The following is a 71,760-nucleotide window of genomic DNA, read 5'->3' on the forward strand; positions in this document are numbered from 1 at the left end:
GTTTTGTGAACTAGTAAATAAAAGGTGTGAATATTGTATCAGTAAGTAGAAGTGAAGCGAAGCATACGTATTCGTACTTTAATTTATCGGACGTAAATGATTCAGTAGTTACAGTTCGGTCGTATTTAAAGCATTTACAATTCGATTTAATATTAGATATGTTAATTATTCTTTTTTCAGATGATGCTATTAGTTTTTAGCATAATCAGAGAAAACAACAATAAAAGATGCTGATTGATTTTGAATCGTGTGATGTTGCGATTAGCACAGAAGCTTTGACTTGCTTAATGTAGACCATGTGGTGGATATGTTTTAAAGAATGAAATTGCAGTGAAAAGATAAGTATATGTTTAGATAAATTTGGTTTTTAAAGCTACTTCCCCATAGTTTAGGTGAAAATTTTCAATGTTAATTTCCGCCATGTTTGGCATAGAATGTATATATGACACTGAAAAAATGATGAAGTGGGTGAAAATAAAGTTAGATATTGGAAAAAATGCAAGAATAATGTAAATTGGCTGAATTACTTCAAAAGCGTTGAAACGGTTGGTTCCTTCTGCACAATATATTTGGTATTCTAAAGAGGCACCACAAAATAACTGTATTCTTTTTGTATTTCCATGATGGTAATTATACATGCTTTGCATGAAGAAAATGAGAAATAACAAGTATCTAGTTACAAACTGACAGGGACATATATTAGGCCAAGACAATGTGTGTAATGTCCTAACATTTTATTGAATATCTGTTGCAATATGTACATAAATCAGTGTATTTAGTTAAATTTCGATCACATTTTGTTTCCACAGTTTAAGATAGTTATTCATATATATTTTTGAAACTATGCTGAAAAGAGATTTACTGAATAAGTTTGCAGACGAATTTGTCAAAACACATTTATTCCCGAAAGGCCTAAAGTGTCCACCTAAAATCTTGTAGTATAGCTGTATTTTAAGAATGATTTTCATGAAGATTTTGTTGGTGAAAAAGTAGGTCACTAGTAGGTCACTAGGTCGTGGTGGGTCTGTAAGAGTATCTTGCAAAAATCTTATGCCACTACCCTCTTGTTACGGAATTTTGAGAAAAAATATTAGAGATGACCAGATCGTTTATTGATGTGCAATTCAGCAGTCAGACTTTGTTAGAACTATGATGAAAATTTAGTATTTGTTTTTTATATTTAAGTTGTAACATGAAGTCACCAAAACGTCAGTTATGTTGATTTTGAATCGTGTGATGTTGTTTAGCACAGAAGCTTTGATTTGCTTAATTGTAGACCACGTGGTGAATATGTTTTCAAGAATAAAATTGTAATGAAAAGATAAGTATATGTTTTAGATAAATTCGGTTTTTAAGGCTACTCGCCCATAGTGTTGGTGAAAATTTTCAATATGTTCATTTCTGCCATGTTTGGCATATGACACTATATTTCAGAAGTTTTCAAACTGTAGTTATTAGCTTAACGAAGAGATTGTTTGATTGATATCTTGTTCAGATGTTTTAATTAAGAATATGTGAGAACTGCGATGGAAGATAAGTATTTGGCTATATTGCGGAAATAGTGACCGTTTTATTTTGGTCGTGCTAGGAAAGCATTTGCGTTTCTTGGTGAAAAAGGAACCTTTTACTTTGGTCGTGCTGAAAAAGCGTTGGCTGTTTATTTTAACCGTGCATTATTGCGTTGACTGCCTTATAGTCAGTGTTGTGAAAACATTAGCCATGACACTTTTACTTTGGCTGTATTTTGAAAGTGTGGGATGCTTTGTTCTAGTCGTGCATAATTGCGTTGACTTCCTTAGTATTGTTGTGAAAACGTTAGGTATTGTAATTTAAGTCGGCTGTGCTATGGAAGTGTTGGCTGTTTTATTTTTGTCGTGTATCATTTTGTTGACCGTTTTATTTCTGTGTTGTGAAGTTATTAGCTACAGCATTGGGTACTGCATTAATGAATGATTATTATATTTTGATAAACGAAGTTGTTTTAAAAACGACAGTGATTTTGTCTTTTCATTTTTGACATATTCAATTACTTTAATTGTGCTGTGATATATATATTTTTTTCTAGATCAATCGTTAATCTTATAATGTTCTTTTCAGATGTAGTGATCAGTGTTACCTTGTTTGGTGGATATTTATTTCTGTTGAGCTAAGAACAACAATGAATAGATAAGTTTACATTTGTAATATAGGGAGTCGCTTCAAACTTAATTTAAAAAGATACGCGAAAGCACTGATTTTTTACATTGTGCTTGTACGGCTAGGTGTTACCTGTTCAAGCTCAATTTGCTAAGAAAGTTATGTCCGTTTTGCTTTAACTTTTCTGTAAAAGGTTTTACTGTTTTGATTGGTTATAACGCAAAAGAGCTGACTAGCCAAACAAGAGTTTATATTAAAGTCTGCAGTAAGTGTTACTTTTAAATGTTGTGAATAGTTTAACGTATATCGTTTTAGTGAAACTTTCAGCATTTGGATAGAACTGCCCTGATAACAAGACAGGATGTTGTTGTATTTTTATATTTTGGGTCCGCGATGCGAAACTATTAGCCGTTTCATTTTTGCTAAACTTCGAAATGTTGTCTGTAATTTATTTTTGCCGAGTTCTTTCCAAATGAAATGTTTAATATGTGAATTAATATTTTCAGATGGTGTGCCCGTTGAAGCTTAATGTAGATAGTAAGATGGATATGTAATTCATATAAAACTTGGTGAGAACTGCAATAAAAGATAAGTATACTTTTTGAGTATCAAACTATATGTCTATTTTACTTCAGCTGTGCTGTGAAAGTGGTGGGTGTTTGGAAATAATGAACGTTTACTTTGGTAGTGCTGTTAAAGCGTACGCTGTATCAAAAAAGTGACCCTATTTGGTCGTGCTGTGAAAGCACTTGCTGTAAAGTGATATTTTGCTTTGGCTGTGCTGAGAAAGCATGGGCTTTTTATTTAGTCGTGCATTATTGCGTTGACTGTCTTTTGAATGCTTTGTCTATGTTACATTAATATTAGGCTGTGCTGCGTTTACTTTGGCTAACGTTCTGAAAACTTTGGATGTTTCTAAAAGAATCTTTTGAATTTATTACACTACAATTACCTTCTTTGTTTAGCTCGATTGGAATGCTGTCAACTACTAAGACCTGTACCCTATATTTTGTTTGTTGTTTTTGTAGTTAGGAACATGAAATTAGTGAATAATTGATTTACTCACGACAAAGAGTGAGTAAATTAAATTATTCATGTTTTTCATCGTCTGCTAACTATTTTTGTCTCCAGTTCCCGGTAGTTATTTTACCGCCGCGTTTTCTGCTTGCAATTCACGATTTTCTCATGTTTTCAGTGCACTATATCAGTGATTGTTAACTGATATTCTTCAGTCAAGGTTGAATATTTGACAGCATCACAAGTATTTTGATTATTTGTTTATTCCCTCCCACCCACCTTTACAGACATTTAAAGTTTCTTGATAGTTATTGCTGATGGCTTGTAGCAGTATTCGAATATTAAAGGCAGATTAGAATTTTTGATTGTGATTTAAACAAGATTAATCATTTAGTTCTAGAGAGATTCCTCAGGCCAGACATTACGTCTCCTTTATGTTCTGATAGAAAATAAGGTTCACAGTTACGTACCTTATAATTCTAAAGGGTCTTTAGACATAAACAGTTCATTGATAATTACTGTTGAGTATTCATGTATTACTAGAACTTTAAAAGCAGATATACATTTAACATTATATGAGAACATTTGAACTCTTCATGCCAGACTCGGTATCTACATTTAGAAAAGTGACATTCACAAGTATACGCATTTAATTCTATATCAATATATTTTATGTTGTTTTCCCCATGCAATGTTATTCTTTCGTTATCAAATGTAAATTGCCGTTATCCTCTTTTGAGCTAGTTTCCATTTTATTTTGATTTTACCTTGGAAGAATGTTATGTTTTACACACTGCACATTTTTTTTTTATTTTGTGGTTGTTCAACGAAGCTGAGAGAGACCAGAATGGCCATCTTATATGCTGTTTAACTATTCCAGATTAGATGAATTCAAGTTATTACATTTGGTTCATTCGGGACCTAACAGAAAACACATTTTTACAGTTTAGATTTTCATGTACATCTGATTATATGTTTGCTTTAAATGTTGATAGTATGTTTTCAGGCTGAGTGGTGTACAAAGATAAAGATAATCACATTTACCCAACTTCTACTAGTCGATCATCACCACATCGCACAACATCGTACCATCTGACATTTGCAAGACAAATATATTCTTATTTTTTGTACATTGGAATGCTGTCAAATACTAAGACCTGTACCCTATATTTTGTTTGTTGTTTTTGTAGATAGGAACATGAAATTAGTGAATAATTGATTTACTCACGACAAAGAGTGAGTAAATGCATTTATCAACATGATATTTACCATCAAATTTGAAACCTAACTTATCAAAGTCTGTGACCGCAACAGAAAATAATCGGAACGCCGGTCTGATATCTAATTTGAAAAGTTCACATCTCTGCCCTAACTCCTGAATCATTTGGACGGCAGTGTCAAATTTCGTATACTGCACTGAGCAATATTTTGTGTGACAGAACCGCCAAGCGGATATGACAAGTGATTCGTTAGTTGTTTTTGGCACCAGTCCACGTGTAACGTAAAACAAAGCATAATCAATGCAGTGAAACGAAACAAAGTATATATATTTAAGACTATCTAATTTTAATAGGGGTTGAATTACACTTTACTTGGCCAATTTATACATCCTGTTGTATTTTCAGTAAACTTTTTAGTTTTTATGGCATAAAATATGAAAATTCCTTTTCAATACAGCATGACTGACAAACCTGATGACGCATTCAGATCAGTCAACCTTTAGGTGAGGTCTGTTAACAGCAAAATATCGTACAAAGCTAAAGACGATAGATCCCACATAAACTTTGTCTTCTGACTACCTCTCCTGAATGATTCATGTACCAATAATTTTGTTTAATTGTTTAAATTATGTGCTCAAAAAGTATTACAGGCAATATGCAAATTATTCAATGTTTTAAATTTAGAGCCTCCTGTAGACTGGACCTGCTATACCTCACTGGTCTTTTGTTGAAGTTCCCTTCAGACAATGTTTGAATTAACAAGATACGAAACCTACATTTGTATAGCCTCTTTCTTTGTATTTAAAGTTCTGCAGCATTCAACTATCACAAATATTTAACCAATCTGCTTAAGCTGTACTTCACTGATAACTCTAAGCGTCGTCGTCTGTCTATAACAGGAACTCTCCGCGGTCGGTATATGAAACTACAGGTTATCTCAATTTTTTGATGTTTTGCGTTTATGTGCTCTCACGAGTTGCATTTGACTGCTTTATATGTACAACTTTTATATGCTAATCCTATGGCTGAACTGTTTACCTAGCCAAGATACTGCGACCCTTCTTCTGAAACTGGAATGTCTTAATGTTTAAACAGTTTTTGCGACTCTGGATAAGCCGGCTTTGTGACAATGTATCGGGAAAAATCATTTGTTGAATCTCCACCATGTCTTTATCAAATGCTGCATACAAAACGAATTCTGTAATTATTTAGATGTATTCATAGTCGTCGCCGTCAAACCACATGAGCGGCTCCTCCAATAGACTATCAGTAATTTTATCAGACGGACGGTACATTCTTGCATACCAGACTGGGATTTCTGGTGATTTCACCGTTGCTAGAAAACTCCATCTTACGCCCCAGTATGTAAGATGATGTTCATGCTGTAAATGACGTAGAACGAACTCCATATGTATAGTAGTAAAAATTTTGTTTTACGTAAAACAGGATAAAAATCAAATACCTTGATAGTTTCTCTTTGTTCCTTATAACATTTTTCTCGATTCAAAAATTTCTTTTAACGAAAAAAAAAACATAACGTTTCACTGCAGGTGATAAAACAAAACTGGAACTATTACGTTCTTTTCATCTTTGTAACGTCATGACATAAGTGGGCCGGTGGTCTAGTGGTAACACGCTTGACTGTCAATCCAGAGGTCCGGGGTTCGAATCCCGGTCCAGGCACTGGAAATTTCTGAGATGCTCTTGAGTGTCTTCCACCTGACTAGAGGCCTGTACTGGTTCTTCCCAGGAAAGACGGCTTCGCGTTTAACGGTGCTATACACCAGGCACGTTAAAAAAACCAGACTGTCTATTCGCAAAGAGCTAGGCTAAGTTAGCCGGACAGGCCTGTATCTACAAAGGATTTCTCTCTATCTGTTCTGGGGGCTTTATCTCACTCTGTCCCTCTGGTCAGATCGCTCTGTGTCTGTACTAGTAGAGGATTAATTTTGCACCCTGTGTGGCTGCGTTTGCTATATGTAAAGCGCCTTTGAACGTGTTTATCATGAAAATCTGGTATAATAATAATAATAATAATGACATACTTCCTGTTTACAGACGTAAGATTCCCGCGCTATCTTATTACGCTCCTGGAGGAAAAAGTACCAAAAGAAAACCATTTGTTTGAATTTATTTTACTTTTATTTGTTGAATATGACATCATTGGCATGCAAGAAAAAGATTCAATCACTAATGGTAAATTATATTTCTCGGTAACTTTTTAAATATGGTAACTCGGCAGAGCCTCGGTACCGCCATATGGCCAACACAGCCAAAAACAGTTACCCTCGAACCGAAAATTCCCATCTGCACCTACCACCAGTGAAAGAATCTTATAAGATACAAAAGACATTCTAACTCAAGAAGTTCCTGGTTCTTTAGCGTGCAAGTTGTAAAGCACACATACACGGAACTTTTATCCAAATGTTAGTATTATCTTTGGTTTGAGCCCATTGCCAGGGATCATCGAACTCACGATCACTGGTTTCGTAGTCAAATTTACCACCGGACCACTGCGTCGGCATTAATGATTTTTCTGTAAACTGTTTCTATAGAATACGTTATGATAGGTGATATTTATAGTGGGCGTTTCTAATAGGTGTAAATTCATAAGTAGCACTGCTCGGCCCTCGTTACGGAAGCCTATTAGGGACATTTTGTCTTAGTTTTTATGCATTACCTCTTATGTGTGATGTATTATGCGTTACGTTTTATTTATTACCTCTTAGATTATACACGTAAGGTAGAGGTCAAGCGGGAAACATGAACTGAATCCTTTACTGATATGTGGAATGTATAAAGTTTTCTTTCACAAAGCTCGACCGAATAGCTCTGTTAACTGGAATCTACATTCCGCACGGAAAGCATGATCTAATGTACTTTGTTACCAAAGTATTTGATCGGTATGATTTTGGCAAAAAAGTACGCTAAGAAGATGTCAATATATGCTGTGAAATGTGTGGTTCCCATAGGAAACCTATAGTGTTCAAATTTCCATATATGTACAAGATGCTATATAACCGCCTCGGTAGCTTAGTGGTAGAGCGTCCGCTTCGAGTGCGGGAGGTCGTGAGTTCGATCCCCGGCCGCGTAATACAAAAGACGTAAAAAATGGTACTAGCAGCTTCCTCGCTTGGCGCTCAGCATTAAGGGGATAGTGCTAGGACTGGTCAGCCTGGTGTCAGTATAATGTGACTGGGTGGGGTATCATGCCACGTATCTACGGCGTGATATTCCAGTGAGGCAGCACTATAAAGTTGGGCATTGTGTTCACTGCTACAAGTAGACACCGTCGTTTATATGACTGAATAATTGTTGAAAAAACGTTAAACCCGGACACACACACACACACACACACACACACACCCACACCCCCCCACACACACACCCACACACACACACACACACACACACACACACACACACACAAGATACTATATAGAGAACTATTAACACTTGTTGAAGAAAAGTTTGATTTAATCACTTATTAACATAATGAAAATATTTTTCATTTCATCATATCAGTTTTCATTGCATCTGTGAAAATAAAGAATGATATTGGATATGATACAGATTTGGTTAGGGGACACTTCTATGCCGTTTGAACCAATTCCTTTGCCTCTGGGAAGTTTTATGTAAATTTAACTTGGGTTGACGCAGAACATTGATTTGTAGCAAAAATCGCGCGTACGCTTTAAGAATATTTTCATCGAAATTCTTAGCTGAAAAAGGGACACTAAACTGCCGAAGTGATATATGTTTTGTTTTTAAACGTTGGTGTAAGGTGTTAAATAGCCTTTAATACTGGTGAAGTTATAAATACGCTGGAAGAAAACTTCAGTCCTTAGTACGGCGCGAACTGCGAATTCCTACTTAAGTCTTATTTATCAGCTCTTGCATATATACATAATTTTGCATTAGGTATTTCATCTTATGTCAAAGGTTATAGGAATTGGGTATTTCATCTTATGTCTAAGGACTTATATACTCTCTATTGTGGCTATCGTACTTTATAATGAATTAAGTACATAGTTTGTACAAATATAGTGTTCAGTTACAGACATAAGTTAGTTCAGAGATTACTAACTGCGCAGTTAAAAAAAGACGACGCACAAGATCTGTAATGAAATATATAATGCAGCAAGCAACCGAGAAAAAAAATAATAAGAAATGGGTTTATTTATCTGTTTATGGGCAGCAATGAAATATATAATCCTGCAAGACAACAAACTGAAATGAATCACTAGGAAATAAGAAATTGGTTTTATCGGGTCTGTTTATTGGCAGTAATGAAATACATAATACTGCATATGCCCATTTGCGCCAGTTTAAGTCATTCTCTATTTTTTTGAACTGCCAAGCCCCTACTTCCTTTTACAATAAGTATATTTTGACTAAGTCATGGCCATGGCCTGGCTTTGTAAACTCAAACCACAACACCAGAAGTACAACGTAACATGTTTAATAACAATCCTAGGTCTGGTGACTCTAGGTTAAATACTTTTTGAGATATACATGACATGTATTCGGACAGACGTACTGACAAGAACAATTTTAGGTCTCCCATAAAACAACAAGAAACAAAAGCTGTCGGTTGACAGCGGACTCGACTATTCGAAGAATTGATGGAAGAATGGGTTCAAAATATTAACAGAGATTTTCTGACAAAAGATAAAATATAGATGAGACAAACAATCTACCTGTATTTATGGATCTTGATATATCTTGCACTATATGGCAATGTGTGGCCATAATGGTAAGCAAGTGTGCAAAGTTTCGAACTAAAATATCACTTTTGATATCATCATATTTGTACGCGAAACGTAACTAATTTCTATGCCAAAAGAAAACGCCATAACTGAGCTAAAGACCTTGTCCTAGTTATGTAGTCTTGTCTACATATGTATACTATGATTGTAAACAAGTGGTCATCAGGAAAAGTTGTTTAAAGATACTTCTATTTCTGTCTGTAATGACTTCAGAAATGGGTCAAATGCCCCGTGTTTAAACTGCAGGCAAAGTTTAATGAAAATGCAGCAAAAGACTTCATGAAAACAAATGTTTAAAGATATTTCTGTGTTTAGCTCTAGAGGACCCTAAAGGGGACCATTGCGCGTTTTGAAACTTTGGAAATGCCCTTATATTGATGGTACAGACCCAGTTTGACCAAGATCAATCATACTGTTCATAGCATAAGTCGTTTAAAGCTTTTTTATTCTAGTTTTAGCTCTACTGGTCACCAAAAGGGGTAAAGTGCCACAAGCAGTAATCGTTAACGTCCGCCTATTTTGTTTCCCTATTGAGAACTAGGCAAATCTAACTTTTGATAAGTAATACACATGATATAACACCTAAGAGGTAATACGTAACATGTAAGAGGTAACTGATAATACGTAACACATAATATGTCATACATAAGAGGTTATGCATAAAAGCTAAGACAAAAATGTCCCTAACAGGCTTCCATACTCCTGACATCGTATCAGGTATGACTGATATTGGGATCAAGTTGGCTGTAGTTAATCAAAATCAACCAAAAAATACAAAAAAGTTTTATTATTTAAAGCAATTAAACTAAATTATATCAAGGGAACAACGTAAAGAGGGTCAAGCACTATCTGTGCATATCACTTTATGAAAACACTCCATATACAGTATCGACGTTGTAGCGATGTATAATGTATTAAACTTATGTATTGTGCATTTACCGCTGTGCAAATATACACTGCATTCTGCAAATTTGTACAAACATAGATATTTAAAAATAAGCAGAGTATCTACGTCAAAGCTAATTATATTGCCAGTTGAAACCTTTTACATGCGTTTAAATTGTAATGCATTTTATTATAAATACTCTATATACGTGGAACCGATGATAAAGATATATGAGAAATATCTTTTTTCATATCAATGTGAGCTGTTTATTTAAATCTCACACTCATCCATTCAGGATGATTACGAATAGGACTGTATGCGTTTTTATCCTTTTAACATTATACGAAATGTTATATGCTACTCAAAATTATAATGATATAGTCGGCTATACGGACATAAAAAATGAAAACATACTCAAAAAGCAACTTCTTTCAGAGAAGGAAATGGTAGATAAATTTCGCAGTTCTGTTTTGATGAATCATTTAACATATAATCTTTTTGATTTTATTAACAAGAGTAATCAGGAGATATCTTTACGACAGAAAAGACTTGCGCGCCCTTTGATCAGTTGGGATATTTCTAAAAGATGTTTGTGCCCGTGGACATCGACTTGGGACTACGACAATAGCAGAAATCCAGCATTTATTGCTAGGGCAAGGTGTGGCAAGAAGTGCAATTTTAATTTCACAAACTCAAACCTGTCGCAGATATCGAGCATATTGACATCTTGTGAACCCTTTACAACAGGTAATAAATATATTTTTATCTTTATGTACTTTCGTTTTTTAGATTTAGTACAAGTACGATATGTGTATATCATTAAATCGTAAACATTAAACATACTTAAACATTTTATCATCGAGACATAACATACGATCGTCTTTGTGTTTATCTGTATTTCATAAAATATGGTATAACAGTTCAATCAACTCTTTGGATAATGTCAGTAAATAATAAATGAAATGTCCTAAATACTGCAGATATACGTCTCGATGTTTATCTATATTTCCTTTATGCTGTATGAAGAGTTCGAGTTAAACTTAAGTTCATGCTTGATCTCCCATACATCTAATCAGTAGTTAACCATTATCATGCTGGACACGACTGAATTTGTCTTTGCGACCAGTGTAGGTCATGATCAGCCTGCACATCCGTGCAGCCTGATCATAATCTACACTGTTCGCCATTCAGTCAGTATCTTTTTGGTAAGCACCCCTTTTAACAGTTAATGGCACCGCCCAAATTGAGAAATGGACAACTTCATTATATAAAAGAAGTTTAGCAGGGTAAGGAATAATACGATTAACTTTTTTCCTTTTCAGATATCCGCATATATAAAGAAAACAAAGAGACGTATATCAGGGACTGGCCAGTAGCTTGTATTTGTACGAGGAAAGTGACATCTAAAGTTCCAAAAATAATCAGGAAGAGAGTGAAATCTAACGGTAATTTTTGTAGGCAGCTATTACCTATAACTGCTACCAGCATAAAAATGTTTATCATTTCTTTGGTTGGAAATTCATATTCCATTACAGCATACTTGGACTTAATGCTGTTAAATTTTCTTTTGTTTTGAGATCAATATTATAAATCCTCTCACAAACAGAATCAATCAAACCGAGTCTGCTATTAATTTGTTTGGTTTCGGTCTATACTCCCAAAGGATCTACTAAAAATAAGAACTGATTAAAATAATAAAGACGATAGAGTAGTAAATGTGAATAGATGTTGATTCGACATGCATAAAAGAATAATAGAAGATTTGGCAGATCGTATTTAGTGGTTAAACATCTATCAAAATATCGACAAATGTTTACCTATATTAGTCTGGTAAATACCTGTTTTGTCACATAGTGACATTCATTATGTCGTTAAATAAACCTTGCTGAAGTGGACATCAGCCATTTTTATGCCGGTAAATAGACATTGGCTTGTCAAATGTCTACTTTCTTTTCTTTATTATGTCGATAATTAGTCACCATTTTAATTCTTGTCACTAGCTATTGTGATATTTAAGGGGACGTATACTTTGAAATTAGAAAAAAGTGGGTGGGGTATTATAAAATTTACCTGCAAAAAAGTACAAGGTTTTGGTAAATGAAATGAATACTTTTTCAACTGTTATAAGTACACAAAGGATTGCTCACTAAAATAAAAATGAGAAAAACTGAAACAAGAAAGTTATTGTTGAATTACATAAGACTTCTTGTGTACATTCAAAGTCAACAATTAAGACTTTTTGGTGCGAAAATAATAGTGCTTCACTTTGTCCAAACATTTATCAATGTCCTACAGATTCTAATTTTAAGAAAGAATGTGAAATAAGTTCACTGTCTTGCTTTTCATTTCGCATATGTGAGCTAAAACACATTATTTAGTTTGTTTACAAAGTAGTGCATAAGAAAAGATACGGTGGTCAAGGAATGCCACATTACAAAACTAAAAGAGTATATTCCCCTTAATACATTAAACATTTATCGTTACAGAAGTCTAGTGGCTTACAATAAAGGCCTAGAAATGTTGCCATTATTAATTTTTAACTTGGTATTCATGAACTACAATGCACTTAAATATCAAAACACATTCAACAAACTTTTGAATTGTATTGTCTTAAAAATCCCTAAAATAAGGTATGAAATTTGGTTGAGAGGTCCAATCAATGTGTATATGTGCAAAAGCAACATTCTAATCTTGTTCACAAAAGTTACTAATAAACAGCAGGAATGTCAAGGCCTAAAAAAAATTTCTTTGTTTCCGGTAACATGCTCAAAAAAATTAGGGTAGGTAGGTCGGAAAACTTTTTTTTTTTTGGAAATTTTTTTTATCAAGGGAGACTTTTCGGAAATTATTTTTTTGTCAAAAAATGATTACAAATAAGGGGGTTATGCCTTTAGAGCATCAGTAAGTTGATTTCTAACATCACTGGCCATGTTTAAAGTATAAAAAGTGCAGTTTTGCATCTTTTTGTTAAAAAATAGAAAAAAATATTCTCCAAGGCCATAAAAACATTTAGGGTCGGGCCAAAAATTTAGGTTAGGTCGGGATACCGGAAACAAACAATTTTTTTTACGCCCAATGATCAAAACTGGACGAATATACAGTTATCCTCACTTTAATGTCATTTATAATTTGTCCTTGAATTCTCCACCATACTTTTCATAATTCTGTTTGCACGAGTTGCACGAGAATGCTGTCTTTCACGTAAAAAAACGGGGTCAAATAAGTTGTAAATCCAATATCATCTAAACGTTATTAATGGATTATGCAGTTCAAGATAAACTTTATCTCATAACGTAACGAACATATATAATGTTGTAACAACAACTTTACTTACACTGATTTAAGTAGCAGTCGGTTTATAAGTGACTTTATTGATTCATTTTGTGTTTGGTTATTGTTGTCAAAAAGTATAACGGAAGTGCCTCACAAGTGAAGCGGAAACCAGTTTGATGCGCAAAGTAGTCCACTGTAAGTAATATTATTTGACAAATGTCCACAGAAATTAATAATTTTCTAATATTAAAGACGAATATCTGAATAGGATTCATTATTTGATAAGAAATTATAATCATCGACATGTTTTTTTAAAAATCGTACACGTGCTGACACCTAAGTTGTCTCCCGTTGTTTATTAGAGTTACCTTTCGTCCGGCGCAGTAATACATTTGCAGTGAATCGCCGAGAAGTCGTGGGAAAATTAAAAACCATGTAAACAAACTAAAACTAACCACCTTTTCAAGATGAATTTCAAGTGATCGACATTATGCATTTAACCCGCCTGACCTGTGTAGCATCTTAGATATCTGTTCTAAGGTATTCATTGTGTACAATGTCATGTTATGCCCTTGCAATGCTAATCCCACTCTGACTTTTTTGTTTACATTTTTTATCAATGACAAATATGGCGTCCATCCCGAGATGAACAGACGCGACGTTAAATTTTTACATGTTTAAGAAAACCTGGTGTGTTAGAAAGAAAATCTCATCCCTTCAACATTATTTGGAACACTGTTATTGTAAAAAACCTGTTTTTTTCCTTATACAAAAGCTTAATATTTTGTGTTGAATGTACTTTCACAAAGACCTCTGTTTTCCTATTACATTCATAGTACCACATCATTATCCACAAAGTACTGAATATTAAAGGTGTCCATCAGTATTATATCAGTTTAGGAATATGTTTTTTATTTTCCCACCATCGATTTCTTGAATATGCACCCCTTCCGCATTGCTGTATGAACTGTGAATGTAGCAATATGCGTCCCCTTAAAAGCAATTTATGGTTCCTCATGTAAATTCCCGACAATGAAGGAAAAGAACTAACTTAAACTGCTTCATAAGTACTTTGCCTATTCCGTTTGGTGCAAGGCAACTCTTGATAAAACGCGAAAGAGATCTATACATCGATGAATCTTATACATAAAACATCTTTGTTTACATAGACAGATTCAGTCAAAGAAAACGATCACATTTGAAGAAACAAAAGCGCAAAAGAAGAAGAAGAAAGAAAAGGAGACGCCAGAAACGTAGGTTGTACAAAATATCACGACGAAGACCTTTTAAAAAGAACCATCAAGCTTATTTTCCTTTCGTTCTACCTCACAGACAGTTTTGAAAAACAGAATAAATTTGCGAAAAGTGAGTTGATCAAAGACGCATGTTTGCTAATATCGCGGGGCAAGCACACGACATTTCAAGAAAGACTCACGGTATATATTTTTGGAGTAAAGATATATTTACATATGTTAAAGTTATACACTTTTTATGCCCCCAAAGGGAGGCATATAGTTTTTGAACCGTCTGTCGGTTTGTCCGCAATTTTCGTGTCCGGTCCATATCTTTGTCATCGATGGATGGATTTTCAAATAACTTGGCATGAATGTGTACCACAGTAAGACGACGTGTCGCGCGCAAGACCCAGGTCCGTAGCTCAAAGGTCAAGGTCACACTTGGACGTTAAAGGTCATTTTTCATGATAGTGCATTCGTGTCTGGTCCATATCTTTGTCATCCATGGATGGATTTTCAAATAACGTGGCATGAATGTGTACCAAAGTAAGGCGACGTGTCGCGCGCAAGACCCAGGTCCGTAGCTCAAAGGTCAAGGTCACACTTAGACGTTAAAAGTCATTTTTCATGATAGTGCATTCGTGTCTGGTCCATATCTTTATCATCCATGGATGGATTTTCAAATAACTTGGCATGAATGTGTGCCACAGTAAGTCGACGTGTCGCGCGCAAGACCCAGGTCCGTAGCTCAAAGGTCAAGGTCACACTTAGACGTTAAAGGTCATATTTCATGATAGTGCATTGATGGGCGTGTCCGGTCCATATCTTTGTCATTCATGCATGGATTTTAAAATAACTACGCATGAATGTGTGACACAGTAATACGACGTGTCGCGCGCAAGACCCAGGTCCGTAGGTCAAAGGTCCTAAACTCTAACATCGGCCATAACTATTCATTCAAAGTGCCATCGGGGGCATGTGTCATCCTATGGAGACAGCTCTTGTTGTCATATATTATGTATTATGTGAAAGACTATTAGAGCTTGAAATTAATGTGTCTTATCAAATGAACTAATATAGATATATGAAGTTGATAGTTTACACAGATCAAAGAAACGTTTCTGAATGGTATTTTAATAATGACATCGTATTTTATTATATATATATATATATATATTTTATTATCATTATTATTAAATTTTAACTATTTCAACAATTTAATACAAAATAATCCTCTGCTTCTAATACACAGATTCTATTCAGCTAATTTTGGTACATGTTTGTTATCTCTTTGGTAAAATTTCTTTAATGTATACATAATTTCGATTTACAGATCATAAAACACCAGATGAACAAAATGCTCGATTTATTCAATGTTTCAAGCGGTCCAAACATAGCAAAAATAATGAAATGAACGCAAACTATATTGATTTCCCGAGGCAGCTTCGGTGTTTGAGAAGTCGACAGAGCGGTTTCTCATTGTATTTGTTTTTGAAACAAAATGATAGTCTATATCAGAAGGCATCTGCAAAATCATGCCAGAAATAAATATGCATAAAGTGTAATATTTTAGTATAGTTGCGTCTACATTGAAATAAGAATTACATATCAATGATATGGTGGATGCATTTATCGACTTTCTAAGAACTAATTATGTCCGGATACTGCCTGGAGTGCAGTTAAGATAATATTTAATACTTAGAATGTTATCGCATATCCGGATTTTGAAATTTCTTAGATACATAGCCGGATCTTCAAACATATTAAAGCTGAAAGTACCCACTTGCGTATCCTGCTGTGAATATGACAATTAGAACGGTGATCAGGATACGTAAGAAAGTATTTCAGCTTAACGAAACTTTATGTTTAAAGATCCGGTCGAACTTACCAAACAGCACAGTTAAAGTAAAGTTAAAATACAAAAATAAAACCATAAAAATTAACAAGTAGCTGCTTTTATATATCAATATTTTAGCCTGTCAGATTTGCACGTTCGGACGAACTCGATGCATTTGACATTTCAAAGAAATAACAAATTGACAGCTGTGACCAGGAACAATGGAAATTTGAGCGTTTGTTGGAACAACAAGATAAAAAAACAATGACCTGATGTCTGTTCACAATTTATTTTAATATAATGGAGTACAATGTCTCACCATTTTCCTGTACTATAAACACTCTTGAAACAAAAGAATAAAGTAAAGTTTGAAAAAGGCCTGAAAACGTGCGACAAAATAAATTCACAGCATTAAAAAGGACTTTCAGTAAAATACCCTCTGACATTGTAGTAAGCAGTACAGTAAGGAGACAAATGGAAAATATAATTGCAGCGTACTTCGTTTGTCTTGTCGAACTGAGGTAGATATTTCCTGTTTCAGGTAATAGCTATCTATCCAGTCAATTATGTCACTAGTAATAGTTTGTTTTGAACATGCTAACGTAACTTTAACAAACCATTCTATCTACACATGAAAATATTAACGCATAACTGTTTAATTCGACAGCTGTGTAAATTTATCATTTGTATTGACCCTTGTAAGCTAGACATGGGACATGAAGTTAGCAAGACTTTGATTATAGCATCTAATCGGTATTTTAAACTTTACAAAAAACTGCTATAGAGATATGAAATATGCGACTTCTTGACATTGAGTAAGATCATAATAAATATAAATTCAAAAGGTAAACAAATCCGCTTTACTCACACACTGACCTTGTATTTGAGTTTGATCTCTCTCTCTCTCTCTCTCTCTCTCTCTCTCTCTCTCTCTCTCTCTCTCAGAGTAATTTAACGACAGGTGTTTGACTTTTATTTAACGGTATGATTTCTCGTGGTGCACCGGTTCACGACAAAAGTTTGACAAAATTCTCAGCTAGACTAGAACCCGAACCTGGAAAGTAAGATCTTCTAATAAATTTTTGCGGCACTACCAACTGAGCCACCCGTTCGCCATATGTGACATTACTTCCCCACAAAGTCGTGAGTACTTAAAACGTATTACAAATTTTCCAAGAGTTCTAACTAAACTATGTTGCTATGATCACACACCTCTGCAGAGATCTACATAATTTATCAGACATACAAGATTTTAAATGCAACACATGTTATTTCAACGATATTCATTTCATTTCATTGCGAAGATTAGGATAATGTATTTCAGTTCCTGAGCACTTTGTGATAAACCTGTGTCCGCTGTGCCTCATGAACATTCTTAATTGTAACACTAGAAGTAGCAATTTTGCCAAAAACGTACTGAAATTTGTTCAGAATTTTTGCTTTTATAATGAGTCAAGTTAGTTCAGCAGGTCAATTTTAGAAACAAGAAGCATGATCTTCTCCTTGATCTATATGAAATATGGTCAGTAAAATCAAAGTCATGTTTGAATTTGCATAATCTGGGGTCAAAAGCTAGGTCACTATGTCAGTATAAAGGGAAACATTTCTAATGCATAAGGTCGGTAGGTCAAGTCATAGAAAAAAGATTCGTTAACACAGAATAGGGTATATTTATTAATTATCTGTTTGCGATATAGTCAAGATGTTTGTCGTTGATAACTCTAGGCCATGTAAGAAACTTGGTTATTTGGAGAATTAACTGGGTAAAGTCACAAAACCTTGTTAACACTCCTGAATCATATGTAACTTGGTCAAAACATGTTTCTTTATGAAGTCATATCTGGTTCAAAAGGTAGGTCACTAGGTAAAACCAAAGATAACGTTTTAAACTCTCTAGAAGACATATTTTCTATCTGATCTAAACAAAGCATGGTCGGAATATGTGTCTTTTTGAATTTAACCATCAGTGGGACATTACGTCAGCTCCAAGAAAAGCCTTATTAATTACCCCGAGCGCACAATAATTTTCTAATCTTCACGGAACTTTATAAGGATGTTTATCTTTATGAAATCTAGTTCAAATTTTCGAAACCGGATTGATTGGTGAAACAAGTACGTCACCTTGTTATTAAACACTCCATAGGCCATTTTGTCTACCTATATGATATCTATATGAAAATGTCAGAATGTTTGTCTTTATGAAATTGAGCCAAGTTTGAAGAATTACGAAATGAGTAAGGTGATACAGAGCATTTATGGTCCATTTAATTGTTAAACTTTGCCAGCAATGTCAGATCTTGTTTGTCCAAGTGACTTAGCTATTACTGAGGCACTACTAACAGCTGGTCGAAACGTGAAACTGAAAGGCGAAGATTGCCTGAGTGAGACAGTTGAAGACCTATTTCGTTTTGATTCTGCTGAAACTGACGAAAAGATGATTCACCATCGGCTAATATTCTTAAAAGAGTGTACAAATAGACGTGTACACAGCTAATCAATGAATACTGTTCCGCTAGTGAGATGACACGGCAATTACAATCCGCCGTTTTACACATTTGTAGGCTGGTTGTACGACGATGAACTTCTTCCTGATGAAAAGTGAATTTTCTTAAGGTAAATTATATAAACGGTGCATTTCAGTAGCTTGTGATATGACGAATATGATCACAAATACTGCGTCACCAGAACATGCATGTCAGGTTGGTGGCACATCTTCACAATGAAATTGGCAGTTGACTTACACTGTAGGACATTGTATTTCGTGCGCGCTATTACAAATATTTCTTACATCAGCTATTCAGTACTCAGTTAGAACTTGGAGGACTACCTGTAGGACTTTTACCGTCAAATATTACTCTCCGGAAATGTGATGGAGAGCAGGTGCAGGTGACACCTAGGACCACAAAGAGGTAGCTGTTAAAATGAACACATCTGCGGATAACTTCAATTTGCTTTTTGGTACTTGTTAAATGTGCAAAAGTTGAGTTTTGCTCAACCTTGGCGTGAACAGTGGCCTGCATTTCCACTACCGTCCATGAACAAGCTCAGTAAAACTGATCCTGCAACATTTTCATTTTTGTCATATAGGGTGACCTGTGGAGTTTCCTATTTTTCAATTTGTTGTGTTTTAGAAGCCACAGAAAACAAAATCTTAAAGCGAACTGGCTGTGTAATTGGACTGGCTCTTCGAGGAAATGCACTGCTAAGTTGGTTCCTATCCCATCAATGTATTCTATGGTGTTTCAAGACGGTGTTACAAATACGTCTGCAACGAATGATGATTATAAAATCCACCATAAAGTCAAAGGTAAAGTAGTACGATGACGTCAAAAATATAACTGGAGTGAAACAGATGCATATCGTTTTTGTTAATACAATTAATACAACTACAATAGTATTGTATCAAGCACAAAAATGAAAAGCGGTAACGTACACAGTTCAAAAAGATACATGAACAATGAAACTTACGAATTCTGAAAGATTGGAAAAGCTTTCTTGTAAAATGGACAACAGAAAGCAAAGCTATAGAATATATACTTACTGCAAAATGCAAGCAACATTCTTACTATCGACGATAAAAAAAAGTCATTAATGGTATGCAAGGAAGGTGGCAAAACAGTCAAAGTCAATGTTGACAGTAACCATGAGATAAATGACTTTGAATCAACATACTCGGAAGATACTTCATGCGGCACACGCCCTAAATAGTGTGCTGATACACTTGTTATAAGCAATCCAGATACAGATGTTCTGGTTCTCCTCATCCACCATTTCAGAAAAGGTCATTGTAAGTATGCGTTCTTTAAAAAAGGCCAAATATCTACACATACAGATTTATTCAGGTTTATTCTTGTACATGATATACAAACTGACAGACAATATTTCTGTTTTCAGTTTACTGCATTACCGGATGTGATTTTAAAAAAAAACCTATTTTGTGGAAGGAGCAAGAAGACGACGTTTAAGACGATTTCGTCTTTTCAAGGACTGGTAGAAAAAAATCGTCAATCGTCAGAAACATACAGAAAACAATATATACAGCTTTCGGGCAGTATCATATTATGTACGGAAAAATATATTGTCGGCTTTTAAAGGTGTTGCGAAAAGGAAAGACATATATTATTTCAACATTTGTTCAAATGTATATTGCTTTTTTTAAGAATGAACTTACGGAAGTCTTCTCATTGGTGTAGATGTATGTATATGTATATGTAACTGCAGAACAGTATTTTATACAGATGTCGGGCAAGTAAACGCAAACTGACAAATATATTATCACATGTGTATGTGAGTATTTGACGTATACAAAGATATTGAGCACTACCCGAATTATAAGTTTCCAGACACTTTCCCCATATTTTATCAAATGCCTTTTTCAATCTAAGGAAATGTTTCAATCAAACCGAGCCTGCAACATTTTCGTTTTTGTCGTGTTGAGCGACCTGTGGAGTTTCCACTTTTCTATTCTACATTTTCCTGGCACTCCTGCTATACGTACTTCATACTGCAAAGTATATTTACTTTAATATTGAATAAGCAATCAAAACAGCTAGTGTACAGGTGTTACAGAAATGACATGTGTTAAACTATTCACTAAATAGACATCGTGTATGATAGTGAAATCATATTATGTCAGATTGTATCAGTCAACATTTGTCTAATGTATGTTGTTTTGTTTAGCAAAATATGAACATTCTAAAGGTTATCTAATTTTACTCATATTTTGATTAATGTCATTGCAGCACAATATTCTATATTTTACAGATGCTTTTTCATCCAAATGTCAAAAACTTTATTATGTATTTTTGTACTTTAACTAGATATTTAAAAAAAAATAATGAGCATTATACAATTATTTTTTTTCACACGTATTTTATGCGCATGCTACGAAACATTATATTATTTTTAAACCTTCGAAAAAATGTATATTTACGTTTCTTGTCCGTTTTAATTTCTTCATATAAAGTGTTAGTAAACATAATTATGGTAACCTAACCATCAGATCTTAGCATAAGATGAACATGCAATATTTTCATAATTTGAAAATTAACCACACCAATTATTTAACTGAGCTTTAAAAATATATATATATATCGGTATAATTATGCCAAAATATAATTATAAACTGATTTTATTTCACGTACTTGTTCTTTTAAAAAAAAATGCATATTTAAAGATGTACACCTTTACATATTATTACCTTTACAGAAACACGCATATTTAAATCTAGTGTAGATCTACCTCTGCACTTTGCTGTTTTTATTAGCTTTTAATGTATTGACAGATATCATTGTCATATCAAATATTTATTTTATAGTTTATGAGTTTATGAACCAACTTGTAAAATATAATCAATTAGTTAAAAGTTATGGAAGCAAATAAAGGAATATATAGTATATAATATACTGTATGCAAAAAAAACCCCAATAAGTTTTGCATACTATATCATGAATATAAATCTATACTTGTCCACCTGAGTAACTACCTTTAACATAACCTTGGTACAAAACTGGGACATTAATCGTTCGTTGTCGTACTGTACTTGAGCTATTTGTAGAGCCTTATTAAGATAACAATAATATGGCTAGTGTATTTTGTGCTATCTCTGTTATGATATAACATTTCCATGTGTAGTAATAAACACTGAATTATCCTTATAGCATATTTAATTGTTGGATTATTTTGTCAAATGTGAACCAACTACACTATATGACATTATGCTTCTACGATGCCGGGAATATTAAACTTATATAATATACTATTATTATACGGACTTAGCATTTTCATCAACATAGACGGAAAGGTACTGCAATACACATCATCTCTTAAGACTACTGAACCGGAAAATTTAACAAATGTAACAGCTGAAAAGAGTAACACATGGAACATTAAACATTCACAACATGATGTATTCTATAACCCCGTATTACAGAATGTTTCATCTCTGTTTGAATATCTGAACTCGATGCCGACAGATAGGGCAACAAGCAATGAAAGACATTCGCGACAGAAGCGATCACGAAGCAGGAATTGCTCCGGGCAATGTGAACACTCACTTTGTCCGTGGAGAGAGGAATGGGACGAAGAAATAACAAGAATTCCACAATTTATAAGATATGCTGTTTGTGAGAATCCGACTTGTAATTTTGATTTTGTTGGCCTCGGCGATGTTTCCATTGCTCTTGAAATGCGTACACACTGTGATCTCGTTAAGATAGGTAGATTGAGTTTTATGCTTTGATAAAAATGCTATAATTGGTTTTGTGACCTGATCTAGAATTAATGTAGTGGTATGGTGACCTGTGGTAAAGACAGGATTTTTTAAGATGCTGCTTCATTCAGTAAAACGAGAAATATACTATTACTTTGATCTACGGCTATTAGAAGTAATAAGTTTTCATTAAATGCAGCTGTATACAGCTGATGCATACTGTAACCTATAACCCGTTTCATTTCAGAGATCATAAACCTTGTTTAAATATGCCACGCCGTCATGTGCCACAGACGCATTTTATTGACGGTTTTATTACTTCAAAGATCAATTTCTTTTTCATTATAAATAGTAGGTCATTTTCATCCCGCTAAATTCCAGGTATAGACGAACCCTTTAGTGTTTCGCAGATCAGCAGATCGGGACAATGTCAGGTTTACACATGTTTAATTACTTTTTCATTGAAATATTTACCAAACATAGACAACATAACCTATCATAGATACCTTATCGTGTGGTCGAATAGAAAATAATCAATCTATTTTCAGATGTACTACAGACACACAAATCTTTCATTGTTTGCATTGAACTTGTAAAATTTACCGAAAGTAGCTTATATGGACACAAAGATAAGCTATATATAAACCATTTACGTAAAAAACAAGATGTTACAGTCTAGCTTTTTTTCGAGGACAAAACAAATGATAAAAGTGTTGTCGATAGGGTTAGAACTCACGCGCCCCATGTGGTTCTGGGACGATCTGTGTATGAAAAGAATTGGAACCACTGCCTTACCCTTGCATGATCGTAAAAGGCGACTAACAGGGTCTTAACACTTGGTTTTGCTGTAACTCTGTGATTTCAGCAGGTATGCAAACTTTGATTCCATACCTCATGTTTTTATTCCGATGTAAATGAGATGTGAAACCAAAATTTATAGTCCTGTTTGGCGCCATATAACCTATACTGTGTTGGTGCGCCGTAAAACCCAAATAAATAAATAAATAGAACTCACGCCCTGATCTTCAGTTCCGAGTTTACCACCTGGATACGGAGAAAATTGATGAATTTTGAGGAGATTTTCAATGAAGTACGATATAACATCAGTTAAAATAATTATTTGATGCGTCGCTTATTTTCGAAATAATTAAAACGTCCGCGATTTTCTGGGACAACCCTCGTACATAGGTTCTTAAGCCAAATGGATTTTAGTAAATTACTTAACGTCTTTACAAGTCAGAAAAGTAACAAATTGTTGCAGTCAATTATTATTACTCTCGAAAAATTATCAAATCTAGATATACCCTTTAAACTGTGGTCAAATATTGAAATCGTGTGCACATTTTAGGGGAGAACGCTACTCTCGACACTGAATCGCAGGCTATTTTACTCATCCGTGTATATATTATACAGTTCCGCACATCAAAATAAACTTCAGCACGTCACAGGTCCGTAGGCCTCACTAAAATAATAATAAGGAACGGGGCATGTTCAGTTAAAAATCCATCTTTCACAAGATGACCATCGTGCTGCAAATGACGTATTGCGAACTACATATATGTAGAAAATTTATGTTGTGATTTATATCTTATTTCGTAAAACAGAATAAAAATCTAATACCTTGACAAGTTCTCGTTGATCCTGCAAGTATATTTCTCGATTCAGAAAACGTTATTTTATCAAAAAGTTATAAAGTTACACTGCAACTGATAAAACGAAACCTGAACTAAGCTTTGTTATTTGTCTTTAAAACGTCATGAAGTCTTTCCTGTTTACGGACGTTGGTTTTCCGCACTTTGTTTAAAAATGCTACTATAAGAAATAGTTCTAAAAGGAAAGTCGTTCGATTGATTTTATTCTTACAATAATTTCTTGAATATGGTATGCAAGAAAAAGATTCGATCACTGACTGTAGGTGCAGCGGGAATATCTGGCTCTCGGGAAACTGTTTACGCGGTAACTCAGCGGAGCCACGTTACCGCCTAAACAGTTACCTTCGAGCCAGATATTCCCTTCTGCACCTACAACTAGTGAAAGAATCTTATAGAATGAAAAAATCTTTTTTCCACGCAGATATCCAGGTGACTGAAGACAACCAGGAAAAGTGGCTGACAGATTGGCCTATTGCATGTGTTTGTACAAAGCGACAGATTGTTACAGACTTTTTCACACAATTTAGGCATCCGGGAAAGAGTTCAGACGAAGGTAAGACTGAAAAAACGAAACAGCTTCCGCGTGTCACCTCTATAAGCTATCCCTCTTATGTGTGATATCCTTACAACATTGTATATAGAAAGTTACTGATATTTAAAATCGTTGTTAAATTTGTATTTTATGTTGAATTCGCCAAAAAAGAACAAAGACAAATATCAGGGAATGCCACGTACCAAAATCGCAGCCTTCCCAAAACGAAACCTACAGCACGCAGACGTGCACATCACAAACACACACACATACACGCGCACACACACAAAGCCAACACACGAGGACAAAACGAACAAACAAAGGAACACAGTTGGGCACCGCCTTGGAACGGTCAGTGGCAAAAACACCACTAGGGAGCTTAAACCGGTTTATGGTGCGCACCCAACCTCACTCTTACCCCCACCATGTTCCAAAGACATGGGACAGTGTAAAGAAAAGTAATCCCCTCCAGGTGAATCTCTAACACACGTAATGGAAACAAAAAGGCATGGCATGTAAAACACAAAAATGCTCGTGTATAAATATATAAAAAGCAAACCTTTAGAACCAAAAACGTATGTGCTCAATGCCTTTTCAGAAGACAGAGCAACAAGAGAAACACCCTTAAGGGCCCGACGAAACAGGCCAGAAGACAGATATCAAAACAGTTCAGTCCTTGTAGGATTTAAAAACTGCTTATCATCTTGTTTCATAAAATAATATACATGTTTTATATGCTATTCAATTTTCATGTCAAACAACCCTTTCTTTCTATGATTGAGTGTTGTTGGATTTTTGTTACTCAAGGCCTACTTCTTAACCTTAATGCATAAAGTTTCTTATCAGATCTTTTGGATAGTGTACGATTACGGTCCTGCAAAAAGTTCTGTCACTAATGTGCTTCCGTAGTTTTATCCCAGGTATTTTTAAAACCCTTCATTGCACTTGAGTGGTGTGTCCAATAGCTAAAGATATTCGTTTATTTCGTGCAAATTGCTTTTCAAACGACCGAGTTATTTCAAATTGAAACACATGCAGTCATATACACTGACCAATTCATCTGTCACATTGAAAAATGGACTGAAATTCGTAGCTATATTAAATACCGCATTAGGCTTGATACAGATTCAAAGCATTTATCTGTTGAATTGTGTGGTATATATGGATATCAGGCTATTTCAATGCGCATAGTTTTAGGTTGGGTTAAAGCTTTTAAAACTGGGAAATAATCTGTCGAAAATGATACCCGTTTTGGAAGGCCTAAAACTTCTTTTACCAAGGCAAACATCGCTGCTGTAAAAGCTGTGGTCAAACAAGATGCAAGATTGTCTGTGAAAGATATAGTCAATTGTACTGGCATATCAGAAGGCAATGTGCAAACAATTCTGAAAAAGCGTTTGGACCTGAGAAAGGTTTGCACTAGGTTGGTAACTCATTGGCTCACTGAGGAGCAAAAGAAACAACACCTTAAATGTGCCCGGGAACTTTTCAAAATAAAGAAAGGCTGTGATAGTCGGGTTATTTCTAACTTGCTAACAGGTGACGAAACCTGAGTGCACATGAGTGAGCCACAGTGTAGGGCTGATAATAAGCAATGGAAGCAAAAATATCAAAAACGCCCCTGTATTGCCAAGAGAACCATAAGTTCGAAAAAGATGTTGTACCCAATTTTCTTCAATTCTAGTGGGCCAGTCGTTCACGTGCCTTGTCCATCTGGTCATACATTCACTGGGCGATTCTACAAGAACTCTGTACTGAAGAAAGTGAACAAGTTTTACAATAAGAAACGTCCAAGCAAAGGATGGTCAGGAGTCCATCTTATACACGACAACGCCTCCTCTCACGAGTGCGAGGTTGTTAAGTCTTTTTTGGCTTCTGAAAAGGTGGATGCGCCTTATCAAGGCTTAAGAAAATGCTTTCTGGAAATAAATATAAGTCCAGAAGTTCTCTTGGCAGCGTCAATTATCAGTGCCTCAAACAGATACCAAAAGAAGACTATTGATCTGCTTTTCGCGATTGGGTAAAAAAGTTACAAAAATGTGTTTCGGTAAAGAGGGGATACTTCGAAGGTTTGTAATAAAATAATTTTGATAAAACGTAGCACTTAAGAAATCCGAACCCAATGACAGAACCTTTTTGCAGGACCCTCGTATATTACCTAGTGCATGGTTTAACGTTTTATCCTTGGCGTATAGTTAAACAAAATGGTCACACTGATATTTTTATATTACAAAAATGGTGACATTCACAATTGACATAAAGCACCTTAACTTAGAATGTGTTGCTTGGCAATATGTGATAACCTATGTGACTAATATGACCCCGGAGATTCTTCGAGATTTTCTCCGTTCAGACATTGCCGTAGTGACGTAAGACTACATGTCAGAAAGTGAAGATTTATATTGTTGCATTTTGCTCTTGGAGGAAAAATATCTATGATACCGCCTCGAAAAAAAATCAGCAATAAATGTTTATAAAGTAAGGATAACATCGAACATCATTTTGGCTCAACTCCAAATCTCAAGATTAAACTTTCCAAGATATACATTCATCTTTTACTAGTTCACAATGACCTTTACACCTGCCCCAAAACATCGAAATCTCGTTACTTTCATCATTGTTCTGCTATCACAGTTTTACTTTTATTTTACAGCCGACGTTGATATTACGAACAATGTATCGTTAGAACCTATCTCACGCCAGCGTATGTTTCTTGGGGGAGCTCGGTACAGATCACTGTCACGTGCACAAAGACGCAGGTTAAGACATCAACGTCGTAATATGCGTAACTCTGAAAGCTGGGAACAAATTATGGAAAGAAAGAACAATAGAACTTAATGACTACAATTTTAATAGAGTTATCTCAATCTAAATTACTAAGAAATGAATCGACAAACTTTTTTTATATGTGTGTTAAAGGACCATTAGTTACAAATGTGTATGGTGGCTGATTTGTGTTATTTCGTTTTATCCCAACGTCACTTCGACAAACGTCGTTAAGGTGCCCCACCGAAAGTCGCCCCGACAAATGTCACTCCGCCGAAGCTCGTCTTGGTACCCCGACAAATGTCGCCTCGTCGAACGTCGCCCCGCCGTTCTGGCAACAAAAATTCAGTTTGATTAATTGTGGTGACAAACATTTTCTGCGGCTGTTTCTCATAGCTTCCCCTCTCCTTGAATATATTTAGCTCTTAGTGTTATCAGACACAATACTGCCGTGGGTATTGATGCTTATTTCTTTAACCTTTCTAATCTCAAAAGAGAAAAATAACGTATAATTTAAAAAACGATAGTTAGATGGTACATTGATGACCCTCGTCAAAGTAAACAACAATAACCTGTTTGAAGAGCAGTGTCCACAGACGTTCAACAAAAAATGAAATGATACGGCCTGATATAACATGAGATACAGGGTAATGACTTATGTGACCGCAAATAAAACATTCAAATCAGGCTGATTGTGTCTTCAAAAACATTTACAATCATTAAGATCAAACAACGCGAAGATAACGTAGTAAATATGGGTTATCTCTGTTAACCATTTTTATGTTTTTCATAAGCCAAACTAAGTGTAAATATCATGATGTAATATATGCGCATTTGTCTAGGAACTTATATTGAATCGTTGGAGATAATATGTCGGAAACAGTTTTGGAAGTAAACAATGTATACCTGAAATGATAACGTCACCTTTTTATGTGGATTTTGAAAATAAGCTTAAATACAGTTTTCATAACGAAATCTGCTGCATCATCTGATAATCTTCTGGATCACCGCAACGGCCAACATTGCTAAGAAATAGTTTAAATATCTATTCGATTATCTTGTCATCATATCAGACCCCTGAATAAAAAGGAAGAATAAAGCCCTCTACAGACGGAAGGTTTTTGTTGTACAACACCAATTAAATTCAAGATGTACAGCCAAATATTATCGTGTGTATGATGCTATTCCTTGATTTCGTAAATCTTAAGTCTTGACTTACAGATTAGGACATGTTCTATTTCGTAAGTTTTGCCTTACGTACCACCCACGTTGCCAAGCAACAAATTGGTTAATAATTAGTTGATCAGAGGCAAGTGAATGAAATTCCAGAAACAACTGCCCAAAAAATAAACACAAATCTGAATATAAAATGGCTTCTAATGCATAATGGAAAAAGGATGACACTGAAAAGTTAAATGATTTGAGCCGCGCCATGAGAAAACCAACATAGTGCGTTTCCGACCAGCATACGCGCAGTCTGGTCCATGATGTTCGCTAACGGTTTCTCTAGTTGCAATAGACTTTGAAAGCAAACATCATTGATCCTGGCCAGACTGCGCGGATGCACAGGCTGGTCTGCATCCATGCTGCTGGTCGCAAAGCCACTATGTTGGTTTTCTCATGGCGTGGCTCATTTGTGTCATGCGTAATCAAATTCATGGGACATAAAAAAATGAATATTATTTTTTATTATTAATGGTTACATTCTTTTCAGTACCTGGTGCACTATGTTTACTAGGTAAATCTCTGTGATTTATATGGGAATGGAATACTGTCTGTATGTGAAAAATGTACAATTTCAAAATTGTACATCTTTGAGATAATTAGTGTTGTACAACAAAAACCTACCGTCTGTAGAGGGCTTAAGGAATCCATTGGAAAATTAGTATTATTTTTATACCAGGTTTATATAGCGTCCTTTTCATGATAAACACGTTCAAATGCGCTTTACATATAGCAAACGCAGCCATACAGGTCGCGAAATTCATCCTATACAAGTACAGACACAGAGCGATCTGACCAGAGGGACAGAGTGAGATAAAGACCCAAGAACAGATAGAGAGAAATCCTTTGTTTTAGATACAGGCATGACGGGCTAACTTAGCCTAGCTCTTTGCGAATAGACAGTCTGGTTCTTTAACGTGCCCGTGTATAGCACAGATACATGCGAAGCCGTCTTGCCTGGCTCTTATTTAGGTGGGAGACACTCAGGAGTATCTCAAAAATTCCCATAGCCTGGACCGGGATTCGGTCCCCGGACCTCTGGATTGACAGTCAAGTGTGTTACCACTAGACCACCGGCCCACTGGGTAAAACGCGTTCCAAAAACGTAGCCTCCCAAAACAAAACCCAACAGACATTTATGTATGTATGTGTAAGCGATAGACATGCATTGATAAAACACAGACAGAGTAAACCAAATAGACAACAAGGACATATTAAGCACATTCAGGCAGACAGTGGGTCATCGCCTCGGAAACATCAGTGGCGAAAGCACCACTAGGGAGCATAAACAGTTACATTGCGCGCAAAGCCTCACTATTTTCTTCGGCAGGTTCCAAAGTTACAGGACACTGTAAATAAGTTATTCCTTCTAGGTGAGTCCGTTAAATACGTATTGGTACCTGAAAGCACAGTATGTGAACCACAAAATTGCTCGTGTGTAAAATATCTGAAAGTTTAGAAACTTAAAGAACCAACTATCCATAGTACGCAGTACCCTTGCAGAAAGCAGCACAAGAAACGAAACACCACTATATCTTCTCTAGAGCAACAGCCTTTCTACAGTAAAACAATTTCAGACGTCCTTGCCGTAACGCTCTACAACCGTGACACCGTGCATTCCTCTTGGCCACGTTGGTGTGGCCTGTTGTATAATATTAGAAGTCGTGTGACACGCAGCATTTCATTTCTATTAAGAATAAGATGTTAAGATGAATAGACAGTTGTAACAACAACAACAACAATATCTGACTAAAGTTTGAATCCTGTCTGAAGCCCTTAAACTTTCTAAATGAACGAGTAGGCTACTGAGCGAGCTTATAATCGGGTGACATTTTGAAATATAAATAATAATGTTCGTTTCTGTATCTCACCTTGCTTAATTTTGAAATCATGAAAGGTACAGAAGAATAATTCTATTAAGAAAATTTATTACTAATCATTGTGAATTTTATGGAATTCTCTTACTGAGTTATTACGTTTTGTTTTCATTAATAAACATATCCCTGTTAACAAATTCGTTTAGGGTGATTTTAAAGAGGGCGCCTTTTGTGAATAGTTAATATTAGCGAGAGATGAATTTTTACAAATTTCTCTTTTTGATTACTCTTCGCGAAAACTTTTATTATAATTTCAAGTAAACGAAATTTTAACGGCTAGCGATAAGGTTAGACCTCGCATTTTGGATTGTTTTTATAATTCGTGAAATTTTGGTCACGTGATAATATAAAATATTACAGCATTTGTTTCCTGTGGTTTGACCTTATCCGAGGAATTTTCTTAACAAAGAACTTAAAGCCAATATAATTCCCGTGTCATGACAGATAAGTATGTTTTTCGGATTTGATATTACATGTATTACAAAAAAAAAACGTATGATAATTTAGTCATGTAAACACTTGTGACGACCAAATATAACTTCATAAAACATTCTAATGGACAAGTTTGCTTATGATATTTCACATTATCACCTAACTAGCAATGTAAGCTAAATAAATTGCCATATGTATAGTGTGCGTATTATAATATACGAAATTATTCTGCTTTATTGGAAACAATTCAAATGTGACGGTGTACATTTTCTTAATGTTTACGTTGCATAATATTTGAGACTAAGTAGTTTGAAAGACATATGTTTTACAAATGAAGTTCAAATTGAGTTTTGAAATGATATGAAATTAGAATTTCACGACATTTCGTTCAAGAAATACTGTTAAATCATTTAATTTCGTTGGCAGGATATTTCGTGGTTTTGGTCAAAACGGCAATTTCATGGGGATGTGAATTCGTGGATTTCAACTTTTGAACATAAAATGAATGTGAATTTTACTTGTTGGGATTAAATTTTGCGGATTGACTCAACCACTAAATCCACGAAAATTAGTCCCCCACGAATATTATTGTTTTCACAGTACACATGATTTACACCACTTTTTACATGTACATTGTGTTGGAAAAGACGTGTATTAATTATCTTGCGACAAAAAAGTATTTTACAGTTTTATAAAGATTACCGAAGAAATAAGACATCAAATCTATGTGTTGAAAATTTAAAACGTGAAAAGATTTGGCAAATTTAAGGGCTAATAACGGTTAGATTACTTGATTTATCATCAAATATGGTCACGACCGTGCAGATATGTACATACATTTAAGTTTAGAAATTGCAGTATACCACGTGGATGGCCGTAACTCTGCTATATATAAATCAGCTGCTGCGAGGCATCCTATTCGTCAGCGAAATAATAGTTTACGGACAGAAAGACAGATGAAATGTGATAACAAAAATAAATCTCTCTGAGCTTTGGTATGCAGAAAATAAATTGAAGTAAATGATAACTTTTTTGGGGTCCAGAATCGTTGTTATTGATAATGAACTTTCTAGACTACAGGTGTCTTCAGCTGCAGTTGCCTGTTAATCAAGAATTATACATTGAAACACGGTTTGGTTTGGTAGGATGCTGCGAGTTTTGATTTTCTATATTTCATAGGTCAACTCTCTGTGTAAACGTTGGATTATAAAAACTTCGAACATATATTTTTCATAATTTTACAATATCCATAGACAAATGGGAATTTTCAGCACGAGTCCTGGTACTTTTTGTCAAGGCTTTTTTATATCTACACTGGAGTTTCAAAACATCATCTGATATTCAATTCTTACAAAACTCTTAACATGAGGGAGGTGGCTCCGTGGCCTGGCGGTTAAGGTCAATTACTGCAAATCACTTGCTCTCACCTAAGTTGGTTAGAACCCTCGCTTAGGGTGCAGACTACTTCATATAAGAAAGCCATCTGGCTGGCATATGTAAGGTCGGTGGTTTTATCAAAGTGCCTGGGGTTTTCCTCCACCAAAAACCTGGAAGAGCCGCTGTATGACATAAATGCCAACAAAAACAAACCATTCTTTACAGCAATTGTGATAACCTTTATATTATTACTTTAATTACTTTAGTAAAATTTGAATGAACAATTTACATGAAAATTGAACATTATTCTAAAATGGTTGTCAGTTTACTGATCTATGTCTTGAATTCCGGAATAAAGGACTGCATGAAATTTAAAAATTACCATTACATATCTTTGTTTTGATGCATTTGCAGTAATGTCCCCGTAATTTTAAATTAATCGGGTTTAACATTGTTTTCAGCATTTTATAGAATTTTTGATCTTTTATTTCTCTACAAACTGCAATCGTTTTAAACGGGAACAATATGTTGAGAATATTTTAAGTATTCAGTTGTATGGAAAAATAAAGGACTGTATGGTAAATCATGCATTGAACAGGTAAAATGTTGATAAAAGCAAACAATTGTGAGCAGTTCATTTACGTTTCATATTCCTTTTTTTTTACGGATAAATAATGTCGATTTCAAAAAAGGCAATATATTTTACTTTTTCACAATGGTTGTTTCCCTTAGATGTAACTGCAAATAACAATTTGTCAAAAAAAAAAACTTCATATAACGAACTGAAATTGATTTAATCAACGAAAAACGTATTATTTTGATTTTAGAATTTAGACATCATTGCAAATACATACATATATTCACGTTTTACAATACTAAAGACCAAGGTACAGCATTATATAAACTTTGACCTATTCGGCGGATTTCCTGCTTCTGAGGCATGTTAACAATAATGGCAATTCATTAGTAGCATATAGACATGTTTTATTTGCCGTTCAATTTTCACATAAAACAACAATTTATTTTCATGATTTATTTCTGTTCATTTTCATATATGTAAACATGGACCTAAACCATAAACATATGCCGTTGCTGAAAAAATTCTATCCTAGGTAAATACATCGATAGTTTGACGGAAGAGAAGTATCACTAAAGAATGGCTTTAAGTATTATTAGCCGCAACATGAGAAAACCAACATAGTGCGTTTGCGACAAGAATGGATCCAGACCAGCCTTCGCATCCGCGCAGTCTGGTCGGGAGCCATGCTTTTCGCTAACGGTTTCTTTAATTGCAATATGCTTTAAAGCGAACGGCATGGATCCTGACCAGACTGCGAGGATACGCAGGCTGGTCTGGATCCATGCTGGTCGCAAACGCACTATGTTGGTTTTCACATGGCGCGGCTCATATACAAAACGAGTCATGAACTTCAAAATTGTCGTTTTATCCATTCCGTTAACCATCACCAAGTAATCCTTTCTTCCCTTTTCCATGTCTATAATAAAAGAAAAAAATAAATTAGTAATTGTACCAATCAGTATGATCTTGAATAATTTATATTTACCATATGAGCCGCGCCATGAGAAAACAAACATAGAGGTTTTGCGACCAGCATGGATCCTGACCAGACTGTTGTTTGCTAACGATATCTCTAATTGCTATAGGCTTTGAAAGCGAACAGCATGGATCCTGACTAGACTGCGCGGATGCGCAGGCTGGTCTGGATCCATGCTTGTCGCAAAGCAACTATGCCGGTTTTCTCATGGCGCGTCTCATATGTTAATTCAATTGTAATTTGATATTACTCTTCTCACATTTAATTCTTATTTGACAGTACAATCAAATCGCCATAGATTCGCCAAAAATGGAAGTCACATCACTTTAAACAAAATATTTTCAGAAGCTTCGTTTTATCCTGGGATGTATAAAACTGAGATAATCTATTTAGTATTAAAGTAGTATCCGTTCGAGAAATATTCGAGCGGTTGACCTAGTCTAAATAAAGTCCGACTCTCCAGTTAACCAAGTTATCAGATCAACACATGCAAGGAAACAAAACGACTGCAAAATAAATCTTAACCATTTTGTGGTAATTATAGTGGAAATTAATTTCATGTCAATCTCCTCTACTGTGTAGACAAATCTATTCTAAACTAACAAACATTTGTATTTCTCTTGCAATTAACACATTCTATTTTCATAAAAAAGAAAGTCTCACCCGCAACATCTGCCGAAGTAACAGCAAACAAATATGAGTAGTGCCATCAGAAGTAATAAGAGCAACACAACCACAGCTATCAGACACCAAAACACAACTGAAATCAGAAAATAAACATCAATCTATCTATAGAAATGTAAATGTAAGATCTTGTTTCGGGAGAGAAAGTAAGTTTCATTTAACCTTGTCCTTTCTTTCGTTCTTACTAAATCTTACGCATTTTGTAGTTCCACAGTAATAAGAATTAACTGTAAATTTTCAGGTTTCTTTTCATAATCCATTAAAACAATACGCAACTGAATATTTCAATTTATCCTACCTTTATGAGAAATTAAGAGCAAAATCTAGGGTTGTAATAATTTCGCTTTATTAGTCAGTGAGGACATAGAATTTTGCTGGACTTCCTTTTGATTTTTTTCTCAACACCTATGCTATTTTGTGTCTAAAAGCAACTTATGCAACGACTGGGTCTCAATGATTTTTATAAACGTGCATTAAAGTACGTGAGACCGGCATGAAAAATGTGTATTTGCAATTACTGAAGGAAACGAAAGCTGAGCCGCCCGGAGTGTTTCAAAAGATTTTAGATATGAATTAAAGCCCTCTACAGACGGTAGGTTTTTGTTGTACAACACTAATTATCTCAAAGATGTACAATTTTGAAACTGTACATTTTTCGCATACAGACAATATTCCATTCCCATATAAATCACAGAGATTTACCTAGTAAATATAGTGCATCAGGTACTGAAAAGAATGTAACCATTAATAATAAAAAATAGTATTCATCTTTTTATGTCCCCTGAATTTGATTACGTATGACACAAATGAGCCTCGCCATGAGAAAACCAACATAGTGGCTTTGCGACCAGCAGCATGGATGCACCCCAGCCTGCATGTGCATCCGCGCAATCTGATCAGGATCAATGATGTTTGCTTTCAAAGTCTATTGCAATTAGAGAAACCGTTAGCGAACATCATGGACCAGACTGCGCGGATGCTGGTCGGAAACGCACTATGTTGGTTTTCTCATGGCGCGGCTCAAATCAGTGTCATCCTTTTTCCATTATACATTAGAAGTCATTTTATATTCAGATTGGTGTTTATTTTTTGGGCAATTGTTTCTGGAATTTCATTCACTTGCCTCTTATCAACTATTTATTTACCAATTTGTTGCTTGTCAACGTGGGTGGTACGTAAGGCAAAACTTACGAAATAGAACATGTCCTAATCTGTAAGTCAAGACTTAAGATTTACGAAATCAAGGAATAGCATCATACACACGATAATATTTGGCTGTACATCTTGAATTTAATTGGTGTTGTACAACAAAAACCTACCGTCTGTAGAGGGCTTTAATGAACAGGTTCAATCAAACCGAGCCTGCAACATTTTCGTTTTTGTCGTGTTGAGCGACCTGTGGAGTTTCCACTTTTTGCTATTTTAAGTCAAAGAATATTTCATTTGACAAGAAAGGTTATTGAATCAGATCGTCGAAGATGCCATTTTCTAAAACATATCTTACTTTCTGTGTTGTTGTTCCATTCGCACTGTGGCATTGTTCCGGACCAGGTACCAGAACTACATGTAAGTTTGCTAGATCCCACCAAACCAAACCACTTGAAACATTTGTAAGTGATATCAGTACCGTCTGTCCAGGTGGGTCCACCGCCAAGAGATTCGTACGATACATAACCATAGTCCACCACTGGGGGTGATGTACAATCCATGATTTATCTTAAAATATAAATGAATGTACATGTCTAGTCAATATATCAGCTATATGAATAATATGAATTTTTGAAATAGTTTTTACGTTAAGTGTAACAAATGAAATATATATATTCTCCTCAACCAGTTGAACGCTTTAATCTATATCATTTCATGTCATTTGACCGATACTTGAGATTTATAGTTTTATGAAAATTGCCTAACACAAATCAGGTTGTGTGTAGTTATGAGGGTGAAAAAGGGAATATCAAGCAGGTCCCGTGTAAAATAGTGATCATTTTTATGTATAAGAAATGAAGGCATGGTTCAAATTTCTGGCCTTTCTCGTGTTTACATTCATTTTGTCGTGGCCTGCACTGTGCTGCACGTATTTGAGCAGACAACTGCCCCTGGCCTGCTAGACAGCTATGAATCACGTGTTCATATGTAGTCATATATGCTAAGTAGAACGACATTAAGCAATGCGAAGAACTCGAAAAGACCCCGGCGTAGACACTGAACTATTGATGAAGACAAGGAATTTCGTTGAATATTTATGGAAGTGAATGCTTATTCTACGAAAAAAAGAAATGAATATAAAATCTAATATTTATACATAGAGGGTTATCTTATCGAAAATTTATTTTCTAGTTCCTTAAAAGATCAGAAGAGAATTTTGTCGTTTTAAATAAGTATACCATAGCAGTTTATTCTGATAGCTTAATTCCTGAAAACAACATAAACAAATTTTATAGCGTGAAGTGGGCCGGAATGTCTGCCCCTTTTAACAAATAGCAAAAATATATTAAGTTAATACCAGGTAACTATTTCTTATGGAGCACATTTGTATTACAAAAATTAAACACACTTTTAATCCTTATCATGTCAAACACAATTGATTCTGCCTTTGCGAGTAGTATAGATCATGATCAGCCTGCCCATCCGACCGCACTGCTCGCCATTCGGTTAGTATTAGTTTTGGTAAGCACCCCTTTAAAAGTTAGTGGTACTGCCCAAATTGAAAGATAGTCGAGTTCATTATAGACATTTAGCAGTGTAAGAGTATATAAAAATGTTCTCATTGAATAATTCTAAAGTGCAGCGATGTCTACATATAATTATCTGTATCAACCTTTATATATCAAATGAGTGTTGTTTTTCTAATTATAAATGCGATGGTTTCATTTATTATCTAAACTAAAATTGATACCTTACTTGTAAGTTTGAACAACTATTTACAATATCCTATATCCTAAGATGGAATGTTTCACAAAGGATAGTTACAAATATTCAAAATGATATGTTGACTGTTTACAGTTTATCAATTTTGTTTTGATGAAAATGTAATGAATCAATAAATGTTAAATGTATTCGACTGATCATTTATGCAGATGTAATTCTGATTTTCATACTAAATCTGCGGTGTCTGTTAAAAGGATTTAACGGTTTATATATCTTTTAAAACTTTGATATTCAAAGGTAGTTTAAAATATTCAATGGAATTAATACATTCGGGCTTAACGTTCGGATACAGTACTTTAACACATTTTGTATATATGAGCCGCACCATGAGAAAACCAACATAGTGGGTTTGCGACCAGCAGGGATCCAGACCAGCCTGCGCATCCATGATGTTCACTAACGGTTTCTCTAATTGCAATATGCTTTGAAAGCGAACAGCATGGATCCTGACCAGACTGCGCGGATGCGCAGGCTGGTCTGGATCCATGCTGGTCGCAAAGCCACTATGTTGGTTTTCCCATGGCGCGGCTCATATTTATTTATGAGACTTTTATAAACGACTGATGCGTGTGCGTGATCGATCTTTTCATTAATGAGCCTATCAAAATACGTAGTTTTATGAAAAACGTAATCTCATGTTACCTTAATAAAGCCATCTTTTACTTTTGCCTACTTTCTCTAGACCGTTCCTTTAATTTTATGATAAAATATTTGTCATGAAATATTTTTAATATATTTGTATTTTCTTAATTATTTTACTTGAAATCAGTACATTCAAAGAGTCATTTTTGATTTTAAAGTGCGAACTGTTCAACTCTGCATTAATTTAGAGTAAACTTTTATAGTACTAAATTTTTATGAACTGAATTAAGAAATAATAAATATGTGCCTATATTTTATCAGTTAATAAAATATGGGCAGGAGTTCGGATGCGTAATAATTAAATCACGAGTGCGTAGCACGAGTGATTTAATATTCGCATCCGAACGACTGCCCATATTTTATTAACTGATAAAATTATTGGAACATATTTATTATTTCAATTCTAACCACGCAAATCTTCGCATTTTACAGCACTACATTTTAGCACGATATGTCATTCGGCTGGCCATATGCTATTATAAAAACCTCCCCACGAATAGAAAGCGTTGCATCAAACGGAATTTTCCGATATTCGGTAAATTTTAATTAAAGTGTAAAGTAGGTATTGCCGTGAAAATGTTATTTTCAATAACATCTAAGGTCGGGTATAGATATCAGAGGTAAATACTGAATTCAAAGTTTATATATGCAGTTTCTAAAAATAGTACGGCACCGGGTAAAATATGGAGTGGAGTCATGGAGTGGAGTGGTGGAGTGGAGTCTGGAGTCGATTTTGGAGTCAAATTTGGAGTCGCTTTTGGAGTCATTTTTGGAGTCAAATTTGGAGTGGAGTCAAAGTTGGAGTCAATTTTGGAGTCTAATTTGGAGTCAAAATTTAATAAAACCTAAACATTTATTAAAAGACCCTACGTTTATATGTCACCTCCAAATAATTATCCACATACAATATTTCACACTTACATTTACTAGTAAACTGTTGAATCATGGGCTCAATATCATACTCCTCTAGAAATAACAATAACAGTTACTGATGTTTTCTCAAATGACCCTTATCAGATTGGTAAGAATAACTTGTCATTACATTGGAAAGTTAATTACAACAAATCACTCTCTACTGTATGACAGATTTCTACAATTCCGCTGATGAAGGTACTGGTACAGCACCTCAGCATGATATCTCATTCATAAATCAGGACTTGACCCCTAGTTCCTTCATGGTTTGTTATTTATGATGTTGGGCCAGATGTTGCCTGAAGATTACTCAAAGAGAATTGATAAACATTTCAAACTTGAAATGTTAAATAATGAGAAAGTATTGTTTTAAAATTTTAAAATGAATCAGGAAAATGAAAACAAGAAAAAAAGGGTAATTAAATATTGTCTATCTACTACAAACGGCATAATATAATAAGACACATAATAAGACATGATAATACTTGATGAAGTTAATGAAGGATAGAATACTGTGTGCTACACATATATTTATAATAGACAATAGTACAATTCACAAAAAAGTACATTTGCACTAGTCTGGCTCTTGATTTGTCTTTTCATTCCATACAAAATTTGCTTTTAAACCATATTCGAGTAAGACAAATTGTTAAAGAACTATATGAATTCTGATCAACTTCATGCCTGTGCAGGCCATTCTCGCATACAAGAGCTCTACCACGGTTCTCGGGTACCATGTCGAACATCAGATGAATGAGAATAGTGCAGGCTGATCTAGTTCTATGCAAATGCAGTAAACTATGTAGGTTTTCTCATGGCGTGGCTCAACTATGAATAAAGACAAAACATCTGCATTTTTTAAGATTTGCATTTTGTAAATTTTAAGTTCAGACTGTTAAATAGTAAACAGGTAAATAGGTCTGCCTTCTGCGAACAATGCAAACCATGACCAGCCATGGTCTTTGCTGGTCAATATTCAAAATTTATAAATGATACCTATATTAAACAGGACCTTATTCATAGTACGCAAGGGTGGTGTTAGGGGTACGGGGGTATCCTCCCCAAGAATTTTTTTTTAATGAGAACAGCAAATGGTGCATTTCGGGTATTTGAAGCAAATACAGTTAACGTAAACCTTGTTCTTTTTGTTTTGTTTTGCTTTTAATAAATTTCATACTAAATGTATTATTTTAGTAGACCTACACGCATGTGAAAAAAATATGCAGCAGGTCTGCAAGTAGACTAAAGAGACATTTTTATTACAGATATCTAAAAAACATTGGTTTAAAAAACGCAGGCTTTTGTTGTTACTTTAAAATAAATCAACAAAGACATATTGAGGGGCGATATCGAAAAATGTTCTAAGTGTTTATTTAGAATTATTGCTATTACGTTCCTTTTCACGTTAACTGCAATAACCCTCGGTTGTTTTCAGTAGTTTGGAAACTTCTATGCATTATGGTTTGATCAGATTTCTACAGACATTCTTATGAAAACAATGCTAAAGACCAAACAAAATTTGTAGAGAGGCTGATATCTTTGAATTCTTTCTTCATGAAATAAATGCGACTTGAAATTATAATATCCAAAGTGTTTCTGGGACTTTAATACCCTTGGTAAACCGTAATATTACCAATAATGACATGACCATTGTCTTAAAACACAGACTCAAACAGAAATTTTATAACTAGGAAAACCGTGATGAAAACAGTTATAACCAGTGTTGTTGTGTTTTTCTTCGACCATAAAATTAAGGAATTCCATTCCTAAATTCACCACAAAAATGACAATAATAATTAATATAGACCAAACACTTCAGTAACATTAAGTGTCAATGAGACTCCATTCACAAAATCCTTTAACATTTAAAAAAATCCTGCTTGAGAGGCCGCATAAAATTAGAGACCATTTGTCTTGAGGCCCATTTTATCAATCAAGACTGTTTCATTAGAGATAATTACATATATTTAGTGACTACAGGCCTGAGAGAAATTACACCATGCCTCCAATCCAAAAATAGCTCCAAAAAAGACTCTACTCCAAATTGACTCCAAAATCGACTCCAAATTTGACTCCAAAATCAACTCCAAAACTGACTCCAAAAAAGACTCCACTCCAAATTTGACTCCAAAATCGACTCCAAATTTGACTCCAAAAAAGACTCCACTCCAAGATAGACTCCAAATTTGACTCCAAAAAAGACTCCACTCCAAATTTGACTCCAGAATTGACTCCAAAATTGACTCCAAAAACGACTCCAGACTCCACTCCACCACTCCACTCCACGACTCCACTCCATATTTTACACGGTGCCAAATAGTACACGTCACCTACATGATGGCACTGAAACATACACGCCAGAACATTGCGGCGGCATATAAACAGGTAAACACTTGAGTCTGGAAGATTGGAACATGAATTCTGATTTATTTACTGTCAAAGTAGAATCTAGTTGACATTTGTGGTGCCTTCAACGCAGAAATTGTAAACTACACACACGACCAGACATAGATGCACTGGTGTTGAAATTGAAACTTACCGGGCTGAAACATTTTCTTACGGTAAAAATATAAACAAATAAGTTCATCAGTTAGAAATTGTTTGTTTCAGAAAATTTGATGTACTTTTTATTACTACTAGCACTGAAAAAGTCGAATATTTAGTTGGTATTATACTGTATATAACGGGTCGAGGCAGAGTAAATCTCACAGTCAGTTACAATCGTAGGGCGGAATGGAAGAGCTATATTTTATCGTAGATTAATGTATAGGCGATTTCGCTATATGTTTATATATCAGCTGCTGCGGATCGTGTTAGAACTGTATATCTATCTATGATATATGGCAGGTTCTTGTTGGAATATTTATCCCTGAGATTATCACTTAATTAGAAACAGAAACCTTAATGTAACGGTTATTCGTTTCGTCTAATTAGCTAAATCTTTAGTTAACTAAAATATATGTATAACTATGCAGTTTTTTAACTCGCCCGATCTCCTGTTCCTACTAAGAGACCCGCCTAAGACAGAACTATTCTTATAGGTAGTATCAGCTTTTAAAAGCAGTTGAGATTGAGATTGCAGTTAAGATATGACACCAATATGATTCACCAAATTACGGTGTTTCGTTAGCGTCATTACCTCCTTTCTTGACAATGGCCAGGATGATAGCGAAACATGGAATTGTACGCTTCGTCACCATAATCTCGCGTTTCGCCATCCTAATTTAGAGCTTTGCCATCGCGAGTTCGCTCTTCGCCATCTTGATTTCGCGCTTCGTGCATATTCAATGTAACAGAGATGGCGGTGGTCTAAACAGAACACCGTACAAAAAAGCGGTGTTTCTATATTAGTGTCACCCAGGGATAGAAGTTCTTCCGGGTCGATCCAGAATTTGAACGACACCTTTTGTATAAAAGGAACTTGTGAATCATGAAAAATTTTGCGCCGTTAATCAAAGAAGAACAATAAACAGTTTATACCAGAAATATCCATTTCAAAAATATTTTTAACTCTTAATCTTAGGAAGTTACCGCTATTTATAAAGTTCGGTTCATTTGATCAAACGTATTTACTACATATTTTTATATGTATCATTATTGACTATAAGATTCCTGTAATGGTTGTAAGTACAGATGGGAATATCCAACTCGAAGGTAACTGTTAGTCGGAAACGAAGCTCTGAAAGATTGAGACTTCAAGCACCGGTGAAATCACCGGAAACCCAAGTTTAGTACGCAAGAAAAGAAATATTCAAATTTACATTGAACATATTTAACAAATGAAACAAACATATAATGTTCAATCTTTAAATTGCATGACGCCCTTGCACACGGTGTATTGGACCACAAATAATAAATTAAAGCTTTACAAATACAAATGTATACAATTTACAACCTTACAAATTTACAAATGCGTGGAGGTAAAGTTTGAAAGAAAGAGAACAGTATCATTGCATGTTCATATATGAATACTGAGATCGGGAGATTCACTTCTGACATGTTAGATCTTAGCTAAATGTAATTTGTATGTGATACAAATATGCATGAAATGACTGATAACTTTGCTCATTTCTGTAAAACGTAATGTAAACTATATTTTAATATATTTCACTGATTAGATATTTATATAATGCATTGTGTGAAAAGAGAAAATGTCAAAAGAACGATGAGCGACAGGTGATGTATAAAAAGTCCTCAAACCAAGAAAGCATTGTCTTTAATTTTAGAATTTAAATATTAGTATCAGATTTGAAGTAACAAATTTTGGTCCAGTAATAACTATATTTGGATTCACTGGAAGAACTGGCTGGAGTTTGAGACCTCAAAACTGCATAACAGGAGCTTTAAGGATACTAAGGGATAGCATACTCTTCAGGATACGGGTTAGTTTGTTTGGGAAAAAGTAAACTATTATCGTATATAAACATCAAATTTATGTTCATATTCTCAGCAGAAGAGTGTCATTTTATCATTGTCTTACTGCATCTCCATAATGATGCAACAAAGACCGTTCTAAATTATCAACATGAAAAGAAAACAAGTGGGTTGCCATGTCATAAATGTGTACACATTGGTAGGCCTGTAAAACTGTACATAACTCTAAGAGAAAATTATGTAGAAATGTTATCAGAACAAACTTTATAGTTACATACATGCAAGGACTTTAAAATTGTCTAATGTAAGTCCATCCGTATGCAGTTTGTGTAATGTGGTATAAATGTCGTTAGTGCTGCTAAATACCGAAACGTTCCTAACTCTACAGGTAAGCGAAAATAATGGTATTCTACTTTTGCATTATACTGTAGACGTAATGTTAAACAATCTTATGTTCTGTGGCCAGAAAATTCAATTGATCTCACGGTTTCTTAGTGTGTTTCGTTTTGTCTTCTCCCTTCTTGTCAAAATATTGTGCGTTATATTAAATTTTCCTATTTCTGATTTGGAAATGATCATTCACCATGTTTTAACACTTACCTCTCTTTTCTTAGACAAAGAGAATATCATTAAGATGCACTGCGTATATAACCCTTAATAACTTTAAGGCTAATTCAGTTACCGTTTATTTCAGTTTTCAGTCTAAAAGTTGTCATTCCTTTCTAATTTGATAATTGTTTGTCTGTTTTGACTTTAGCGCGTTTTGCACCAGTATTTCAGTCATGTTACGGCGGGCTGTTAACCTGGATTCTGTACCATCCGCAAGTAACTGCCAACTTCTCCATTTGATTCAGAGATGGAGGACGAAATGACTACTGACACAGTGCTTATTTCAAATCATCTAGAAAATAGTTAAAATAAATTTAGTAATGTATAAAAAGATCATCATTGCCGATGTGACTTTTTTCATGATTACCAATTTCTGTATAAAGTTTCTCTGTGCTTTTTATATCTAGTTATATTGAAAAAAAGACAATGCTATCTTTATCAGTGTTATAACGGTCATTTACTATATGTAATATTGCTCATGACTATGAGGTTAAAGGGCAAATGACCACAAACATATGTAATGTAAATTTGTAAACAAAGACATTTACCTGGACTGGTGTTCTAACATACCACCTTAACATTGCTAAATGCTCCCTCCCCTCCCAACCTCCCAATGGACTTCCCGTGGAATAAAAGCACTACGTTTTCAAAGTTCACAACAGCGAAATAAACTGTTTTTGGCTTGAAATAATCACATGTTTTGCCAGTAATACAATTTACTGTACAAACGCGACATACATATAGCTGTTTTTGCCATTTGTGTTATCAAACGCATTAGGTCATACACCAATAAAAGTAATTGCTCTTTGGTTCATATCTATTTCAGTTATTTTATAACCAAACTTATATTCTGTCTAGACCTTTTTTGCAAAATATCTGTATCATTTTTTCAAATAATTACAAGGAAAAACGAGACTAAATGACATCCATTGAAATGCAAGAAGACCAAGGATAAATTTCCATTAAGGAAAATTACGTTTCAAAGAACAAAGCTTTCACGCAGACGTACATGCATGCAAGCAAATACAAATACAACACCAAACACAGGCGAGGACGAAACGAAAATTAAAAGGACATAGTTGGGCACCGGAGGGAATGGTCAGTGGTAAAACATACAGGTGAGCGTAAACTGGTATTTAAAAAAAAACTCCTTATTTTTTACGGAGACCTAGAGTGCCGAATGCAGACTTTTAAAGGTCTCCACTTATGTAAGCATTTTACATAATAATTTGAACGAAATCTTTAAACAGCTAATAGAGTAGTCTTGAAACGTACAAATCAAAGTAATCAACTGATGTCGCTTGTTTCTTGTTATTAAACTGTAATAAGTCGTTGTGCTGACGAAAGTTTTCAGACGTGTTCTAGCAAATTGTCTCTCGCACACAGCGGTAAAAAATAATAAACGTATAATTTCCTAACGAGTTATACTAAACAAGTATAAAGTATAATGACTAAACATATTGGGTTTTAAGAAATAAAATTGGTTTGCTAAGGCGTCTTTTTGCTTACCGTCTCTCCTTTCTCTATCGCCTCAAATTCTATTATCTCCTCCACATCATCCTTCCACCAGTCTTAATGTAGGCATCCTGTATGCATTGTTTTCTGCAATCATTGCTGAACACTTTTTGTCAATGAAATCGTTCACATTTCACATGCTCCTGACTTATAGTCAAGTCGCTAGTATGTCCTTCGTGAAATGTTTTTATTTTGTTTTGTTCTGTTTTGAAAATAGACAGCGTAAGCTTAGTCGAAGTACAATAAAACATGAACACTGAAAGAAAAGCATATAATGAAAAATGCAAGCTAGTGCTGAATGTGGGCATAAGAATGTTTTTGTAATTGATGTACACCGGAAATTCATTACATTTATGACATTATAGGGTGGAAATGTTTTATAGTAAGTATATTTCAATAAAACTGTTCACATAGAATGCGGATATTTTTAAGTTTAAGAGTAGCGAACATTCGTCGATGTTACAAGTAGAAACGTATTACTTACATATAAACCACCTATGGTTGCAGTTTAAGATTAATTCTAACACGATCCGCAGCAGCTGCTATATAAACATATAGCGAATTCGCCTATACATGAATCTACGATAAAATATAGCTCTTCCATTCCGCCCTACGATTGTAACATGACTGTGAGATTCTACTCTGCTTCCATTATATACAGTATAATACCGACTAAATATTCGATTTTTCAGTGCTAGTAGTAATAAAAAGTACATCAAATTTTCTGAAACAAACAATTTCTAACTGATGAATTTATTTGTTGATATTTTTACCGTAAGAAAATGTTTCAGCCCGGTAAGTTTCAACTTCAACACCAGTGCATCTATGTCTGGTCGTGTGTGTAGTGTACAATTCCTGCGTTGTAGCTAGGCACCACAAATGTCAAATAGATTCTACTTTGACAGTAAATAAATCATAATTCATGTTCCAATCTTCCAGACTCAAGTGTTTACGTGTTTATATGCCGCCGCAATGTCCTAGCGTGTATGTTTCAGTGCCATCATGTAGGTGACGTGTACTATTTTTAGAAACTGCATATATAAACTCTGCATTAAGTATTTATCTCTGATTTCTATATCCGACCTTAGATGTTATTAAAAATAACATTTTCACGGCAATAACTACTTAATAATTTAATTAAAATTTATTGAATATCGGAAAATTCCGTTTGATGTAACGCTTTCCATTCCTGGGGAGGTTTTTATAATAGCATATGGCCAACCGAATGACATATCGCGCTAAAATGTAGTGCTGTAAAATGCGAAGAATTTGCGTGGTTAGAATCGAAATAATAAATATGTTCCAATAATTTTATCAGTTGATAAAATATGGGCAGTCGTTCGGACGCGAATATTAAATCACGAGTGCGTAGCACGAGTGATTTAATTATTACGCATCCGAACTCCTGCCCATATTTTATTAACTGATAAAATATAGGCACATATTTATTATTTCTTAAGCATTTGTCAGTGCTACAGCGGCATCTTAAAGCATAATATTATCCGTTTCTATGTAATAGTTTCCTGCATTTTAAATGTTATGTATATAAATATTTTTAACATAATTATTTAGTTTCTTCAAAACACTGCAGACACATATGTTTTGAAATTCATACGACATGTCTCCAGTTTATCAACTTAGGGTAGGCGTTTCTTTTCCTTTTAATCAGGCTTCCAAGTGTCTTCAAAATGACAGTTTGTTTTTGACATTTGGATGTTTTATTTGGAAATTTATTTTCACCTCTAGAATAAATGGACACTTGAACAATTTTCTTTTAAAGTCACATAAATTTCGTCTATAAATAAAATGTTTTAATATATAATCACATGGGCCATCAATTTCGCAGATACGGTGGTTTCAATGCCGCGACAGCGGAGAATTCGTCGCAAAAACGGAGGATAAATACGGACGGTATGCAATGTAATCTGTTAGTTTTCTAATAATAACAACATGGCGTTAGTGTTTGACAATAGATAAAGCCGCATATGGTTAAAACATACAGGTTACTTTCAACAATATGAAAACGGAAGTGCAACGTAATGCGTTGTAATTTTATCAACAGCCCACTGTGTTGAAAACATTTTTGTTCGATTATTTCATATGGCTGCAATGACAATTTCAGCGATTATGAGGAAATGGTTGTTTTTGATAGTGTCATACTTACGTTATTGCAAGCGTAATCGACGGTCGATGAATTTGTACAAATTCTAATATTTTAATCGAAATTCTACAAAATTAACAGTCCTCATCCAAATGGACAGAAGTGTTTACATTAATGGCAAAGAATTGCACTGAACAACTGTTTGTGGCTGTAAGAGTACATATGTAGGTTCCTTTCTCACTTGCTGTATCCAGCTAAATGTGAAAAATAAGATAAACTCGTTAGACACTTACCTATGGCAGTGGTAACCCGGCCATATCTATCCATCGTTTCTGCGACGAATCCTCCACCGCTTCTGCAAAAGCTATGGCCAGTGTGATAATGGAAATCAAGGATTTAGTTTTTGTGTTCGAATAATTATACAAAGTCTGTATGTTTATTGACGCCCATTTAACCTTTGCCAATATTGTCGAGGAGAAATATATTTGCGTGTGTTAGAATAATTCATTTTACTGTTGACTTCATTTATTTTGTGTGCAACTTGTCGGTCTTTTTATTTAATTTCAAAATAAATGCAATTGCATATGAAAGAGACGAGCATTGCTGATGTGTTTTCTGTAATGAATTATTAGTACCGTTTTCTGTAAAGGGTTTCTTCTTGTTCTATGCAGATTTTGCATCTGGCTTCCTTGTTTGTGAATATTTTGTTGTAAAATTCAAAATGGTTGAAATACGTTTTGCTTGTATTGTATTTGTAATTACTATTTGTCAGCAGTATTTCAGTTTTAATGTTCTTGCGTGCAATCCCTGACAACGCTTTTTTGTACCAAACCTTTTTTAGGTAGAGGGCAGCATGTCAATCATATGTGGTTACCACAAATCATTCACCCTTACAGGAGAACTCGGATATCTTCTGTCAAATCGAATTGCCTTTAAACATTTATTCGAGCTGCTGCTCACCAGATGAACAATGAGTACATACTCGACTACTTTTCGCTTGAAAGTTGATCTGGTGAAAAATGGGAATTGTTTCTAAACTTGTTTGTAACTACGATCAATGTCAAAAATTCTCGGAAAAGCGCTCTAAAACTTTAATTCTGGTTAAGTTTGCTAAAGTATGAAATTAGTACATAGAACTGTAATGCATTGATACATATTTTATTTATCTATTTATTTTTTTTTATTTAGGAGGAGCTGTTTTATTTTCATAACACGATTGAACGTGATTTTCTTCTAAAGTCTGAACCGCAAATCATCATTGGTACTCTTTCGGTCAGTTTTTAACCTCTCTGTTAAAATTTCATTTTCTTCAGGATTTTGTCTTTTAGTGTCATGTAGCATAGCATCTGTGCATTTGTCATTTTCATGTTGGATTTAAAACACAAAATGATATCGCTTATCTCTATTAAACGCTGATTATCGAGCGACGACCAACATATTGCCTGTCAAACATTTTAATGTATCACATTTATAATTTGACGTTATTGTCGTACCGCTTATATTTCATGTAGATATTCACCCAGTTAGAAAACAAGTATGTGGTAAGTAATGTTTTAGCAAATATCAAACAGGAAAAAGAGACACTGAAACTGGCCGGATGACGTCACATGGCGGTGGCATCAGGACTAGTATTTATTATACTTTTTATTTCTCCTAAGAAAATATGATTTGACATAAAAACTAAACATTCGCTTATCTACATTATATAAAATACAGATATGCGAAAAAAATGAGGGTGCTTTTCCGGGTATTTTTAACACCATTCGTATATAAATGATTTCTTAATAAGCTTTTTGTTATGTATAAAGATTGCATGTGATGTATTCGTGATTTAATCTATTTTCTTTATAAGGAAGTTAGAATAAATACTAGCAATTTTATTTCTTTTGTATTGTGAGCATTTTAACATCATTTTTAGTAAATATATATGAGCTTTTTGGAGTTAATCAATATATGGTGTTATCTTTTTTACACCATAGATTCATACAAAATCGCTGGTCTCATGACTTTATTTGTCCGCTTATGATACAGCTAGAGTGCTTCCAACCATCTTATATTTATATTCTTTCATATTTGAATATGACTTTGGTTAAAATTTAAAATATTAGCTCGTTGTGACATTGACCATGAATGGTTTAGAATTTAACATGTTATGGAGTCCTCAGTTTTCAAAACTACTTTATGCCAGATTGCAAGTTGTGGGCAAATAGCTCCAATTCAAGATGGACTCCAATAAGGCTGCCAAAACTTCCACAATATACCATTCTTACTGACAACGCACAATAGCATATAGTCCAGGTTTTCATACTACTTTCTCTTGCAAAATAAATTACAATATAATAGAAAGTACTTTAAGTAATAAAGAAAGGTATGTTTTGCAAACAATTGATGAAATTATCTGAAAAAGAAAGATAAGAAGTGATGATTTTACTCTACAGATTCTATCATTTTCATTACTTTTATATGACTTTACGTACGTTTTGTTGGATTATTTTAGAGTCTTTGACAAGAACTACTATAACATATACCTGAGTGTTTGACAAAAAACGTCATGTCCAGTTTTATGCTAACGATACAGCTATTTTGATTTGTATATAAGACGTGTGCTACTTTAAATTCTCATTTTGTTATTAAAGATGAAGTTTTTACACTGATTTTGATTTACCTACTTAACATAATGGCAAAATGTATAAAGTTAAGATTGGTAGTCAAGAAAATTGGACATTAACAAAACAAAACCACGAAATGTTAATTTTTGAAGCAAGAACAGGCACGTACATTTGATAAAATTCAAGTTGGACTTATATTTATGATAAACAAATGAATGAAATTTGAAAGCTATAGCTCGCTCTTATACAAATGTTAAAAGTAAAATAGGGTCGACCTGCCAACAAAAACCTAGTGGGAGTTATGACTTTTGGTGTACTTATTTAAGAAGATGCAAAATGTTAATGCTAGAGCTCTTGTAGTATTGAAGGAAAGTGAACCTTAAGTCAAAATGTGTCATGTAAGTAAAGAAAGGGTCATATTCTGACAGAATGCAAGTCAGAGTTTTGTTTTCTGAACTAAGTATCTGATGAAGATGTGTACAAAGTGTAAAAGTTATTGTACCTCTTAAAGTGTTTTTAATAACACCAACAATGAAGAGAAAGCCCGCCCGCTTAGCTCAGTAGGTAGAGCGTTGGTCTACGGATCGCGGGGTCGTAAGTCCGATCCTCGGGCAGGGCGTATGTCCTCCGTGACTATTTGATAAACGACATTGTGTCTGAAATCATTAGTCCTCCACCTCTGATTCATGTGGGGGAAGTTGGCAGTTACTTGTGGAGAACAGGTTTGTACTGGTACAGAATCCAGGAACACTGGTTAGGTTAACTGCTCGCCGTTACATGACTGAAATACTGTTGAAAAACAGCGTTAAAACCAAAACAAACAAACAACAATGAAGAGATAATATTACCTCTACATTTTTATCCCAACACTTTGGGGGGGGGGGGGGGGGGGGTGGGGGTGCATATAGATTTTCCCTTGTCCGTCCGTCCGTCCTTCCGAGAATGTTGTGTCGCGCCTAGCTGCAAAAGTATTTGACCTAGAGTTACCAAAGTTTACAGGAATGTTGGTCAGCATGTGTAGTTGTGCACCTGGGGTTTCGCGTCCGGATTCATTCAGTCGTGTAGGAGTTATGGCTCCTGACTTTGTAAAAATTGGTCATTTTAATGTTGTGTCGCGCGTAGTTCCAAAAGTATTTGACCTAGAGTCACCAAAGTTTACAGGAATGTTTGTCAGCATGTGCAGATGTGCACCTGGGCTTTCGCGTCCGGATTTATTCAGTCGTGTAGAGTTATGGCCCCTGACTTAGTTAAATGTTGGTCATTGTGTCGCGCGTAGCTCCAAAAGTATTTGACCTAGAGTCACCAAAGTTTACAGGAATGTTGGTCAGCATGTTCAGTTGTGCACCTGGGGTTTCGCGTCCGGATTCATTCAGTATTGTAGGAGTTATGGCCCCTGACCTAGGAAAAAGTGGGGGCATCTGTGTCCCATGGACACATTTCTAGTTGTTTCTTACACACGCTAAAAGCATTGGAAGCACGTGCTTAGTTCAGTCCGCTCATTGGCTATTACATGCACAGAAGAATGGCCTCCGTCAAAGATGAGGAGTTGTTTACACTGTCTTGTGACTTTGGAACGTGGTGGGGGTAAGAGTGAGGTTAGGTGCACCATAAACCGGTTTAAACTCCCCAGTGGTGGTTTTGCCACTGACTGTTCCAAGGCCTCCGTCAAAGATGAGGAGATGTTTACACTGTCTTGTGACTTTGGAACATGGTGAGGGTAAGGGAGAGGTTAGGTGCACCATAAACCGGTTTAAACTCCCCAGTGGTGGTTTTGCCACTGACCGTTCCAAGGCGGTGCCCCACTGTGTTCCTGTATTTGTTTGGTTTGTCCTTGTGTGTTTATTTTGTGTGTGCGTGCGTGCGTGCGTGTGTGTGTGTGCGTGTGTTAATCGTGTGTGCCTTTGGGGAGGCTGCGTTTTTGGAACGTGGCTTTCCCTGTTGGATATTCTTCCTTGTTTGTATAAATGGTGCTATAGTTGATAGGGACAACCGATTGAATATGGCTGAACATAGAACTGTCTACTGCAACAAATGGTCAATCAGCATAAATTTTCTGCTGTTTACAAATGCCATGGCCATCAACATGAATCCAAGGGAAGTAACTGTGTCAACAGGTACAATTATAACGTTTATTGTGTATTTTTATCAGAGTTCTGAAACCCAACATGCTTCTTTATATGGATAATTGCTCATTAAACGTGTATGTAAACATTTACAGTTGTTCTTTACGACCTATATCTAATTCTGCGGGGATTTCTTTCTTTCCATACCTTATATATGAGGTATTTATTTCATAAATGAACAATATATAACACTATATTCGTTAAGATCCAACTGCTCTTAATAACCACTGTATGCTTGTTTTAATGCAAGAAAATCAATATGCTGAATATTTACATGTATATTGTATAAGTTGTTTCAATTTATGATATTGTTTTATTAAACAATTCAAAGTAATCGTGGCAGTCATCTTAGTGGCCGTTTTGAAATTAACTTGATACATTTGTGTAATTATGCATTTGATTAAGAAAAAACGTTGTATTAATAAATCATATAATTATTATGTTGCAATAAATAGTAACTTTATATGTCAAATGACCCCAGGGATTTTTAAATATAAGTGTACTAACCGAAGAGTCTAACTGAACAATAAATACCATGATAATAAACCTTATAATCCTTTCTTTCTGTGTAAGAAAATGCGTGAAAGAAATGAAATTGGTTTCCGATATAAAGACTGTAAAACTGTGCAAGCTTAATATTTTTGTACCAACAAATGTATCTAATATACAGTCGTCATAATCATAAAAAGTGAACAACAATTAAATTTTCTTATTTCGGTCATCTGGGGTATCAGTTTTCAGATATTGGCGACCGCTTTGGTGGCCATCTTGAGCTTTAGGACATTGTCTTTGGAAGAGAAACTGGCATCAAACGGTTCTTTAATGTACAGGCCCTAATAAACATTTTAACATAGACATCTACGGACCATTTACTATTTATTTTGATGCTACGTTTGCAGCATGACAAGTCTAAAACGCCTACATTAATAGTGCTTCATTTCATAATAAGCATTTTTCAATGCTGCGTCGTGTCAGTACAATATACTGCGTATGCTCTTTAGAGTTAATCATACAATTATGTAATACTTATTATTTGCACTTTATAAATGTCATGACGACAATTCATTTCAATGTTAATCATGATACCGCATTATTTACAGTTGAGTGATATCATGCAGTGGTACACAGAGTATAGTGAAGTGTATCTAAATAGTTCTGGCAAACTGAAGGACTTTCCTCTTTGGTAATATGATGGAATTTTTAAGTAGTGCTTAATTAAAACATCTGACGTTTTGCATTACAATAGATACATAACACATAGTTATCTGAAACTTTCTGTGGGTAAACTTTGCAATATAAGAAAGTTTGAATATAACTTTTTTTAAAGTCTGTAAATATACCGGTCAGCTAAATATGATTACTTGATATAGATACATCAGATGATATGTTCGTAAAAGTAATAATCCTTTCTCACTTGTGAAGCATATCCTGGAAAAAAAACAACACTGTGCCTATAATGTTAAGAAATTTGGCAATACATTCTATTTAAAAAATTTAGAGAGATGTTCAATATGAACAAACTATTTCTCAATATATTCATTAAACTTATGAACACATTGGTAATACCAAACGCCTGGTACCTGAGTGTCGATTGACCGTTCACCCTATAAGTGTTCAATTATGTATTTCCTGTATTTTATATGTGAACCTTAGTAGGTTTCATCTGTAGTTTTACTTGTCATTGTTGTGTAAATGATACGCTGAACGGATAAAAATGAGTGTTACAGGGATACTTAAGCTTACGATAGTAATTGCCAACATAATGTGTGGAATTTCAACAGGAGATGCCAGAGCACCAGTTGATAGTTTATCTAGCAAGCATTTAGCACAAACTGATATATTCACAGATTTATCTAATACTTCTTTTTTCGACAACGATCGTTTTCATTCTCGGAAAAGTCAGTATTACGACCCTGTTTTAAAGAATCACTCGGATCTCAAAGATTATTTAAACGGGATGATTGAAAAAGTGAATGAAGACGATGACACTGAAAAGGTCCCTGCACGTCAGAAGAGATCGCCTTTGAAGAATTGTACGGGATTATGTGAAAGGTCTCTCTGCCCATGGACTATGCACTGGAACGAGGATACAGACAGAGTGCCACAGTTTATTAGATACGCAAAATGCAAGACGGACTACTGCAATTTTAGCTTTGCTAAATTAGGGTTTTTTGCAGCGTTTAAGCTTGGAATTAATACAGTCTGTGAAATCGTTACAACAGGTATGTTTGTTTTGTTATTCTTGTTACAATTTTCAAAAAGAAGTTTGCAAATATGATTGTTTATACACATAATTCAGGCTAGCCAACCCAAGTAACTTTTGGATACCGTACTCACAAAGAAAACGAATCGAGTCAGGCATCATGTTGTCTACTATTTCATTGTTACTTGACTAATTTTCAAGTTCGTCGAAGACGTTCTTTATCGTATGAAAATCTGTCTAGGAAGAAGGAAAATATAGGCTAACTGTCACCTGAATTGGGACATTTTCACCGTTTGTACGGTACGGTACGGTATCCAAACGTCACGTTGGTTGGCCACCCTTTACTTTATCTTTACATTCGATTTTGTAGAAGATATGTTTATTTTACTAATCTTATTACTACAGTTTGTTTACCAAGCAATGGCCGAAATGATATCGACAAGATAAAGAAAGGTTTAGGTCTTATATCATTTTCTTTATGATGCAGATATTTTTTCAACGAAAGAAGGAAAAGTACACTGGATAACAGGATGGCCGATTGCATGTATTTGTGCGAAAACCTGGAGTCATGAGCAATTCTTCAGCGGTTCGCATGGTACACCCCCGGAAATGACGCCACATCTTGAAAGTAAGTAATTTTGTTATTTATAGAATTCTTCATACATACCTTATTACTTATACATAAGTGTTATGTTTTGTAATTTTACTTTACAAGCAGGTTTTCAATTATGGGTGGATTTTCAATATTAACGCTTCTACTAGACATGTAATCGTTATCCGTGTCTACACGATCCTAATGAAGCTTATTTAGAATAGTGTGCATAAACTGATTTTTGAGTAATAATTTTAATCAAACAGTAAGGTAAACAAAAAACAATTAGATTTAGTAGGAAAACTAACTTTGACAAGTTAATGTTTTTGTGTTCTACACGGTATTAAATACGCAAAGAGGGTAAAAAGGCAGTCAGAAAATAGCATGCAGTATCAAAAGATATTTTGCTTCACAAATGTGTTAGAACTGAATTACTGTTGTAACCCGATTATCATGACGGGTGGAAACAAGTTATAAAACGGACCGTACAATTGACAATGGGATAAGTGAGAGTTCTGCTCATTCAATAGAGGAAAATCATATTGCTTTATCTGTTATCAGTTTTATGGTTATTAATATTATCTTCCTACTTTTCAGGTGACATCCTTCATCAAAGTAATGATAGTCAAACTGACGAATATAATGTCTATTACGACTATTACGAGGAAGAGACTCCAGATATCTACCTTGGAGAGGATGACCCTTCGCTAACCAATGCACAGCGGGAAAGTCTTCTGTGGCAAGAAAGACTGAAGAAGCAACATTCTGAAACATTTGAAGAAGTAATGAAAAAGCAGAGGAACAGAACTTTAACACTAGAGTAGATTTTCTGTTGAATGCCTTTCCTTTTCACAGCAATTCAATATTTGCAGGGTCTGTATTTACTAAGATATACTATTTACATAATACTATATTTGAATACAGTTTACGACAACACATATATATACGAGAGTAATTTTTGTGCAATTTCCCGATTATCATGATTCCCAGGGCAGCGCATTTTGTACAAATTACTGGTTAATGACTCTTCCTCCTTGGTGATGCATTACAGCGGTGGAGTTGTACTTTCCAGTCAATACTTAATTTTGCGCATGTTTAAATTTTATATCATGATTTTATATGTTTTCCTTATTATACATGACTTTTCTTTGTTCTTAGTTTTTCTTTGTAAGTATATATCATTTGTGTATCTAAATAAGCTCTTATTCACACCGAAGCTGTGCACGATACCGTAGGTATTTTTCAATGGGTTTCAATTTCATAAAATAGCGTAGCTATCTTTATTGTCACATCACTTGAATTAAAAGAAGAAGACAATTTCTAATACAGTTGTGATACGGTTTTTGGTACATTTTAAATGGATAAACAGGTGTAAATATGACAAATTTTTAAACTAAATTAATTCTAATATTATAGCAACGATATTTTTCATTCATAGTTAAATAATACATACTTTGACATCAAAGAGCGGAGGCATGGTCTAGGGGTAACACTGTCTGACTACGAAACCAGGGGTCGTGAGTTCGAGCACCTGCTCCTTTAACTAAAAATTACTAATATTTGGATAAGGGTCCCGTGTATAGGTCCTAACACCTGACACGCTAACGAACCAGGGGAGCTTCTGGAATTGGAGCGTCTTCTGTACCTTGCACTGTCCTCCAACTGACATTACTAACAGTCTTTTGGAGGAGTCGCCCATATGCACAATAACCGATCTATATCTACGTATAACTGGTTCTGTTAACACCTAAATATCTCTATAAAGACCATTTTCAAAATAATCAGAGTGAAATCATTATAATTTCGTGTTGAGATTCTTGATCTAACGACTTGTTATGAAAATATATCCGGATTATCCTTTTAGCGTATTTTAGTAACTGATTTTGCCACAAAAACTGTTTTGTTTCTTATTAAATGACTGGCAGTGTTTACAGATGATCACCTCGTTTCTTATTTCTTACATTATCATGATTATAGAAACAATTATCTATTCATAAAGAAGGAAAAAGACTGGTGTAACCTATGCAATATTTCACTGTAGTTTAATTCTCAATTGTAATTAAGATATTAAGCTTATCTTAATCTTCCTCAAGTCCGCTTTCCTGAAAAAGTACTGGTGGCATATCGGACGGTTTTCGAACCCAGATCCTCTAGAGTCTAGAGTCGAGCATAAGACTCCCATTCTCATACACTGGCACAAAATCTAAGGAAAAACAGGATGGTTTGACAAATACTGGTTTCCCAATAATTTCCGGACCGAAATCGCTATTTTTCGCCAGTAACTTTCAAACAAAACATAGTAGAAACATAAAATTTTCACAGAAAAAAAGCTAGGTTCTTCATTAATACCATGCAGAATTCGTATTACACTAGCGTTCATAACACAAATGTAGATAAGTCCTTAAACGAGGCAATTAATTCCATTTATTTCTCAGTAAGTTCGAGTAGTTTTCCGGACCTTTCATTGTAAAAGTTGTAACCTTTCTGTAAAAGCAAATATTTCCGATTTCGTTATATATATTCAAAATTAAAACATAATTCTAAGGCGTGATGATGATTTGAAAAGTATAGTTCAAGAATTTAACAAATACTACAATTATAATACGCTCATTACAGTTACGTCTAATTACGTACGTTTGAATGACGTTTGCAACGTCACGCTAAAATGACGGGACGTATTTAGTGGACTGGTAATATTACAAAAAAGAAATTAAGAACTTTTAATATAATTAACGACTTAAAAAAAACAAGACCGGTCTCAAAATTGGTAGTCTAACGCCCTGACCACTCGGGCATGGACACTGCTGCTAAACATTTGATTGATAGACGGTATGATACTATCGTAGGTAAACCCGGCCTGTCTATATTGGTTCCTAGTTTTAATCGATAATTTAATGCCGTAGTATAGTGAATAGGTCGATTTTTTCTGACTTTCATTGTTTTATTTTATTACTATCACAATGTTTATACTGTATCGCCTGTAAATGGGAGCATCAATTGACTGATGTTTACCTTCAAAGGGCCTCAATTTCTGCGCTAGGTTTTCGTTGCTATGTAAAGGCAACAAAGGTCTAGATGATATGATATTTTTACCCAGATGCTTTACGACGGCGTAAAGTCTATACAGCACGAAATGTAAAAGGTCCGGAAAACTACTTGGGTCCGGAAACTACTTGGAAACCAGTACAGAAAACTAAAAGTGTTTTGTTTTTACTTATTCAATTATCAGTCCGGAAAGCCTTAAGTGATACATTGTTAACTAATTATTGCCGCTAATGATATCGGCTTTCTTTTGATTAATTTCTTGTAATTCGTTTTACTGACTGACAGTTATATCCTGCTTTAGACAACTTAAGGAAAAACTTTTTAGAAGGAGAAAAACATATAATGATGTGCTTTTGAAGGTGGTTTAAGATTTAAGATCAGATTTCGGCCATGTGACGGTTTTGTTTGAAATACTAACATCTGATAATAACGCCTAATGCACATTAGATATTCACTTGATGCATTTTAAAACTATGATTCTCCTACCCAGGTTACTTTATCAAGGTAGAGTTGTTTCAGGATGTGTATAAATTTAATAATAATTAAAGCTACATTTCCTAAGGAAATATATAAATATAAAAACAATTGTATTATATTTGTCAAAGTTTTGCATTGACCGTTTTTCTATTCAGCTCTAATTCAATAGAAATGCAAGGTTTTTCAAATTTCTATTACATTCTATTACCTATCTTGAATGCACAGTCGAAACTGGATTTAAATGAATTCCGAACTACACAAATTTATAAATCTTGCCTCTGTTTCATTTTTTTAAATGTCAAGATTTCTGTCAGATTGCAATGGAAAATTAGAAATTATATAAAAATTTGTATAAATATGTTTGTGCTTAAAAGACTTAAATTCTAAATGGGATAAATCACACTTTTATCAAATACTAAACAATTAACTGTACATTTGTAAAAGGGGTAAATTTTTATGTAGAGTTTTCTTTTATTCCGTAAATACTTCTTTAACAGAATATAGGGAAATTGAAATGATACAATGTAACTGACCACCTGACAGGTTGTGTGGCATGTTATGACCAAACTACAGTACAACCTTAATTAACAGAATCAGCTAAAAGGAGGACACAACTTAACACAATTGGTCTCTTAATAATTTAACATAATTTGTTCTTTAACAATCAAACTGGAACAAGCAAAATAGTCTGTCAATGCATGTGGTCTCTTAATAGGCTTTGTCTTTTTTGGCAAGTTTGACTGTATTTTCGACATCGTAGAAAATTTGGTAAGTAAGTCGAAAGGGTCGTGAGTCTGTTGCTTATTCATTTATTTTGCTTAGCAGAAATAACTCTTTGACCTTGAAATATTATTTCTTCGTCAGCTATTTTGGACGGCAGCCGTAACTCCTCGGCGGTGTCGGACACGCAAAAAATATCATTAACTTTCCATTTATAAAAGGTCTTGCCAAGATACCTTACTCCATTCGTTGTAAATTTTACTTTTTTAGAGGTCGTTTTACTAGGTCTGGTTATGGAACGAAATAAGTAGTAGAATGTGTTTATGCGGGGTGGAGCGGAAATTAAATTTAAAAGTGGAAGTAGGGCGAATGTATAAATCGGTCAGTCTGAATCATACTCTGAGTCATACTCTACATATATATATATATATATATATATATATATATATCTTCAGTATTGTTGAACGAAAACATTGATAGACAGATATTTATGCAACTGAGAGGCACTTATTATTTCACTTTTCTAGTATCCCGGGGATATCAAAATAGAAAATGTGGAAACCTATAGGTCGCAAAAGACGACATAAACGAAAATGTAGCAGGCTCGGTTTGAATGAGCCTGTTTAAGGCGCGAATGCACTGATGAATAACCTTTACAGCGGCAGTCACCATGAAACACATCAAAGTGAATTTACGGCTTCTTTTGATCTCTTTTTAATGCCATGACTAACCAGTAACATTATGTATTTACGAACAGAGGAGATACTGTCTCAGTTTAAACTAAGACACAAACAAAGTGCATGTAGGTTGCATGCTTTACGTTTAACTATATGTATATTGAGATCAAAACAATGTCTACATATAAGTAATATGACCATCTTTGATTTATTTTATCAATTCATTTGGTTCTACTTGAATGCAATAAAAGAATGAAACTTGTTGAAATGTTTTTTTTGCGCAGTTTTAAATTCTGTTTAAAGTGAAATGGACAGTCATGTAAAAAAAGACATTTTCTTCACCTCGTTTATATATATTGCCTAAAAATTAACTAGGGATAAGGAGATGTAATGAAAATTAGTGTCCATTCATGTTTGTGTACTTATATTGACACCTTTCAGTTTTTAATCATTGTTGTTGTTTTTTATTCTTGTATAAAATGAAAAAAATATGTTGCGTGCGTTTCTGAAAAAAATATGCAACCGGACAATCTAATTGCAAATTATGAAAGAGATGATTATTGATGATGTATTTTATGTGTTTCTTGTTTGTTTCTGCAGACTTTTTATATTGCTATCTTTTATTCTTACGCACTAGTTGAATTTCACATGTAGTTATAAATTTTCGCTAACTGGAAATAACTTGCACAATCACGCACGGTCTTATTTATACAAACATTTTGAAACGGGGTATTGCATGATTTACAGATAAACCGAATGCTTCTCCATGATCAACAAATAAAGTTCAAGAGAAATTAATGATACATAACAGTTCTGAGTATTTTCTGTTTACTCATTCAATCTGAAATTTAATTGATAAAATACTTGTAAGAATGAGAAAGTCCAACACAGCAAAGCAACAAATAATGTAATGCTCAAATCTTGGTTGTTCCCATTACGCTAACAAATCTTAGAAAAGTGTTGAGAAGGCACATTAAAGGCACTAGCTACAGTTTTTCCGGACGGGTCGATATTAACCCCAACACCGTGCCAATTTGGTTGTGTTTCTAATCGATGTAGCTCACTACAGAGTTGGAGCGGTTTTCTGCGCATGCCCGGAAGTGATTATCTAATGTCGCGTAAGGCCAAAATTCGCGAATTATTGTATGTTCGCATGCATTTCATGTAAAATATGTATAATATACTGACTAAATGTTAGGGTAAGTATCACCATGGTTACAAAATATATACATTTAAAGTACATTTAGTTCAAATTGCTTCAATCCGACATATACTGGAGTCTCTAATATACCGGCGCTCCAACTCTGCATTGAGTCACAGCTGTTTCTAATCCCGTACCGTACCCATACCGTACATCCGTATTCGTAAACTATAGGTTATGTTCGGAGAAAGACGGAAACTATCATCGTTCTATGACATCAAAATGCTTCAGAAACACCTTAAAATCCGCTTATTAAGAAATCTGCCGTTTGATAATTTGATATATCTCTAAGTCATTTGCTCAAACACTGAAAGAGTATTTCGTACCAATCTGCGTTGCATAAATGCCCGCCACACCCCACCTCGTTGTAATTTGTTTTAAGCTAAATCTAATATTGTGACCTATCAATTTTCTTTCTGTTTTAGATTAGGTACGCATTACCAAAGGTATGTGCAGAGTTTGATTAAATTCTATTATGTGAAACTCGATAAAGTAGCAGAAGTACCAACTTAAAATTGACAAAAATATACAAAAATAGCCCTTGGGTCTGCTGAACAGTTATTCCTTTCTCTACAAAATCATTTTCTTTTGATTTCTCTGAGCATGTTTCAAATAGATATATTGTTTTCCGTTATAAAAATGCTTAGATATCAAATTTATGCTGATTATTGTACTTTACTGAAATATATTTTAGGATTATAGAAATTTTGAAAAATGTTAAAAATAGCACCATATCTAGGAGCAAATTAAATTGAAACAAAGCTGGTGACCTAGTATTTTTATTTCATTTTTCAATACATCATAACATGATCTTTTAATACAAAACATTTCATTAAAATCTATTATTGGGAAAACAAGTTACGAAACTGTAGCAAGCGTCCTTAAACGACGGCATCTGATTTACTCTGGTACGAAATATGCTTCTCCGGGCACTAAAACGATGCTGATATTAGATCGAGTAGAATCAGAACTGTCCTTTTTTGATAACCTTCAACTAGTGGATATCGTGCAACAATATGGAACAACCAAATGTCCACCAAAAGTAGAATACCAGTAGAGAATTCTACCTATAAGCTTTTACGGCTAATCGAAACCTTTTTATTCTACTACTATGCATTTATCAGACCGTATAAGGTAAGGTTTACGTTTACACGGGCAATATAGATTCATCCGGTCAATACAACTGATGGACTACTTTTTCAAGTATTTGTACAATTGGTAGTGTAATCTAGGTCAAGAGTTCGAAGCTCAAACATTTTAGTGTTTTATGAGAACAGCCACTATACAGAATAAAACTCATTATAGGGAATCGATTGATCCTACCGATTTCCGTCGCGAAGCGAAAGTCGGGATCGATCCCTCTACGGTAACATGCGATATAACGAATGGGATATATACTATCAAATTAAAAATTGTGTCCTTCTGGCACGTGCACAGAGCATCTGACTCCGGATGTTTTGGAAAAAAATACGCTTTTTCCTTGTGCCTAAAAAGCGTTCTCATAACTTGTCCGAACCGCAACGTCTTGCACATCAGTACAAATATGGGCAGTGTTGTTTTTATTCCTTTAAAATGATACGGAATCGATGCTTTCCTTAGACAATTCTTTTTCAAATCTTATGTAATGAGTTGAAGTTGGATCAATTCCCGATTGAGGCAGTGCCTTATTTCATATTATATATCCCATCACCGTGAGTCAATGGATTTCCTTCCACCACGAATGATTTAGACCTAACAATTACAATAAACGACTGCTTAAAACTAGTTTTACAACGCCACATATACACAAAGTAAAACTCGATTTCTATCAGATCATCGTACCGTTAAGTATTTAGATTTACTAGGAAAGAGTTCATCTCAACAGTATCTTACACTGCTTGTCTTGTACACGAGGGCCATGTTAGCATTTATAAAACAAAGAGAGCAAGCTATAAAGTAAGGAATGATGTTTTATTGTAAGGAATTTTATGTAACTGAATCGAGCAAGGGTGTATGATATCACAAATGAGTAAATAGCTTAATGGACTTTTTTGTATCGAAAAACATTTTTAAACAAATATATGTTATTTACAAATATATGTATTTGACAGACTTTATTGATTGCAGAATAAAACACTATGCAGAATATTTCGGTCAGAAATTAAATAGAATATTATGTAATTTGTCTTTCTGGCCCTAAGTTTATCCGCTTCACTTCCGAAAAGCTTCCGAAAAGTTTATTCCTTTCGCCTCTTGGTGAATGAATAAACATTTCCCCAACTTGGAGAATAAACTTATGTTTAGAAAACAGTAAACTAATATAATATAAAAATTTTTAACCTAGTTTTTAAATAAATCTGATATTGGCTACATCGAGCTATCAAGTTTTGACACACTTCCGTTGAACGATACTATGACCTATGATCAAGATATCTTTGCGGTCCTTGACTACACTCTCTACACAAACATATAACTTTGGTATCAGCAAAGTTCAGTGACATGTTTTGAACTGAATATAGTTCCGTTTCAGTTAATGTAAAATTGGTATCTCAAATTAACATTTTTTTGCCAATCTGATTGTAAAGACCATCCTTTGAAATAAAAGATTATAATTGATGACAGATCGTCTGTCACCAGAGGTAAATATACACTATGGTTAAAATGGCTAAACGGGATTGGAAAATAATGTGCTTTGTAAGCAGGTTTAACATAAGTGACCTTTATTCAAAGCTAATGTATAACACAACACGAGCTTGACTCTACATGTTTAAAAGTAGAAGCTTCAATGAGATACAAAATCATGTTTAAACACACCTGTTGCTAGCAACCATACTCAAATATGTACTTCTTTATATGTGTAAAGTGACATTCAGGGTAAAGCCATCTAGCTGGCGACCCACGCTTAATAATGGAGCCGTGTCAGTTTGAAATCCAAACCTTTAAATAAATGATCGAATATAATTGATAAGAATGATAATAAATGTTCTGTAACCACGAATATTTGTTGGGTTGTTGGTTTGAAAAATACTAGTACGTGTGTACTTATGTTGTCATGATTAATGGGTCAAGGTCACTGTCCGCAAGTGTTGCATAGCGTATGCAAATATAGCAACACTTCCTGGCTGGTCGTACTGTGTCTGTTTCCCTGTCTATCTGCCTCTCCAGTAACATGTTTAGGAGTAGGAATTAGTTAAAGAGAGTTTGTTTATTTCTAAGAAACAAATAATTAGATAAGATGATGTGGGAGAAGTCCGTTAGTTTATTATGAAATTTGAAATGAAAATTATAAAATATTGTAAATGTATAACATGATATTGTAAATTTAGTGTGAAAGTATGAAAACTATTGCTCCAGTGAACAGAAAGCTATGATAAAGTGCGCAGAATACACTTGACGTATCATTAATGTGAAGGCACTAGTAGTTTTTACAATAGAGGCGCGTGCTTTCGGTGGCTTTTGAAAATTAGATTATTACCATTTGTATGACTGTGTGCACAGTAAATGGTGTTTAGTACGAATTTGTGTTAAAAGACAAGAAAACAGGGTAAGATCCTTTTTTATCGTATATGCATATTGTACATATTTATGCATTACAACATGAGAACGGACACGCATTCTAGGCTATAACTTGTCAAACTAATATTTGAATAGCTATGAATATATAGGCGGATAAGCAGTGAAGCATAACATTAGACAGGGCAAACAACCATCAAAATTCAAGACCTACCACAACCTGACGACCTCTTATCCTCCCATGATCTTTATGAAAATGTTAATGTACTATACAGCAATGCCACAAGTTGACGGGTTGACAACTTTACAAGTTGTTGGCTTTTTTTCAACATTTTTATTCAGTCGATGTCTTTTCAGTGTATTTAAAGAAACACAGATAAATAACTATCTTATATTGTAGAAGAAGGCTGGTCTAAATCTTGACTAAATACATATTGCTAGATTAATTAAATAAAATATCTAGAGATAACATATATTGTCTTAGTTTTCATTATATCAATTTCACTTTGTAACCATGAAAGCTTAGTAGATGCTTATTTTTTTCAGTTTCCAATGCGAATAACGAAAAATTAGTATAATGTATAAACGAAAGTATAATGGGCCAAGTGTGTTGGGCCATTATAAATAATTCATTTCTCGACAGAACGTAAATTTAGGAATTTCAGTTGAATCGTCATTTTGAAACTTTTCCATTTATGTAGGTCATTTAAGAATAACCGAAATTTGCCTTTGTTGTTATATTTTCAAGTCTTTTGAGATCACCCAGCTTAGACAATCTTCATAATACATGAGAGCTTGATAATTAATAGTTACTGTATTTACTGTATATGTGTGTGTGTTTTGTAAAAACTTTAAAATTGTAAATAAAATGGTATGATAACGAGATAAATTGGTTTTGAAAGCAAAATAATATAACAAAGATGTCAAGTACCATAATTTAGCTTTAAAAATCGTTAACATAACGGCTTTCTTATGGTTTATGAAACGCTATATGATGACAAGTGATATTATTATATCTTCAAAAGTATAATACATAACTTAAAAGTTATACACAGTAAGTGTTCAATCACGGATTTCCTATAACTTTTATGAACTTTAATCCGTTTGATCAGTTGTTTCACGAGTCTTTTCCTTGCAAATGATACGCTGAACAGACGAACAAGATGAGCTGTTCACTAACATTTAAGCTTATGGCAATAATTGTCAGCGTTACGTGTGATATTTCTATCGGAGATGCTAAGAGAAAAACAAGGAGTCAGTTTAGTTCTCAGGAAAGTCAGTATTTTGACTTCGTTAAGCAGAACCACTCAATCCTCGTGGATTATTTCACGCGTGGCCGCACGAAAGAGAATGTGTATGTTGACGGAAACTCGAAAAAGGAATCATCCCGGCATATGCGTTCGGATTTGCCTTACAGGTCGCTGTGTCCTTGGACTGTGCGCTGGGATGAAGACGAAGAACGGGTGCCGCAATTTATACCGTATGCAGAATGCCAGCAAAAGGACTGCAATTTCAAATTCGCAGAGTTAGATGGTTTTACATCGTTTGAACTGGAAATCGAAACATGTTGCGAACCCGTCACGACCAGTATGACTCTGTTTTATCTTAGTCTCTTATACAAAACTTACATATTTTTATAGATTTGTACAGAAAATTCGACACATTCGATATTGTGATAGAAAACAGATTTTTTTCACTCATGCTATTGCTATGTCATTGTAGAAAAATTGAATAGCTCAATTCTAAGTAAGATTTAAATATTTTTCTTGTATCTTGCAGCTATGTTTTCAATAAAAGATGAGAAGTATAACTTGCTAAAAAAATGGCCAATAGCATGTATTTGTGCAAAACGTAGGAGTCGTGAGCCGTTGTCTGGTCCATCTATCAGTGATACACAGAGAACACAACAGGAAATGACGTCACACGTTGAAAGTGAGATATTTCACTATACATTTTACTGCGAATGTCCTTTATTTATGTCAGGAGACACATTACTTTTGTAAGGAAGCATCCTACTGTAGCATGTGTAAAATAGAATTGACTTCATGTCTCCTAAGTAGGACGCACTATCTTGTCAGGTCTAAATGTTTCCTAATTGTTACTAATGATACATAAACATGAGATAATATCCATTAACTCAAAGATTTTACATTTATACAAGTATCCTGATTAAGACTTTTGAATCCTTTTTTAAGACTTAATAGCTCCTTTTTGTAAGTAAACTGACAAATCACAAGTAGTTTCACAACCCGTGAAACCAATTACTTAAACAGATCATAATTGTAGTTTTAGAATTCTCGTCAGACCAAAAGTCAATTTAAAAGCTCAAATTACAGTCTATTTTAAACTATTCCGCATCAATAATGATTACTTTATGCATTTTATAAAAGATGTGACTTACTTTATGCATTTTATAAAAGTTGTGACCTTAAGTGTGTTTTGAATTTGCCTACCAAATTATTTCGAGTCATCTTTTTAACGTTCCTGGTTTTAACACAAAACGATAATTTGGACGAATATAACAACAAGTATATGTAAGCTTAAAATTAAATTTGAAATGAGTACTTGAAGAAGACTTTTATTCTATCACGTTATTTCTATAATTCTCGTTTAACCAGAAGTCAATTAAAGCTCATCTTACAGTCCATTTTATACCATTCCGCATAAATAATAATTATGTAATGCATTTTAAAACAGATGTGACTCAAAAGTATGTTTTGGATTCTGCATACCAAATTATTTAGAGTCATCTTTATACGTTCCTGGCTTTAAATGTGTGGAAAAAATTATTTAGTTTAATGCCTTGCTTTTCTCATTATTGTTTTCAGCAGATGTCCTCTTTCAGAAGTATGAAAGTCAAAGTGAAGGATATTACAAAGCGGAGAATCCAAATATATACATTGGAGTAGAAAATCCTTCACTAAGCGCTGCACAGCAGGAACGATTTTTGAGGCAAGAAACACTGAAAAAGCATCATTCAGAATCATTCGAAGATGTAATGAAAAAGCAAAGGAGCAGAAAGTTAAAACAAGAATAGACCTAATGAGAACAATTCATCACTGACTACCATAATTATTTGAATACAGTTTTAACTTCTGTTAACGACACATCAGAAGTGCGATTATGTCAATGCACAGACGAATGTTACATGTTTCTCACTGAATTAACTTCAATGCAGCAATAAACAGGTTTTGGTTTACAGCAAGCAAACTGTTCTTCTGCCTCCTTAGCTACTAAGTCTAAAATTTTGAGAATCCAAAATAAAATTAATAATGACAATTTAGGGGTAGTGAAGTGTGTTGCAATGTTCATTACTATTACTGCCCATGAACAGTTGAAATAAAACCGAATCTGATTATGTTTTCCTTGATTGCGTTTTATGTTTCTAAACAGATTTATTCATATCACAACACCAGTATCTAAGTGTCTCGTACGGCCGTAAAAACTTACTACGTAACAAATGTAACAATCGGACACAAATGTTACAAATCGACTACAGTTTATTATTTTGTTCAAAAACATAACACTGAATAGTGCTGAAATCGTAATTTTTTCAGAAAATGGGCAATTTTGCCACATTAAGGTCACATAGGAATGCTTTTAGTAGTGAGCACAATCAAGTTTGACCATAGGTCTAGCTTCTTTCACAGAATGTATTGTCATTTTACTATGGTCGACAGCTGTGCCCATATTGAAAATTCCAGGATCATTTTAGAATTAAGATAAAACTGAATGTTTCCCATACCTGTAATATTAAAAGTATTTTCATTTACGTCAGATATTTTCTTAGATAATGAACAAATTGTAAAATAAGGCATGCACTTTGATAAAACAATACATCTTGATGAAAGAACACTTGGATTTACTCCATTTAGAGACTTTCAGTTTTATGCCTTTTTTGAGGCAATAGTGAACCTGCTCCTTTGCCACTTAGAACGGCATCGAATTTTACAATATCAACAAATGTAACAACGATGGAAACAAAGTGACAACGCTGTCTAATGTGATTATCATTTTGATGATGATGACGATGATGATGATGATGGTGATGATATTGAAGATGAGGATGATGTAAGTAAACAATATTGTTGAAAACAATATGTATTAGTTATAGTATGTCATCAGGGCATTGTTATCACATCAAATAACGTAAAAAAACTGTTGTTATTCTTGTTGTCGTCCTCGTTGTAACATTTGTTGCCTTGTAACATTTATTGTGTTGTAACATTTATTGCGTTGTAACATTTGTCGCCTTGTTACATTTGTTGCCTTGTATCATGTGTTGTCTTGTAATATTTGTCGCCTTGTAACATTTGTTGCCTTATATCATTTGTTGCCTTGTAACATTTGTCGCCTTGTAACATTGTTGCCTTGTAACATTTGTCGCCTTGTAACACTTGTCACCTTGTAACATGTGTTGCCTTGTAACATTACATTTGTTGCCTTGTAACATACATGAAAGTTTACTCGGTGTTGCTATTATTTCCGTTCCGTCCGTTAGGATAATAATATAGTGAACTCAATGTCCCTTTACTACAGAGTTCAGCGTAAATCGGTATTGTGCATGAAGGTGGTAGCACATTTCATGCTCTGTGTTTCTAAAGGACCGTCTCATAAGATCTATCAAGTAAAAAGATAATAAATGCAAAGTACCTCATCCTAACTCAAACGAAATATACTGCGAGTTTCGGCGAAAAGATAGGGAACTTTATAGATACGAACAGCATAGTAATTAAATTTCCCACCCGGAATGTCTCAATTAATCAAACAACTTAAATAATTAGCCTCGTTGACTGTATACTGTGTCGCTACCGATATCGGTTATTTTATATTTAATTAAGTCAGGTCGTTCTTCTTTCTGGTGGATATTTCAAATTAGCAAACTGTCTATTGCTTTGACAAGTTAGAAATGTGTCATTTATTAATTATGTACAAGTCGAAAGATTTTCTGCGGTCAGAAGTTATACAGACCAGAAATTGATATGGATGTATGTGTGACCGCTCAACCTAAAGATAACCGGAAAATTACGGACACTGACTAAAATGAAATTAATTTTTAAAATAAAAAACAATAGTTGCTGTTAATAAACAATATCTAAAACAGTATCCAAACCTGATTTTTTTACTTTTATCAATAAATTGTTGCTTGAAAATTATCAATGCCAGCTATTTTGCTAAAACGGCGTTCCATAAATGCGATAAGCCAATCGCATATGGGTAAAAAATCACGTGCTACACTACTTGTGTTGTTTTCCAATATACCTCCAGGCCGCCGGTAATAAATAAGATCCTTCAGACAGAAAAGTAAAACTAAATACTTTATCGTCGAACGAAAATATTATAATTTGTTATGTAATTCAAATGTGTTCCAAATCATCATACTACAATGGTTGACCTAATAACAAACACTTGGGCATGAATGTATTGCTTTTGTTCGACAGAAATGAAAAGTGTGGATCTCATGTAAGAAAATGGCAAAACTGAGTCAAAAATAAGTTTACTGTATGACAAATATTTTAAACGTTTTGCATCAAAGATGAAGTGACAATAATAAAAAAAGGATCGAGTTCAGTTAAACTGAACAAGCTACTGCCAACTACAAACCCAGGCTTCGCTCTCCCACTGCTGTCCAACAACGGAACATTTACCTGCTGTGTTTCAACCCTGAGCGGAAACTTTCCTCCTAAGACAATCAGGACCGCCTAGGCATGTCCAATGTTGGTACCAGGCTGGGTGAAGTCGCCCGAACGACATCGGCAGACTGACAGGAAGTTTCCCACTCTTAACAGTCTTCAGATCCTGGCCTCCATGTAGCTGCATTACAACAGTAAACAATCTACATAATTGAGCCGCACCATGAGAAAACCAACATAGTGCGTTTTCGACCAGCATGGATCCAGACCAGCCTGCGCATCCGCACAGTCTGGTCAGGATCCATGCTCTTTGTTAACGGTTTCTCTAATTGCAATAGGCTTTGAAAGCGAACAGCATGGATCCTGACCAGACTGCGCGGATGCGCATTTTTAAAGATTTTCCTTTCGGTTGCCATGGCAACCAGAGTTCTGCATGGATTTCAATTCTTTTGGCAATTTTGAAAGGGGGCCACCCAAGGATCATTCCTGTGAAGTTTAGTGTAAATCTGCCTAGTGGTTTTCAAGAAGAAGATTTTTTTTAAATGTTGACACACGACGTACGACGCACGACGGACATCGAGCGGTCACAAAAGCTCACATTAAGCCTTTTGCTCAAGTGAGCTAACAGCAAATAAGAAATGTTGGATACAGCATTCCAATACTGTCTGGGGAAAATCAGCATAAAACATATGGATATAAAGTTAATTGCGTACTTGTGAACGTTATCAGTCGTAGCACGTGACATGTATCAAGACGTACCTCATTTACATGGAACAGCTTTAGGGGAAATATATTTTGTTTACCGTTGATTTGATAGTTAAAGGCATCGTCTAGAGATTTGATGATGACCTTTTTAACTCTTGTCGATCTTATTTTAGCCAAAGTTAAACAATATTTGACCTTTCAGAAGAGTCATAGCGCGTGACAAAATAATCTAGTTACCGCTCACTTCATTTATTCCAATTACCCTATTCTGCAGGTTCTCGGTCATTTTAATGCGATGAATTTAACTACAAATCCGATTATGCATATAAGAATGATCATTGCCACCAAACAGGATCCATTAAATGAGCCGCGCCATGAGAAAACCAAGATAGGGCATTTGCGACCAGCATGGATCCAGATCAGCCTGCACATCCGCGCAGTCTTGTCAGGATCCATGCTGTCCGCTTTCAAAGCCTATTGCAATTAGAGAAACCGTTAGTGAACAGCATGGATCC

The 71,760-nt window shown here is 34.6% G+C and overlaps 5 protein-coding genes across 7 annotated transcripts; 4 read left to right on the forward strand and 1 right to left on the reverse strand.

The window, feature by feature from the left end:
- The first annotated feature begins 10,194 nt into the window (after positions 1-10,194).
- LOC123529495 (uncharacterized) lies at positions 10,195-17,199 on the forward strand. Its single transcript, XM_045309844.2, has 3 exons — positions 10,195-10,775; positions 11,351-11,473; positions 14,471-17,199. Exons 1-3 carry the CDS (start codon positions 10,259-10,261, stop codon positions 14,641-14,643), a joined length of 813 nt encoding a protein of 270 aa, XP_045165779.1. The 5' UTR covers positions 10,195-10,258; the 3' UTR covers positions 14,644-17,199.
- Positions 17,200-21,885: 4,686 nt separating this feature from the next.
- On the forward strand, positions 21,886-27,719 carry LOC123529840 (uncharacterized). Its single transcript, XM_045310388.2, has 3 exons — positions 21,886-22,591; positions 24,658-24,789; positions 27,422-27,719. Exons 1-3 carry the CDS (start codon positions 22,102-22,104, stop codon positions 27,604-27,606), a joined length of 807 nt encoding a protein of 268 aa, XP_045166323.2. The 5' UTR covers positions 21,886-22,101; the 3' UTR covers positions 27,607-27,719.
- A 5,500-nt stretch (positions 27,720-33,219) lies between these two features.
- LOC123529300 (C4b-binding protein alpha chain-like) lies at positions 33,220-37,743 on the reverse strand. Of its 2 annotated transcripts, none has more exons than XM_045309573.2 (4): positions 37,589-37,743; positions 36,189-36,400; positions 34,664-34,760; positions 33,220-33,940 (listed from the first exon to the last, which is right to left on the reverse strand). In XM_045309573.2, the coding sequence occupies exons 2-4, from the start codon at positions 36,391-36,393 to the stop codon at positions 33,901-33,903; spliced, it is 342 nt and encodes a 113-aa protein (XP_045165508.2). In that variant the 5' UTR covers positions 36,394-36,400; positions 37,589-37,743; the 3' UTR covers positions 33,220-33,900. The 2 variants fall into 2 exon arrangements, with proteins under 2 accessions (XP_045165508.2, XP_045165509.2); XM_045309574.2 differs by having other exon boundaries at positions 37,584-37,715.
- Positions 37,744-53,672: 15,929 nt separating this feature from the next.
- Positions 53,673-57,233, forward strand: LOC123529597 (uncharacterized). Its single transcript, XM_045309985.2, has 3 exons — positions 53,673-54,722; positions 55,191-55,331; positions 55,893-57,233. Exons 1-3 carry the CDS (start codon positions 54,215-54,217, stop codon positions 56,117-56,119), a joined length of 876 nt encoding a protein of 291 aa, XP_045165920.2. The 5' UTR covers positions 53,673-54,214; the 3' UTR covers positions 56,120-57,233.
- An 8,788-nt stretch (positions 57,234-66,021) lies between these two features.
- On the forward strand, positions 66,022-68,265 carry LOC123529013 (uncharacterized). Of its 2 annotated transcripts, none has more exons than XM_045309179.2 (3): positions 66,022-66,494; positions 66,687-66,839; positions 67,736-68,265. In XM_045309179.2, exons 1-3 carry the CDS (start codon positions 66,071-66,073, stop codon positions 67,942-67,944), a joined length of 786 nt encoding a protein of 261 aa, XP_045165114.1. In that variant the 5' UTR covers positions 66,022-66,070; the 3' UTR covers positions 67,945-68,265. The 2 variants fall into 2 exon arrangements, with proteins under 2 accessions (XP_045165114.1, XP_045165115.1); XM_045309180.2 differs by having other exon boundaries at positions 67,739-68,265.
- Positions 68,266-71,760: the final 3,495 nt, after the last annotated feature.

This window comes from Mercenaria mercenaria, chromosome 13 (genome assembly GCF_021730395.1).
Source record: "Mercenaria mercenaria strain notata chromosome 13, MADL_Memer_1, whole genome shotgun sequence".
Lineage (NCBI taxonomy): Eukaryota > Metazoa > Mollusca > Bivalvia > Venerida > Veneridae > Mercenaria > Mercenaria mercenaria.

What these genes read in the sequence shown, in the direction of transcription:
- LOC123529495 (XM_045309844.2), top strand. Translation starts at nt 10,259, where the DNA reads ATGAGAAATATCTTTTTTCATATCAATGTGAGCTGTTTATTTAAATCT. An exon ending in TTGTGAACCCTTTACAACAG is followed by an intron (nt 10,776 to 11,350) that starts GTAATAAATATA and finishes TTTCCTTTTCAG; the next exon opens with ATATCCGCATATATAAAGAA. An exon ending in GAAGAGAGTGAAATCTAACG is followed by an intron (nt 11,474 to 14,470) that starts GTAATTTTTGTA and finishes TTGTTTACATAG; the next exon opens with ACAGATTCAGTCAAAGAAAA.
- LOC123529840 (XM_045310388.2), top strand. Translation starts at nt 22,102, where the DNA reads ATGCCGGGAATATTAAACTTATATAATATACTATTATTATACGGACTT. An exon ending in CTGTGATCTCGTTAAGATAG is followed by an intron (nt 22,592 to 24,657) that starts GTAGATTGAGTT and finishes TTTTCCACGCAG; the next exon opens with ATATCCAGGTGACTGAAGAC. An exon ending in GGGAAAGAGTTCAGACGAAG is followed by an intron (nt 24,790 to 27,421) that starts GTAAGACTGAAA and finishes TTTATTTTACAG; the next exon opens with CCGACGTTGATATTACGAAC.
- LOC123529300 (XM_045309573.2), bottom strand. Translation starts at nt 36,393, where the DNA reads ATGGATTGTACATCACCCCCAGTGGTGGACTATGGTTATGTATCGTAC. An exon ending in ATGGAACAACAACACAGAAA is followed by an intron (nt 34,761 to 36,188) that starts GTAAGATATGTT and finishes TTCTGATTTCAG; the next exon opens with TTGTGTTTTGGTGTCTGATA. An exon ending in TACTTCGGCAGATGTTGCGG is followed by an intron (nt 33,941 to 34,663) that starts GTGAGACTTTCT and finishes CTTTTATTATAG; the next exon opens with ACATGGAAAAGGGAAGAAAG.
- LOC123529597 (XM_045309985.2), top strand. Translation starts at nt 54,215, where the DNA reads ATGAGTGTTACAGGGATACTTAAGCTTACGATAGTAATTGCCAACATA. An exon ending in CTGTGAAATCGTTACAACAG is followed by an intron (nt 54,723 to 55,190) that starts GTATGTTTGTTT and finishes TTTATGATGCAG; the next exon opens with ATATTTTTTCAACGAAAGAA. An exon ending in AATGACGCCACATCTTGAAA is followed by an intron (nt 55,332 to 55,892) that starts GTAAGTAATTTT and finishes CCTACTTTTCAG; the next exon opens with GTGACATCCTTCATCAAAGT.
- LOC123529013 (XM_045309179.2), top strand. Translation starts at nt 66,071, where the DNA reads ATGAGCTGTTCACTAACATTTAAGCTTATGGCAATAATTGTCAGCGTT. An exon ending in TTGCGAACCCGTCACGACCA is followed by an intron (nt 66,495 to 66,686) that starts GTATGACTCTGT and finishes TGTATCTTGCAG; the next exon opens with CTATGTTTTCAATAAAAGAT. An exon ending in AATGACGTCACACGTTGAAA is followed by an intron (nt 66,840 to 67,735) that starts GTGAGATATTTC and finishes TATTGTTTTCAG; the next exon opens with CAGATGTCCTCTTTCAGAAG.